At 33.7% G+C, this 72,089-nt stretch overlaps 1 protein-coding gene across 1 annotated transcript; it reads left to right on the forward strand.

Moving 5' to 3' along the window:
- The first annotated feature begins 9,420 nt into the window (after positions 1-9,420).
- On the forward strand, positions 9,421-38,261 carry LOC133177715 (3-oxoacyl-[acyl-carrier-protein] reductase FabG-like). The gene is made up of 10 exons (XM_061312624.1): positions 9,421-9,452; positions 17,481-17,548; positions 17,632-17,771; positions 17,852-17,944; positions 26,395-26,533; positions 27,057-27,106; positions 30,935-31,004; positions 31,131-31,167; positions 31,248-31,311; positions 36,644-38,261. Exons 2-10 carry the CDS (start codon positions 17,512-17,514, stop codon positions 36,794-36,796), a joined length of 783 nt encoding a protein of 260 aa, XP_061168608.1. The 5' UTR covers positions 9,421-9,452; positions 17,481-17,511; the 3' UTR covers positions 36,797-38,261.
- The last annotated feature ends 33,828 nt before the right edge of the window (positions 38,262-72,089 follow it).

A 72,089-nucleotide genomic window follows, 5' to 3' on the forward strand; every position in this document is an offset into this window, starting at 1 on the left:
AACAAAACAAAAACAAAACAAAAACGGAGGCTCATGCAAAGTTTTGATGACCGTGAAATATGAAAGGAAGCATTTTTTTTTTTTACTGACTATTGAAATCATGTATGTAATAAATTAATCACGTTTCGCGTTTAAATCTTGGACGTCGAGTCTCATCTCGATAACCCGGATATCTCGACATTTTCTGAAAGTTCCGTTGATGCCGGGATACTATTAGTTATCCAGGTCCAATCAAGGGTGTACGGGGATTTACCCCGGGTTTTATTCCATACACCATGAGGCCGAAGTTTATGACTGTACCTGACTTTAAGGGAAGGATTAAACAAACACACACACCTTTCTGCTTTTAATAAAAAATATATATTTCTCTTCCAGTCGAGTGGTGACAGGCAAAAATACGAGTCATGTTCTTTAATCTCACCATTCCAAGAAAGTGGTATTCTTTGAAAAATGGATTGCCTATTTTACTTTTAGCTTCCACGTCACAAGCAGATACTAAGTCTCCTATGAAGAGATTCAACTTAGAGCGGCAGAGTTTCAAACATTCAAGGGAATATTGCTTAAACGCATCATAGAAAAAATATAACGTGTATTGGACGTAATATTTAATTATTGCTTAAGACTTCTGAAAACCTTTGATGTCAAGTTAGCTGATGTCACGGATTAAGATGAATAGATGACCTTAATTGCGTAAAAATATATTTAAGTCTTGAAAGATATTCAGTTTCAATTTCAAATAGATTTCGTCAAAATTGTAACGCAACTATATTTTATTTTGCTTAGAAAAATCCAGCTCCATTAAGTGTACATATATTAAAAAGAGTCAAGAGCAGTACAGCCCTCTTTTTGATCAAACTATACAATGTTATTTTTTACAGAACTTTCCGTAAATCTGAGTTGGAAACCAGACAATCGTTTACACATGAATTGTAAGTGATTAATATCTGACGAGATTTTATCAATTCCAAAAATCCATGGAGCGCAAATCCAGATCAAGCGCAATGTTACAAGGAATTAAATTTTTCTAGAATTGAAATGCCGAGCATTGATAAGCTTAAAATATGACACGTGTCTGCCGGCTATCTTTGCATGTCCAGCAGGTGATAGTGAGTAATAAGTATCTGGCAATATGATAGCGAATTGCCAAATCGTTTCGACATTGAATCATTTTTAACAGAAACCAATTTTTATAAAGTTTTCTTTTTGAGATTACATTAGCGACCCTTATATAAGAAATATTGAACGATTGTTGTGTCCAAGTGATACAGTAGTAGCGTCGAAACCACAGGTGCAAAGCACCCCCCCCCACCCCCACCCCAAAAAAAGTATAGACTGAAGCATTTATAGCAGTTTTTTTATTAAGCATAATTTACTTTTAAATTTTTAAAGAAGTTGACAAACAGTTTCAATTTTCACGTACGAATTAACCTTTCTTAAACGACAATCCTTTGACATCATTATGTGTCTCTTTTTTATGTTACTAAGACAGGAGAAGAAATTGAATTGTATGATGAACAATGAAAATTTATTAAACATTTGTTTTATCAAAGTATTTTTAAAAAGTTTGATTAAAAAAAAATCGTTCGGATGTACAGAACATATTTATTATTTATGATTTTTTATGAACAGAAGATGCTTTTTAAAAAAAAAAAAATTAAACATTATGGCGTCCATTAGAATTCTTTGGTGATACAGAAAATACATAAAGTGTTACATGTATTATTCCCCTCCTATAACAACGTGTGTGTGTCTGTCTGTGTGTCGAGAGGGGGGGGGCTGAGTGAATGCCTGCTTATATTAAACCAAAAATATTTTTTTTATATATATCGGGATCGATGTGCTGATGTCCCGCGTTACGCGCGTTGCCCTTCCTTGGGTTGGATCTATCCTTTCTCTATTGGACACCTGTGAAGTTTTTTTTTATGTTTTTAATTTACAAGTGTTTTATATATTGTATAAATTTGGCTAGAGTATTAAATATAAAAAGAATATCTTGTGCTGAAATAGTGGAATTGTACAAATATTATTTTTTCAAATGAATATAAACCGTTCCTAGATCCTGTCATGGCCACCCCACCCCCTCCTTTACGATATCACTGAATCTGTCTCTAAAATAGTATGAACTATAAAGGCAACTTTCCTTAAGAATAATTACATACTAGAAGCTTGGAAGAAGAAATCATTTTTTTTTTTCAAGTTTATTTGTGTCAAAACGATTAAACTTATTTAAATAATTTTAAGAATGTTTGGAAACTGAAATTGACGCACGCGTCGTCATTACAATTTCAGTGAGTAACGTCAACGTTATTTTGAGGCGATTTACTAAAATGCTCATAAAATATTGAAAAAGTGAGATATTTTTAAAAGTTATGTATTTTTGCATTCAGAAAGAATCAGGCTATCAAAACATACCAAAAAGTCAATTTGTGAAAATTTGACCTTAAGGGCCCTTTTCTCATGACGGCAGTCATATATATATATATATATATATATATATATATATATATATATATATATATATATATATACGTCATTGTTTGTTTGTTTGAAAGCAATTATGCAACATACGGCATATGTGGAGTGGAGGAAAACTTGTACATAATTATATTGATTAATAAATAGCAAACATCTTTGTACATCTTTACGTTATTTATACTTCATTATGTCATAATCAACCAAGAAGTCAAGTGTTAAAATAATAGCAATGATGAGAATAAACGTCTTCATTTATTTGCAGTGCAAAAAATCTTTTTTTTTTAATTCTACCTTTAAAAAAATTCAGAAAACTACCAGTTCATGTTTATTGTTAAAATTCGAGTTTTGAAATGCGTCATGTACTTGTATCATTGCAATGAGCTTTGAACTTATTTAAAATTTATTACAATGTACTAGATTAAGAGGTACTGTATGAACCACGATAGCCATTTCCCCTTGTACCTTGAGCTGGTAGCAGTCAATGTCAACTTTTTCATGTTCTCTTCTCCTTTCAACTGCCTTGTTTGAAAAAGATATACACTATCCGAGATACACTATCACACGCTTTTGCTGAAACCTGAAGAGACTCAAAATACTGCATAAATTGTTTTTTACATTCTTCTCAAAAAAAAAACCCTTCGGGTTCGGGTATTGCTTTTGCACCTGGGGGTTATGTTACAATAGTTTAGAAATTGTTTAGTCATCCAGCCATTCGATTTATTCTTTAAAGTTAATCTTTAAAAACTTGAATAGATGGTAAGGTTAGGTCTGGATATTTCTCGCTGACATTTTATGAAGTTCGATTGTTTCTCCCCGTTTTTTTTTTTTTTTTTTTTTTTTTTTTTTTTTTTTTTTGAAAGATTTCTGCTACGTTATTTAATTCATTCACAAGCTTTTGAAGTTGGATAAATTTTACCGGTGTGCTTTTTTATTGTTTACAATTTTGTACAGTAATGCTGCAATATGGTTGTAACCACTCCCTTTTCTAAATTTAAAAAAAATAATTTTTTTTTATAATAATCATTATAAAACAGAGTACTAGTAGCATATTAAGTCTTATAAATGATGTAAAATGCAGCGAAAAAGTATCTGGACACCTGGTACTTTATTCTCAAACATTACTTTTTGAATGTACAATAATATGTTCACGCACACACAGGCCTATAGGAAGCAATTTCAGTTTTGGGGGAGGGGGGTATAGCCATACATTTTCAGTTGGGGGCGCTATCAACTACCAAAAATTCATTGACATTCAAAAAAAGGTTATCAGACGTTTTTATTGAGGGGCATAAGGATAAAGTAGATATGTTTTCTATAATAATCTATACATCGGCAAAATAATTGGCCCCCTGTGCTCCCCCTCCCCCCGGTTCTTACGGCCATGAAACGTACCTTTATTGAACACATTTTTACCTGACAAGCAAGTGGATATACTAATATTGTGCATTAGAAAATGTTACAAATTTACATATATCAAGAATAATTATCATTATCATATTAAACAATTTTGAAAATGTATTTCATATCAGATTTGGAAATGTTTCAATTTTGATTATTTTCTATGGAAATATTCACTGCAGCAGTGTCGTTTTAATGGTGCGAACTGTTTTCTGGGTGATGGATTTAATACCCGTAGTAGTCATACTTCAAGCTTAAAATGCATTGATGTGAAATTGTGTCATTTAAATTCAAGTTTTGTGAAACTTGAGATTTGAGTATTGAAATAATGTGCATTATTCATGGATTTAAATGTGTAAAATCGCGTGGATGTCGTGCAGACACTGTCCTCTGGATAAACTTAAATATGAGCGGTTTTTATTTGTTATTTACATGTAAATTAAATCGTATGATTTGCATTTTTTTTGGTTTCCCTCTTGGGTACATTCCAAAGTTTACCTATATCTCTCCATTCTGTTTGTTTTCACTGTCCATTCTTTTTGAAAAAGCTGTCCATTCTTAAAAAGAATGGACAGTTTTCCAAAAAGAATGGACACTTACAGGTGACTTAAAGGATTGTTATGGGAGTTGACTCAACATTAAGCTATAGAATGGACAATACAAACAAAAGGTTCAGGTCACAATCATGTTTTAATTGCAGTTCGAGATCCAGCCTTCCGTTAGCTTTGACGGTACTGGCAATTTTTTCACCAAGCGGTGTGATTATTTTTTTTCCTTTAGACCTTCCGAATCACCGCAGTCTACCTCGTTATCTAGATCTAACCATAATTCCTTTGCGCCCTTTGCTCTCCGTATAAGTTCGGGTGTGTTTCCAAAAGTTGGTTGTCCACACTTTTTAAGAAACTCAATTAGTTTTTTTTCTCATTCCATCAAAACATTGCATTTTTAACGATTTTACATAATATCCTTGACGTTTGACGCTACAGCAGCAACTTGCCCTATCGGAATATAAAAACCTCCAATACTAGAGAGTGCATATAGGGAAGTAACTAGGTTATCGAAAGGGACTATAGTAGAAATGGTCGAAATTAACATTGTACATTAAAAATACTTTAAATAATTTTGTCCTGCATGTTTGCTTTAAGTTCTACACATTCAGTCTGAAAAAAAAATGTTTGGAATAATGAATTTTTAAATTTTATGAAATTTTCTTTCAAAATATTAGCTCTCTTTAAAGATGAAATCAGAATATAAATACTCCACTAAAGACAATCAAGCAAAAATAACACCAAAAATAGGTTAATGAAGATGTAAGCTTTGATGCAATTAAGGGGCCATTTGTTACCCGTATTTCCACTAATGTGTTTGATGTTGTCATCAAATACATTAAACCTTAAGGTTTAGTACTGAGACTTCTCCATTTTATCTAAGGATGACCAACTGTTACATGTATGCTTATCAGTTAACTTTACTCTAACGCCCAGTAGACTTACCACACTTTAATACAAGTCTGATATGAAGAAAATCTTAGGAAATTAATTATAAATGATAGAAAAGGTAATATCTTTGTCTTCATCGTTTTTCTTTTTCGAGTTGATTTTCTCGAAACTCAGTGCATGGATTCAGAAATAGTAGCATGTAAGAGATATTCTGAACTCGTGTTTTTGGCGTCTAATACCTTGAAATTGGCATTTTTCAGCTTAAAAAAAATCAAATTCTATCAATTCTATGAGTTGAAGCCCAACATGAATTATTATTTATGACTTAGATTTTTTGCTATCACCTTACATAAACAAGGAGAAGGGGGTAAATTTGCAGGAAATTTTCAAGAATAAGTATTTAGTGTTGCAAAATAATTTCCAGTAAAAATCCATCCCATCTATTTTCCATGTCTTTTTTTTCATTTACAAAAAGCTTTCTGTGGAAATTACAGTACTTTATTATCCCCTCGCGCAACTAGTTGCCGAGGTGATATAGCATCGCTACCATGCGTATGTGTGTGTGTTAGTGTGTCCGTTACAGATTGTGGGCAAGATTTAAAGAGAACCTTTGCACTATCATTTCTCAGCCTTCACATACTTATGTGGCATTGTAAAAGGACGATCTCTATTCATTTTCAAGTTAATCGGTGAAATAGTTCTTAAAACATCGCGTTTTTACTACCTTCAAACCCTGCAATTTTATGTACGAGTTGACAATACTCACTTCCGGTAAATCTAACAGGTTAAAATTTGGGTCATTTTGATAGAGCCGCTTCGGTAAATTCTACTTTGTATTTGCGTATTGTCATATTATTGTGCGTATCTTGAGAAAGATTTTATGAATTAAAAGTGCCATCTCTGTCACTGAGTAACTGAAATAATTTGATGAACGTCGCGGTTTCAATACCAAATTACCACACGTGTGTGTTTTCAGTAGGAGCCTGTGGAATTAAATCTTGAGGCGCACGTAATTCTTGAAAGCTATAGATATAGTTTCACAAGTTTCATTGACATCTCAACACCGGTATATTGTCATTTTTCACTACAAAACAATATTACTTCCGTGCGTATTAACAGATTTGATGCATATTGCATGCTACTGTGAGGTTTACTCAGGTAGGTAAATTAATGAAATTTAGACCATACTTGATATGTTTCTGTTAGGAATAAGGGAAACTGCCCAATCACGTATACATGCTTGTTATGACCACCCCCCCCCCCCCCGATGATATCCACCGTGACTTTTGTTAAAATTTTATTAGTGTCGCAATACACTTTAATTTCTTTACCTTATTTTAAACTTTATATAGAAATACTAGGTACACTTGATTACAAGGCCCAGATGATTGTATCTTGTTTAATGTCCCTCTTGAGAATTTTTTTCTCGTATGGAGACACTGCCGTTACCGGTGAAATTCCTGACGCGAGGGGATGCTCCGCTTATCGGTGCTCTTGTTTTTATTATTAATTGTTTAAAATAACTATAGATTTAAAAATAAAACATACCAGTATAGATAGTAGTAACAGTATTAATGCGTTATAAGTCTGGATATTCCCTAATAAGATAACGTTAAAATCAGACATCACATCCCATATAGATTTACACATCATGGTTCAAATCTGGAAAAAAAAATCAGAAAGAACATGAACTTTGAAAATAATGAACAGTAGTCATGCTCAAAACTTATATGAAACAATAAAAAGTTATTACAATACAAAATCTGTAAACAGGGCATAAAACACAGACCCCCAGAAATTCTAGAGATGGGTTCAGGGTTACTAGTACTAGGAGAAGTAAATACTTGGACCCAAGATGCACCATCTTACAAGATTTAATGATTCTAAATCTCTCAGTATTCAAATTAATGACCTTAAATGTTTTGGAAAAGGTAACCCATTAAATTCAGAAAGTAGGTCAAGGTGACCTACTTTTTAGTTGACGTACTTCGAGGACCCAAGATGCATCAACTGACAAAACTTGATGATCATAGGCCTTAATTTGTTCAAAATATGCCTCTAAATCATTTTGAAAAAGAATAACCGCAAAATTTAAAATGTAGGTCACCGTCAACATGATTTGAAGTTCTTAGATGCATCAACTGACAAGATTTGATGATCCTAGTCCTTATAGTAAGCAAAATATCAACATTTTAATAAGATGTAATTTTTGGTCAACTTTGAAGTTACCTTGAGACCAAGCCCTTTTCCCCAGGGTGATGCCTTGAACAATTTTTAATTTTTAACACATCCTCATCTTTCTGTGTAAGTTTGGTGATTTTTTAGCAACCAGTACTTTTGGTTTTATTTAACTAATTATCTCCCTTTGTTTAAGGGTCACAACCCTAGTTTTAGTATAAATGGGAGCCCTTGGGACAAGGATACCCTGTAACAAATTTGACAATAATTGGCCATGGGGTTCTTGAGTTATGGACTATATTCTAACAAGTTCACGCACACCGCACAAATGGCCATAGCATTAGCTCTTTGATGCTTTGGCTCAGAAGAGCTTTAAATCGGTTCCCAAAAATATCGTCCGGATAGTGAAGAGTCCGAATAAATGGCGTCCGGATAAACTTGGCGCCACTGTACTTCATATGTAGGTGATAGTGGAATATTACTTCATAAATAATGTTGATGATGCAAAAGCCTTCGTAATCTCGTTTGACATGCAATTTAGTTGTTGGACAAACACCATCAAATGTTTTACCATAGACTTCCATGCAACGTTGAGCCCCTGTCACTGATTCATATATTGAATTTTGGACAAATGACTTTCTTGCCATGAAAGTTCGAGATCTTACAAAACAAAACATGCCAGAAAAAATATACCGTGCCGCGCCTTTTTTACTTTCAAATGCCAATTGTTTACAACTATGTGCGTTCAGCACCAAACGAAAACCTCTAACCAAAGTGCATCCCTTCCTTCAAATTTTTACCTGTATCTCCTATATATCTCAAAGAAGCCAAAATCTTGATATGAGATTTTTATCACCTTTATTTCACTTGTGAAATACGTATCAAATCTTCTCTCTTAATGACCAATCACGTGCCAGGTAGCATTTTCTTCTCCGCACAACTTTAGGTGTCCAAAATGTCTGCTCCCATGTATATGATTATGTAGATGTTTTTCCTGCAAGTTGGCCCTTATCGTCTATAGTTAGTAAAACATCCAAATATAAAACAGATATGGCAGACGATGTGGTTTCTTTTATTTCGAATTCGAATATATCGAGTCATATATGAATTGAATTAATATTTGTTAATAGCCGCACGTCACTGCAAGCTCTAACGACAACGCCTGTTCAAAGAGAAAATTCGGACTACTGCACATTCATTCAACAGAATTTTTTACGCAGTAATTCTGGACCCACAATGCAACGCTTGTTGTTCTCGCTGCTAACTTCGTTCTCGCGATAAAAACAACTAAAAATTCAGAAATTCACTTGATTTAATGGATATTGCATACAGGTAGTAGAGTAAGCGGTCTTTGTTAAAAATTTGCACTTTTCAAACTTCGTTTATGAAAATGCTGCTAACATACGACGTCATGTGACGTCACAGTCTAGGCATTGCAAATGTCTCGTGTGGTTTGAAGAGATCTTAAAATTAAGTGAAGAATGCGCACGTTTCAACGGTCGCACCGTCAACATATTACACCTGACATTAGAATAAAGTAGAATAGTTTCAATGCAAGGAAAAGATCAGAGGCATTCCGAATAAATCGTTCATCTTGCGTTCATCGTTCGTTCACCGTTCACTTTGCGCTCGCGTTTGCGCTCCGTTCGCGTTCTGCGTTCGCTCACCGTTCAGCGCTCACCAAGCTGCGTTCAGCGTTCACACAACGTTCACTCACCGTTCGTTCAGCGTTCGTTCACCGTTCGTTAAGCGTTCGCTCACCTTTCAAGTGGGAAAGTATAATGTTTCAGGGACTGTATGAAAATACGGAAATCGGAAATCCGTCTGTTTCGATTTTAGCAGTAAGTTTTCGTTATGATCTGTCTCAGTTTGACGCTTTTTAATCGCTGAAAAAGGAAAGATTTCAAACACTTAAGTGGTGTCGGGTTGCCGAAAAGAATTGGATTAAAAAAAGAAAGCAAGGTATGATGTTTTTCTTTGTTATTATGCCATGTTTTTGTAATAAGAAATGTTGTTGTTCTCTAGTAATATATGTCTAATCGATGGAAAGAGAGATCTTACTGGCAAATACCAAATCTCACTTACAAATCTAATAAAAAATACTGAGAGACAATATAATATAGGTAAACAGGTCTGCATTATGAAAGTGGTCGCAACTTCGAAAGGGATCCATGAGTATTTGAGATTTAGCTATACTTGCTGTAGTAACGAAACATATAATCAGAGGAAATTTTTGAGGTCACCCTCGGAAAATCTCTGATGATTGGACGCTAAATACACCAATAATAGAATTGGTTGAAATTAACATTGTACATTTCAATGTACTTTAAAAATTCATGTCATACTTGTTTGATTTAAGTTGTACGCATTCACTCTGAATAGAAATCGTTTGGAATGTTTTCTTTAAAAACGGGGACTCAAAAGTGGACAAATGTGCAGTGATCGTATCTTTTGTTTACCCGTGGCAATCGTGTTGATTATGAATTATTTTTGACTGTCAAAAACTTTTTCTACGATTACCTCGATTAGATTTTAATCGTTTTCATTGCATCGACATATATCTGTGTCAACCTGCAGTAAAAATTTTAGTGAATGGTTAGATTTGATGTATGAGCATCTAGACTTTTATTAGCTTGGCCAGGACGGAATGCTATGAAAGAAAACATGCCTAAAAGTCGTGTAATTATTTACTGTACCGAGATCTACACAGAACCACCTCAGTCATTTTCCAACAAAGGAAGAATGTATTCAGACTATAAGTCACACATGACTTGGAAAGTCCTCATTGGAATTAGCCTTAGTGGAGTGATTACACGCGTCTCAGGTTTATGGAGTCGAAGTACGAGGGTTGTTAGAAAAGATCGCAGACAAGTTCTATTGTGAGCGCGCTATTTGCATGAAATAATTAAACTCTGTAGGTAACAACTATACGTATTTTCCAATTAATATGCAAAAATTTGGTGTTTTTCTATGATCTTAAAAATATTTACAGCAAAATTATTCAGATAAAACATGCTTCATGGAGCATGTTACTTTTTCACACTTGTACATTTCAGAGACATAATTTTGAAATTAAAAATTGCACTGATAAAGATTATGATATTTCACCTCTCGCTAAGATATTCATGAAACGTCATTTGGCGAAATTTTGAATAAATTAGAATTATGACTGTTTTATCACTAATTGTAGATGATCAATGCGTAAAAAACAAAGCCAAAAATGGTAAAGTCATTGAACGTCTTGGAGCACCGAGCTATTAGAGAATTATGTGTGTAGACAGGAAAATGCCCGAAAGAGACTAAAATATTTTTAGATGCTGCTGGGAATGGCTTACACGTACCTAGTACCAAAGTGTTCAAGTGGAAACAACTTTGTAAGAATGGAAGGATGGGCATTTTTGATTAAAGACTCCTGCGATACTCCAATATCCTGCTCATTGCATGGACGTTGCGACTATGGATTTTGCATTGCTTCTCAAATCTGATCGCTGAACTGCGTAGACATTGTTTTAAAGATCTCACTAATATCTGATACGCCACAAAAGACATTAAAAATATATAACATGTCTTGATATACTTATTCAAATTTTAAGTCAGAAAAACATGAAAAGTCTATAGAAATGAAAGATATTTAGAACCGTGGTCTGGAATTAGGTTGCTGTGTCACCTAATGTCATAAAACGTCAAGTGATTGCTTCGAGCTCGAGAATCCTATGACCGCACAGTAAAAATCAACGTATATTTTCAAACTTTTAGTAAATGGAACTGATTTTTTACATACTAATTAACAAAAAGATAAGAATTTTATTAGACATACGTCATTCTTCAAAGTTTACAATATATTTTTCCTAAATCAACGTGTATGCGAACTATTCTAACAACCCTCGTACATATGACAAACAAGTCACAAAGTTGTCAAAATCAATTTAAAAAATGTGAACCTGGAGATGCAATAATGGATGACAAAGCGTTCCTGATAGCTGACCTTTGCACCCCAAATGGAATTCATCTCATTATCCTCCTTTGAAGAAACATTATAGGCGAACAAAATATGAAATGGTTAAAGCCAGAAGGATTGCCAGTTTAAAAATCGATATCCATGTGGAACGAGCAATGGTAGCGAATAAAAAACTTCAGGATTATTCAAGGTGTAATTCCACTAACACTTCATGACAAGATGTCCAAAATAGTGTTTGTTGTGTGTGCTCTCTGTAATCTCATGCCTCCACTTATTCAATCATAGTATAATCTACTATATCTATCTATCTATCTATCTATCTATCTATCTATCTATCTATCTATATTATATATATATTATATATATATATATATATATATATATATATATATATATATATATATATATATATATATATATATATATATATATATATATATATATATGGAGGAAAACTTGTACATAATTATATTGATTTATAAATAGCAAAAATCTATGTACATCTTTACATTATTTATACTTCAGTATGTCATAATCAACCAAGTAATCAAGTGTTAAGATCATAGCAATGATGAGAAAGAACGACTTCATTTATTTGCACTGTAAATACTCTTCTTTATTTTAAATTCTACCTTTAAAAAGATTCAGAAAAGTACCAGTTTATGTTTATTGTTAAAAATAGAGTTTTTAAATGCGTCATGTACTTGTATCATTGCAATGAGCTTTGGGCTTATTTAAAATTTATTACAGTGTACTAGATTAAGAGGTACTGTATGAACCACGATAGCCATTTTTCCTTGTACGTGGTGGATGTATCTCCCTCAACTTGAGTAGGTAGCAGTCAATGTCAACTTTTTCATGTTTTCTCCTTTCAACTGCTTTGTTTGAAAAAGATATACAGTAACCAAGAATATACTTTTGTAAAGTGTCAGGTAGTTTCTGGTTTTTTCCGTACAATTTTACCAAAGTCTAAGGCAGTATGTCGCCCAAACCTGGCTTCTCTCCAGATTGGGTTGATGTGTTGACCTTTAGTCATTTCATGTATAATTTAACACGCTTTTGCTGAAACCTGAAGAGACTCAAAATATTGCATAAATTGTTGTTTACATTCCTCTGAAAAAAGATCAACCTTCGGGTTCGGGTATTGCTTTTGCACCTGGGGGTTATGTTTCAATAGTTGAGAAATTGTTTAGCCATCCAGCCATTCATTTTATTTTTTAAAGTTTTTCTTTAAAAACTTGAATAGATGATAAGTTTAGGTCTGGATATTTCTCGCTGACACTTTATGAACTTCGATTGTTTTTCCCCGTCTTATTTTTTTGTTGTTGTTGAAAGCCATGTCCTGTGCCTTTTTTGGTGAAAGATTTCTGCTACGTGGTTTAATCCATTCACAAGCTTTCGAAGTTGGAGCAATTTTACCGGTGTGCATTTTTACTGTTATATCCACAATTTTGTACAATAATGCTGCAATATGGTTGCAAGCACTCCCTTCTCTAAATTTAAAAAAAATATTTTTTTTATAATAAACATTATAAAACAGAGCACTAGTAGCATGTTAAATCTTATAAATGATGCAAAATGCAGTGAAAAATTATCTGGAGACCTGGTACTATATTCTAAAACATTTCTTATTAAATGTACAATAATATGTTTATGCACACGCAGGCCTATAGGAAGCATTTTCAGTGTTGGGGAAGGGGGGGGGGGGCATAGCCATACATTTTCAGTTGGGGACGCTATCAACTGCCAAAAATTCATTGACGTTAAATAAAAAAGGTTATCAGACGTTTTTATTGAGGGGGAATAAGCATAAAGTAGATATGTGTTCTATAATAATCTATACATCGGCAAAATAATTGGCCCCCTGTGCCCCTCCCCTCCCCCCGCTTCCTACGGCCATGAAACGTACCTTTATTGAACACATTCTTACCTGACAAGCAAGTGGATATACTAATATTGTGCATTTGAAAATGTTACAAATTTACATATATCAAGAATAATTATCATAATTATATTATACAATTTTGAAAATGTATTTCAAATCAAATTTGGAAATGTTTCAATTATGATTATTTTCTATGGAAATATTCACTGCAGCAGTGTCGTCTTTATTATGCAAACTGTTTTCTGGGTGATGGATTTAATACCCGTATTAGCCGTACTTCAAGCTTAAAATGCATCGATGTGAAATTGTGTATTTAAATTCAAGTTTTGTGAAACTTGAGATTTGAGTTTTGAAATAATGTGCATTATTAAAATCGCGTGGATGTCGTGCAGACACTGTCCTCTGGATAAACTTAAATCTGAGCGGTTTTTATTTGTTATTTACATGTAAATTAAATCGTATGATTTGCATTTTTTTTTTTTTTTTGGTTTCCCTCTTGGGTACATTCCAAAGTTTACCTATATCTCTCCATTCTGTTTGTTTTCACTGTCCATTCTTTTTGAAAAAGCTGTCCATTCTTAAAAAGAATGGACAGTTTTCCAAAAAGAATGGATACCTACAGGTGACTTAAAGGATTGTTATGGGAGTTGACTCAACATTAAGCTATAGAATGGACAATACAAACAAAAGGTTCAGGTCACAATCATGTTTTAATTGCAGTTCTAGACCCAGCCTTCCGTTAGCTTTGAAGGTACTGGCAATTTTTTCACCAAGCGATGTGATTATTTTTTTTCCTTTAGAACTTCCGAATCACCGCAGTCTACGTCGTTATCTAGATCTAACCATAATTCCTTTGCGCCCTTTGCTCTCCGTATAAGTTCGGGTGTGTTTCCAAAAGTTGGTTTCCACACTTATTAAGAAACTCAATTAGTTTTTTTTTTCTCATTCCATCAAAACATTCAATTTTTAGCGATTTTACATAATATCCTTGACGTTTGACGCTACAGCAGCAACTTGCCCTATCGGAATATAAAAACCTCCAATACTAGAGAGTGCATATAGGGAAGTAACTAGGTTATCGAAAGGGACTATAGTAGAAATGGTTGAAACTAATATTGTACATTTAAAAATACTTTCAATATTTTGTCATACATGTTTGCTTTAAGTTCTACACATTCAGTCTGAAAAAAATTTTTTTTTGGAATAATGAATTTTTAAATTTTATGAAATTTTCTTTCAAAATATTAGCTCTCTTTAAAGATGAAATCAGAAAGAAGCCCACATGTTGGACATATATAAATACTCCACTAAAGACAATCAAGCAAAAATAACCCCAAAAATAAGTTAATCAAGATGAAACCTTTAATGCAATTAAGGGGCCATTTGTTACCCGTATCTCCAATCACGTGTTTGATGTTGTCATCAAATACATTAAACCTTAAGGTTTAGTACTGAGACTTCTCCATTTTATCTAAGGATGACCAACTAATATGCTTATCAGTTAACTTTACTCTGACGCCCAGTAGACTTATCACACGTTAATGCAAGTCTGATATGAAGAAAATCTTAGGAAATTAATTATAAATGATAGAATAGGTAATATTTTTGTCTTCATCGTTTTTCTTTTCCAAGTTGATATTTTGGAAACTCAGTGGATGGATTCAGAAATACTAGCATGTTAGAGATATTCTGAACTCGTGTGGACAATATATGACGATTCCGGTTTTATACCCTTGCATGGTTATAATCAAATGTTAAAGAAATATGGTTAAATCATTTTTACAAGAATGGTTTTGTGGGGGTTGAAAACTCATCTGAATGCTTAAATTTACACAGTATTTTAAGAACAGTTTTGGACGAGAAAGTATTTATTCCCTATACATAAGGTAAGAAACGAAATTTTTACAACATACATAAGATGTGAAACGCAAAATTTAACAACAAAAAAGGGGGGATAGTGGTCGAGTCGACTTATGCTCCCACAAAAATGCACAATGACCCTGGATGTTGAACAATGATCAGTTAACGTATTTCTCCTTTCTTTGAAATTGTCATTAGTTATTGGTAGAAACTGCTAAAATACTCACCGCTAAAATCACCAGTGAAAAAAAAAATCAACTTTGCGGGATTTCATCTCTAGTACTTAAAAAATTATTAATGTTGAACTTCTCATTCTCACCAGTATATCATACAATGTAATATGTCATCTGATCACACTTATTACGGTCAAGATTTAGTAAATGAAAGGTACCTACAGATTTTTCTTTGAGAAACGAGTTCTTTAAATAATCTTTCACAAATATAGCTTGATAAAATAAGGTGTATTAGGACAAAAATTTTTGGTTAACTCAACGAAAAATCAAATTTAAACTGTCATCTGGAATGAAAAATGAAGAAAGTCAGGTATATATTTCGGAATGTTTTTTTTTCCATTCCAGGACAATATATTGCCCACATTTTCAGAAAATCTCAGAAAACGGTTTTCCGTATCTTCTTGACCAATACTTTAAAATTATATTAAATTGAATGTAGGTATAGGGGTTACTTTTGACATGAATTGAATTTCCTCATCATTTTCTACATAATAATATTCTATTACAGTCATAAAGTACGGTAAAAAATAAGTTTGAATCATTTATAATGGATCTAGCATCAAAAGTGCACTCTAAACTTGACCTTAACATATTTAAATACCGTAATCCGGCTATAAGTTAAACAAGAAAATGCTTTCTTTGGTTGTTAGTATGGGAATTAATATCGAAGCTAATGCCGGAAATTACATAAACGCGTTAGCGCGTTATGTAAATTTTTCTGCAATGGCTGCGATTCTCGTAGTTCTCGTACTAACAAAGAAAGAAAGACGTTTTATTGTTTATATTTATATCTGTTCAAAAAAAAACCCATTTAAAGTAAAATTAAATATGTTAAATATTGTATTATTGATGTTTATGTCATTGTCTACATCTCTGAGCCGTTGCTCAAGAAATCTATGCAGGTGACTTGTTTAGTGTTGTTTACTGACTGATAAACGACAACGGTTTTCATAAGAAATAAAGGAAATAATATTCAGTGGATGTAAAAATATTTCCATAACTGTCTTTTAATCAATGATTATACCTTAAAACTAGGTAATATTTCTATACTAGTAAAAAAGCATGTTAGGGATTAGGTTTTTCATCCTTTTTCGTGATTATATGCTGCATTAGTTGTTGAAGTTCTCCGTTAACAGTGTGCCAATCATCATCTTTCTATCACTGTATTTTCGCCTATGACGTCACAACAGTATGGTGCCCAAATCCATATCGCTTAAAATGTCCTTAGAACAACGTTTAATGTATTCAGGTCTAAATGAACATGGTTGTTGAGAATATTTTTCTTTAAATATCTATTTTTAAAAGATGTGACAAGTTCTTTGACGATCGCAACTTCTCGGGCTTTTCCAAAAGCGGAAAAACGGCTTAAGTGTTAAATTTTTCCGAGCTTGCCATAAAGGCCCGAGAAGATGCGGTCTGGCCTTAAGGATGGTGAATACTACGGGAGACAAGGAGACGATGAAATCGAGCAGATAAATGGACACTGATTAAAACGACAAAACAATTAGACATATATACATGACTGTGTATATATTTGTATAATCTTACAAAAATATTATGATGGAATATTATGCAAATATTTCTTAAACGATTTCAACGTCCCCCAGTAATATCAAAGACTGTTAGCATTTTGCAAAGAAATACATTGCCCTCTTTCATAAATATGTGGAAAACAGTGCCTAAATTTTAAGTCAAGATTACCAATGAGATTTTATTATTATCGATTTGAAGCCATGAAAAAATCTATACCAAACAGCGTATTTTTATACGTGTATGATTACACACACTAAAAATTCAAGTTTCTGAGGAAAAATGTATTTTTGTTTTTTAATATATCTCTACGTTGATAAATATTTTTGCAATATAAAGAAAACGAAGGTCATGACCTACACCTTGGACATGCAGCTCAGCAAAATATGTAATTAAAAATATCAATTGTTTATTTTGTGTGTTAAAAAAACATAATCTGTTGTACTAAATCAATTTGATCCTTACGATTACTTTTTAGCTGATTTAGGTTGAGTAATCTACTAATATATTCACATTTTATCCAGAGCAGTGGATGTCCCGGTGTTAAACTGTAGGATGGACGACCACAAAGGAAAGGTGTTTCTAATCACCGGTAAGACAAACTGAAATTATTAAAAATATATGTCAAAATAGCAGACATACATGGCGAGAAAATTCAATGATTATGCCCTACAGGTGCCAGCTCTGGTATTGGGGAGGGCATTGCCGTCCTTCTCGCAAAATGCGGAGCAAGTTTGTCATTGACGGGAAGAAATGAGAACAAGTTAGAGGCTGTAAAGGAAAAATGTCTGAAGGAGGGTTTAACACCGGAGAAAGTAAGCCATTAACTGAATAAATTTATAACTTAAATTACATTTTTTAAAGAAGTAATAAAACCATTCTTTTTTCTCCATAGATACTGTTGTCCGTGGGTGACATTACATCCAGAGATTATAGAAGGTCATTAGTGGATCAAACAATAAAACAGTTTGGAAAGCTTGATGTTCTGGTAATTATCTTTTACATAAGTGTTTGTGAGGTATTGTAATTTCAAATATACTCAATTAAATTGTGATATCTTTAAAAATCAGTTTCCTATTCACCAGCTGACGCTTTTTTCAAGACATCTTACCTCTAAAATGACAACATAACCATAGGGGCCTGTCTTCCTGCTTATTAAATGTAAATAAATTAATAAAAAATTGAATCTGCTTTACATACGAATTTGGAGAGATGAACGCCCAAATCAAAGAAAATTTCCCCGTTTTCTGTTGATTAAACGCGTGCGATGGCCGTAACTACATCAGCATTTATGCGAATTATCGCTGTAGCGAATGCTACTATGACAAGGAGGTCAGAGTATAGAAACAGGTGCCGAAGTGGATGGGGGTATTTTTTCCAAGTTAGCAGCTTGTTTCCCTTGTAGAGTTGATGTACATAGATGTGGTGCATTTTTTAAACATGGTATTCTTTGTCTGAAAGTGTCAAAATATTTATTAAAACAGCTTTTTAAGTGCATTTAAAGTAGATTAGATTATTAATTTGACATTTAACAATCCCCTATGAATATATCAACGTTTTCTATCTCACCTGAGCTGAAAGCGCAAGTGAGCTTTTCTGATCACATTTTGTCCACCGTCCGTCTCTAAACCTTTCATATTTTCGACTTCTTCTCCAAAACCACCTGACCAATTTCAACCAAATCATATGTGGGTGAAGGGATTCAATTTCTTTTTTTTCAAATGAAGGGTCACGCCCTCTGTCAAGTAAATATAAAATTAGTAAGAAATTGGTGGCATCTTTTTAAAAATTTTCCATTCAAGAACCACTGGCCCAAAAAAGTTGAAACTTAAGTGAAACTTATGTGAAACCTTCCTTATATAGTGTAGATCCCTAGAGGTTGGGTTGGGTCACAACGGGGGAAGTTTTACATAGGTATATATAGATTGATTGATTGTATATTGTTTTACGTCCAATTCAAGAATTTTTCACTCATATAGAGACGTCACCATATACCGGTGAAGGGCTTCAAATTTTGACCTTTACTCGGCACTCAAGGCCATTGAGCAGTGAGGGATCTTTATCGTGACAACGCCTGCCGTGACACGGGGCCTCGGTTTTTAAGGTCTCATCCGAAAGACCCGCAACGTTCACTTCAAAGTGCCAAGCGCATGGCGAAGGAACAGTTGCTACCTATTTTTTATCGACTTAGGTCTGTCGCGGCCGAGATTCGAACTCACGACCTCCCGATCACGGAGCGAGCGCTCTACCGACTGAGCTACCGTGAACGGTAGGTATATATAGAGAAAAATAGTCAAAGATCTTCTTCTCAAGAACAGCAATGCCATAATAAGTCATAATGATATGGAAGCATCCTCAGGTAGTGTAGATTCAATTTTGTTCAAACCATTACCTCTGGGGGTAGGGTGGGGCCACAATGGGGGATAAAAGTTTTTTTCATTGGACTAAAAAGGAAAAATCTTTACAAGTCTTCGTCTAAAGAACGTTGCTATGGCTACACAGCTATGATGAGTCATATTAATGTGGAGGCATCCTCGGGTAATGTAGATTCAAAGAAGTACACACGCTAACTCTCGATTCCCGCCTACATTTTACACACACTTAATCCAATACAAATGACATTTTGGCCAGACAATCTTTGTTAAATGTAAAAACGAGTTCAATGGTAATTAATTGATAATTTTAATACCAGTGTTTATACATATAGTGAGAGCAATTAAAATTTCAACATTTATTAAAACAAATCAAAACATGAAACTACAATGTTCACAATCACTCAACAAGCTAAAAAATTTACACAAAAAACAAATCTATCATATATCCATATTGTTTTATATAACATATCTTTGGCTTTCTTGGGGGCTACTCACATATAAAGTAAAAACAAATTCCTGGGTTGACACCATCAGGAAATTATTACACTGTAACTATAGAAACCTGGGTTGACACCATCAGGTTGTGAGTAAGGGTACCCGGATTGACACCATCGGGTTTTAATGAATGGAAACTGGGTTGACACCATCAGGTTTAATTTTGAGATACCTGGGTTGACACCATCAGGTTTACATGAAAGGACCCAGGTTGACACCAGCGGGTAGCTATATTTAATTAATTACATAATGCAGGAAAATTTATTTGAATTGGGGGTAAACAGGGTAAAAAGGCGACAATACAAATTATTGTGAGAGCCCCAACAATGGCATTTGTAATAAAAACTTTTTCTTTAGCATTATGGAAAGGTGAAGTATGGGGAAGGTAGGTGGGATAACAAAAAACACAGAGCATGTACATCCAGATAAAGATACAACAAAGGAATGGTAATTGTAAGTGGAATTTGATGCGGATTGGTTTTTGAGATCACTTGGCTCTACTGACCACCAGAGATGTTGCTGCCCATTACGCAATGTATCACCTAATATGGTCAAAGAATACTGGTTCCTAAGACAAATAATCTTTTCTAAAAATAGCCTCTTCATCCAAGTGTCAAACAATGATTGTTTTATGAATTTAATTAGATTTACACAACTTTACATAGAGTAGATTGTAATCCTTACTACATGGCTTTATACAATGAATGAGTATTCAATATCCAACAATATATATATAGAGATAATGTTATGTACACACGAAAACTAATTAGTTATGTATAAACAAAATTTTTTCTTACTAAAAATATCATTTTATACATATAGTAAGAGCAATTGAAATGTCAACATTTATTAAAACAAATCAAAACATGAAACTACAATGTTCACAATCACTCAACAAGCTAAAAATTTACACAAAAAACAAATCTATCATACATCCATATTGTTTTATGCAACATATCTCTGGCCTTCTCGGGGGCTACTCACATATAAAGTAAAAACAAATTCCTGGGTTGACACCATCAGGAAATTATTACACTGTAACCATAGAAACCTGGGTTGACACCATCAGGTTGTGAGTAAGGGTACCCGGGTTAACACCATCGGGTTTTAATGAATGGAAACTGGGTTGACACCATCAGGTTTAATTTTGAGATACCTGGCTTGACACCATCAGGTTAACATGAAAGGACCCAGGTTGACACCAGCGGGTAGCTATATTTAATTAATTACATAATGCAAGAAAATTTATTTGAATTGGGGGTAAACAGGCCAAAATGAATGAACATCATATTTTAGTGGGTATTAAGTATTGATGTGAGTGAATGTCCCCATGAAGATAAATGAAGAAAAATTAAAAAAAATTAAGATTAATTTTCTTTTTGTGCAGACTGAAAAGTATTTTGCTTGATTCTAATATATCTTGTATAACAGTCTGAATTCCAGCGACCTAGTGACTGAATTAAATGATCTTGAATACCAACAGCGGCTGCTGTAGTTGCCGCTCCAATTCTGAAGGAATGGCTTGAGTACCTAGTTTCATCAAAACCTAACCTGGACAGGACCTGTTTTACATGAATTAGGAAAAAGTTTCTAGACATTGGATTACCTTCGTCATCAACAAATAGAGCAGCATGGCTTTGTATGTGGCAAACATTTAACCGACCCTCCAGATACATTTTCATAGTTTTAACTGGCTTTAAATGAGAATTTTCAAACACTTTTATATCAATCCCCTGTCGAAAAGGATCTGTTTTAGAGGAATTAAGTTTCAAGGTATAAAAAGACCAATCCTCTGCAAAAGTGAAATCTTGTATGGTTAAATAATCTTTCTGCTTACGAAAATTTGTTGTAAATTCTCCACAGCTCAGAAAGCCAAAGAAAGCCATTTTACATATACAACACAACATGAGATCTAACCAGGGTGAAAAAAAACACCTTTGTCAAGACAATCACATATTGGGGACAAAATTGAGAAAGTGATCGGTAATCTTTTTGATATGCTATTGCATTGTTGCTTTTTAACACCTTGCAGAACACAGTGAAGTTTCTCGAAGTCTTTAAGGCATTGGCCCTCTTTCAGGTAGAAAAAAACTATACCTGCGAGGAAAGTTTTGATCGTTTCGTGCCTTAAGTTGACAATGTGTAACAAAATATACAAGTATATCTTCATTTATGACAGGCAGTTTGCCTAAAGCTAGACACATGCGACACATAACAAGAAATTTAAAAAAACCCAGTCTAATGCAGTTCTGTAGGTTGCTGCTGTGCTAGGCTCAATGGAAGCATTAACTTAATGTTCAGCATGCTTCTTTAGATCAAGATGAGGTTCGAATATTCTGGGCAGAGGGTCTGCTTGTGGGGCAAGAGGACGGAAACGAAAGGCATCAGCAATGAAGTTTGTAATTCCGCTTTTATGACGAGCATAGATAATAAAATTGTTTGTTGCTGAACAAAGAGTTAGTTTTCGAATGAACTTCAGGATTAAGGGAATTTTCGAACGACCTTTATTAATAACGTGCACTGTAGCTTCATTGTCACAATTGAAAACACTTTTTAAACCAGACCACTGTGCCCCCCAAAAGACGGATGCAACAACGATTGGGTAGAGCTCAAATAAGGCCATTGACAAAGATTTGTCCTCCGAGATCAGTTCTTCTGGGAAATAACCTTGAAAACACTGATTATTGAAAAAAATCTCCGAAAGCGGTATCTGTGGCATCTGTGAACAGATGTAGATCGGCAGCATCAGTAGTAGCATTGTCCATGAAAAAAGATCTTCTACCATTTCATCCTTTTAGGAATTTGGACCACATATGCAGGTCAAGTCTACATTTTGAATTCAAAGTGACATGATGATGTAATTCCCGAGCTATAGATGAAAGTTTGATCAGATATGACAAAAAAGATCTTCCTGGAAGAACCGACTGGCGAATTTTAGGTGACCAAGAAGACTAAGAAGTTCACGTTTTGTGCAGGACTCCTGTTCGAGAACTGTTGTACTAATCCGGATATCCTGATTAGTTTTTCTTCAGGTAATCTGGCCTTCATCCTTTCGGTATCAAGGGTAATGTCCAGGTATTCAAGTACTGTACACGGTCCCATTGTTTTCTTAATTGATAAAAGAATACCATGTCTAGCAAATACATGGTGTATCAAGGACATTGTTCGCATTGCTTCAAAGTCTGGCGGATCGATCGTTAGGAAATCATCAAGTAAATGAAGAATATTTGAAATCCCATGATTATTCTCAAAAATCCATGTTATGTATATATAATTTTTTTTGTTGCAAAAAAATAGCATTTAAATATTTAATTACTCTTAATTCCAACTCTTTTTATAAGGGAAGGGGGATGTTTTTCATTGAAATCGGGCTTTAAAGCATAACAAAATTTTAAAATATTCTTCGATATGGATAATTATTCCTTAAATCTTTTCTTATTCATAACACATATTAAATTAAACAAATATGATTGATAAAATACAATGTTTTAGTTGTAAACCTCTTTGAAATTAATGAAAAAGTGAGCTTTTTTGCCGTTTTTGTCTTTAAACATATGTTCCTTCCGTGAAACAACAAAAGCTTTGGAATAGATTGTAAAATAACAATTCTAAAAATTCGTAAAAAGGAATTGTTGTTTCTCGGGGGGGGGGGGGGTAAAAATATTTTTCGTTTTTCATTGCTTTCCATGGTGAAAATCTCGGAAGTTTTACCAAAATTATAGTTATCTCTGTTTTTCCAAATAAGTTATGTTTTGTGAAAATCCATATAAATATCTATATGAATATGAAAAGTCATTCAAATATGTTAACTTTTGAAAATTGACTTAGAGGTAGGCGGCAGAACGATACTATCGTTCGAAGTTCTTTGTTCAGATCATGACTCCTTGGAATTCGAAGGGGAAACAACGGGGGATCAAATATTTACAAAGGAATTAAGATATGGGAAAAAATCTTTAAAAGTCTCTTCTCAAGAACAGCAAAGCCATGATAAGTTATATTGATATGGAAAAATCCTCAGATTCAAGTTTGTTCCTGTCATGATCTCCAGGGTAGGATGGGGCCACATGGGGATTAAACTTTTACAGAGGAATATATAGTTCAAAAATCTTTTTATTAAGAACAGCAAAGCCATAATTAGTCTTACTGATTTGGAAGCATCCTCAGGCAAACTTAAACTTTCAAAATCATAAACCCAGGGATACGGTGGGGCAACAATGAGGGATCTAAGTTTAACATAGGAATTTATGTGAAAAAATCTATAATAATCTTCTCAAGAACAGCATAACCATTATTAGTCATATTGATATGGTAGCATCCTCAGGTAATATAGATTTAATTTTGTTCAAATCATGAACCCTCCAGCGGAGGAATGGGCTGCTATGGGGGATCAAAGTTTTAACTAGGAATAGATAGGCAAAAACTTTACAAATCTTCTTCTCAAGAACAGTGAAGCCATGATTAGTCATATTCATATGAAAGCATCCTCAGGTAGTGAAGAATCAAGGTTTTTCAAGTCATGATCCCTAGGGGTAGGGATTGAGCCAAAATTGGAATCGAACTTTTACAGAGGAATATACAGTAAAAAAATCTTCTCAAGAACAACAGAGTCTTGATTATTCATATTCATATGAAAGCATTCTCAGGTAGTGAAGACTCAACATTTTTCCAGTCATAACCCCCTGGGGAAGGGTGGGGTCATAAAGTTTTTCATAGGATGATCTGTGAAACAATCTTCAAAAATCTTCTTCTCAAGAACAGAAAAATCGTGATTAGTCATATTTATATGGAGGCATTCTTAGGTATTGTCGTTTCAAATTTGTTCAAATCGTAACCCCTGGTGGTAGGGTGGGGCCAGCATGGGTGATCAGAGTTTTACGTAGGAATAAATAATAGAACAAATCTGCGGTTGAAGAACAGCAAGGCCATATTGACTCAGGTGAGTGGTGTGGCCAATAAGTCTCTTGTTTTCTTCTTTTTCTTTTTGTCAAACAAATATTACAGGTTGTTCGTATTTGCATTTTCAACACATACATGTATACTTATAATCATAAAAATGGTTCATTTATTTAATCTACTAGTATATTGCGTTATTGCATCCATTTCCATTACAATTGTTAGCAGTTTAGCCCATTCTTATCCAATTACATGTATTACGCTATAGTATTACTGAAATGCCTACAATCTGGCCAGAAGTAAACAACAAAATGCGAAACTATTACTGGATAAGTAATTTTCAAAAAATGTTTTAAAGAGAATTAAACAGCACCATTTTGCGACGTATTCTCTTTTAATAAACAATAAAAACCAACCCTATAACATTATCATAAGCTTGGATATTCAATATTTTGTAGTTGAATATGGAATTTATTTCACGAGTGGTACAGGATTTTTTTATATTTTCACGAGTGCGAAGCACGAGTGAAAATATATATATATATAAAATCCTGTCTCACAAGTGAAATAAATTCTATATCCAACTACAAAACTTTGAATTTTTTGGTTATTATATTTTATTTGATTTTCCTTTTGCTTCTGTCTTTTTTGAACATTGGGTCATAGGCTTTGACATCATAGTTGAGCAGTTGTGACGTCATTGCTTAGTAGTTGTGAGATTGAAAACATTGAAACATGGATTTTAGCAACATATTTTGGAAGGAATTGACAGTTTTAGTCTTTATCAAGATAGTTTACTTACTATCTCTATATGATTACTGGCCAGGTATTATCTTTTATATAATTTGATATCCTTTCACACAGTGAGAAAATATCACTTTCGTATCCTTTCACACTGTGAGAGAATATCACTTTTATTCAATAAATAAATCACAGTATTTCACTGTTGAAAATGTAATAATATTCATCATCCATAGAGACCGAGGAGAATAGGAAATTGGATAAATTTCAGAAAATCATTTCTTGTCGTTTGTCCTCTGATGATCAACAGCTCTCTCTCTCTCTCTTTCTCTCTCTCTCTCTCTGAGAAGGAGAGGTACAGTGTAAACCTGCATACGCTCCTGTAGGCATGCTTATGAACCTATCTATTGATATTCCCAAAGATATTATCAGAAACGTCGGAAACTACCGACACATGTAACAGGTTGGTGCCAAATGTTTAATAAACTTAAACTTAAATCTTTCAATACAATTAAGATGAAAACAACTTTAAAAATGATTTTCTTCCTCCGACCGTTGCAAGAGATTAAAATAAAATCACCAAAGGAAGTATCAGGTTCTAACTAATAAATGAGCAAAGGGGAAGGGTGAAGGGGGGGGGGGGTTCCTATATTACAAGTATATGCATGGGAGTACATCCTCGTAAATCCCCCTAGTTCCATAATTCCATATTTTTATGTTGGGACCAGCGCTTCTGGAATCACATGAGGTATGTCTTAGAATAAGCTTGTCGTCGTCTTAAACTTGGAACAAAGATTAAGAAGTTTCCTTATATAGGATTGCTTTGTTAGCATCTCTAAAGAATAAGATGTGTTGTAAGTTCGTCCTAAACTATATCTTAGTCCCAAGATAGCTTCATAAGCGTGCCTACAACTGCGTTTATTTTAATTACAAGGTAAATAATGCTGGAATGGCAAAGTCCATGGATATATCAATGGAAACAGAAGAAAACTTTGATGAAATTATGAACGTCAACATAAAGTCGGCATACTTCCTTACCCAGCTGGCTATACCACATCTGAAGGCTACGAAGGGTAAGTGTGAGAGTATTTGACGAGGAATCTTAGTTGTTGTTGTCAGTTGTTGGCACAACAAAGTGAACAATTGGATCGGGGGGCATTTACCTAAGAATTCTTTACAAGCAAAAACATGATGGAGTCTTTCATGTATTCCCAATCAAGAAAGGGCTGTGCACACATCGAACAAATGAAGCCAATCAGACCTGTCTCCCAAGATCAAAAATTCCTAAAGTCTTTTCGATTTAAGCCGAAATCAGTACGATAGAGTTATTGTTGGTTTCACCCATATGCACGTCTCTACCAGTCTCAGTTTATTTACAGTTTATTGAAAGGTGTACTTTCACATCTATATCTGGAGTCCCCCAGTCCGAACTCAAGACCAATCATCTCGAACTCTTATGACTGAAAATTGTTGACCTATAATGATTTAATCAAAATATAAATCACCATAGATAAATTGATCTTTTCTTTAATGGAATTGTATGTGATTTTGAATCACTTTTTTTCTCAGTTTTATTTCAAAACGTCTTTTTTTCAGGCTGCATCATCAACAATTCAAGTGTACTTTCAACCACTGTCCTCCCGGATGTATGATTTTTATTTCCTAAAAATGAAAAAAAAAAAAATTATAATCTAATACAAACAAGTATTTTCTTGATATATGTAAAATTTTTAGCTCACCTAGGCCGAAGGTTCACGTGATCTTTTCTGATCGAGGGGTGTCCGGCGTCCGTCTATCGTCTGTCGTGTGCTCTCTGTTGTCTGCAAACTTTTCACATTTTTGACTTCCCAGGAACCACTGGGCCAAAGTTAGCCAAAGTTAACCAAAGTAGGCAGAAAGCATCCTTGGGTAAATGGGATTTGTTTCTTCAAATCAAGGCAAGGCCTCTTTCAAGGGGAGATAATATAGAATTCGTGACAATTTGGTGGAATCGTTTTTTTTTTAAAAAATTCTTCACAAGAACCACTGGCCCGAAAAAGTTGAAACTTGGGTGAAAGCTCATTTCATAGTTTGTTCAAAACATGACACACGGCTAGAGCGGGGCCACTATGAGCGAGCATGGTTTTACATGTGGAAACTCTTTAAAAATCTTCTCATGAACCACTAAGATGGAAAAGATGAAACTTAAGTGAAAGCTTTATTACATAGTGTTAATGCAAGTTAGATCAAATCATGGCCCCAAGGGCTAGGGTGAAGTTGCAATGGGCGATCAAGGTTTTACATGCAAATGTATTGGGAAAATCTTAAAAGAAAATCTTCTCCTCCATTGACCGTTCACGGTAGCTCAGTCGGTAGAGCGCTCGCTCCGTGATCGGGAGGTCGTGAGTTCGAATCTCGGCCGCGACAGACCTAAGTCGATTAAAAATAGGTAGCAACTGTTCCTTCGCCATGCGCTCGGCACTTTGAAGTGAAAGTTGCGGGTCCTTCGGATGAGACCTTAAAAACCGAGGCCCCGTGTCACGGCAGGCATTGGCACGATAAAGATCCCTCACTGCTCAATGGCCCTGAGTGCCGAGTAAAGGTCAAAATTTGAAGCCCTTCACCGGTATATGGTGACGTCTCTATATGAGTGAAAAATTCTCGAATGGGACGTAAAACACCATTCAATCAATCAATCAATCTCCTCCATTGAAGCAAGCCCTTGATTGATCATGAATACGAAAATATCCTCGGGTGGTGTAATTTCTAGTTTATTCAAATTATGGACCCTGAGGGGTGAGTGGGGCAACAATAGGCCATCAATTTTTTACATAGGAATATAAAGGGGGAATATCTTCAAAAATCTTCTTCTCTAGAAAAGTATAGCCATGATTGATCATATTTTTATGTAAGAATCCTAAGGTGGTGTAGGCTTAAGTTTGTTCAGATCATTACACCTTCAGGTAGGGTGGGGTCACAATAGGCATTCAAATTTTTACATAGGAATATATAAGAAAAATCTTTAAAAATCTTCTTCTTAAGAAAAGCAAAACCATGAAGTATAAATATGGAAGCATCTTTAAATGATGTAGATTCAATTTTGTTCAATTTATGACCCCCAGGGGTAGGATAAGGCTAAAATAGGCGACTGGTGTTTTACATGGGAATATATTTGAAAAATCCTTAAAAAAAAATCATTTCTCATGAACAGCAAAGCCATGATTGATCATGTTAATGTCTTAATATATCATATTAATTTAAGACTTATCGCATGTTTCTTCATTACTTGAAATTAAATGCGTATTACGTTCCTTACGTTCACGGTTTATCAGATTTGTGTTTTTATTGCGAATATACAGCGTTTATTAAACATTATTTGACTCAAATAAAAATCCCTGAATTAAAAATCCGAATTAATTAGATAGCGATCACGTGACCGTGATACGTAATAGGCGACAATGGCTCAGCCTGATCAGTTGCTTACGTTAATCTTACTAAAATATACGCCATATAAACTAAGTGTTCTGCGTTATAAACGACCAAATCATTGATTTTTTATCAATATGAGGTTGGATACCAAACCTCATATGTTTGAAATTCATCCGTAGAAAATCTGTAGAACCTTAAAATCTGTAAAATAACAGCGACGATAGCAAGGGGTACGCAGCGAAGACAAAGAAAACAAAGTGATTTGGGATCAAACCTTTATTATTCACATATTCAACATTGTAGAATCTTTGATTTTGTTCATTCATAATGAAATATCAATTTCTGCAATATATTTGCACATATTTTGCAAAGAATGGCGGTCTCGAAAAATAATTTTCTTATCTCAATACATTACCGAATACAAAGACATATCCAGATGTTTAACTAACAACAGAAAAAGCAGATTAATTTTTCAAATAGCTGTAGATTTGGTAAAATAAAAAAAAAATAAAACCTATCTATTACAAAACATTAATTTTAATTAGCATCAGTTGTAAATAAGAGACTGAATTATATTTGATTTTAGTAGGGCGCCGGGGGATAATTAGAATGTTTAATATTCGTAGAAGAGAAGGTGATCAACCGTGATATTTATTAATTACCTTTTCTCTTATAATGATAGACTACAATTAAAATTCAAGAAGACCTGCAGTAATTTTGCAACTCTGTTCGTGCATAAGCATCACTTTTTTTATTTTCTTACCGACATGAAGCCACTATGTACACTCATGTTTACTCATATTTTCATCTTTTATTCAATGATAATAAAAAAAAATAAAACTACTTCAAATTTCTATAGTAATTGAAAAGCACGTAAATAATTATTTTTTCAGCATTTTTCGTATTTTTATATTGCATTTGTCGTTGATAACTCCGTTAATAGTGTGCATATTCCTTTCTCTCTATCACTGAATTGTCGCATATGACGTTAGTAGTGTGGCGCCGAAATCCGATTGAAATATGCATATCGCAAGTCTTAACATCGCTCTAGCGTCGCGGAGTAAGGAGTTGATCCTTACATAGCGGATTCGAATCCCACTGTGAGTCGTGGAGACCGGTCCTTCGGTTGAGACCGTATAAACTGAGATCCCCTGTCGCAGTAGATGCTGGCAGGAAAAATATCACTCACTGCTCAATGACCCTTATTGCCGAGTGTAGGTCAAAATTTGAAGCTCTCCACCGGCAAGTGATGGCGTCTCCATATGAGTGAAAAATTCTCGAGAGGGACGTTAAACAACAAACCAACGAACTTAACATCGCTGAAAATATGCTTGCAACACCATTTATAATGCTCAGTATTTTAATAAACAAGGTTGTAGATAATATTTTTCATACAATTACGACTTTGTAAGATCATACGAATAAGTCCTTTAATATTAATATATATGGAAGCATCCTCGGGTGGTGTAAATTCACGTTTGACCAAATTACGACCCCCGGGGCTAGGATAGGGCCACAATGGGTGATCAAATAATACTTCTTCCCAAGAACAGCAAAGTCACAATAAGTCTTACTAATATAGAAGTATCCTCAGGTAGTGTAGATTCAAATTTGTTCAAATCGTGATCCCCGGGGGTAGGGCAGAGTCATAACGGTGGATAAACTTTTTACATTGGAATATCAATGAATTTTTTTTCTTCAAAATCTTCTCAGCAAGGCCAAGATTAGTCTTATTTATATGGAAGCATCCTCAACATGTGTAAATTCAAGTTTTATTTGAAATCATGACATCCCCAGGGCTAGGGTAGGGTCACAACAGGAGATCAGACTAAATCTTTAAAAATCTTCTAAAGCCTTGATTAGTCAAAGAAATACATGTATGGAAGCATCCTCGGTTAGTGTAGATTCAAGTTCTTTCAAATTGCGATTCCTGGGGGCCACTTTTATATTTTACCGGTAACTTCTCAATAAAAAACTAATTTCTGCTTTTCTCCAGCCAAAGTGCTCAGGTGAGCAATGTGGCCCATGGGTCTCTTGTTCATTTTATATTTTATGTTTCATGGTAGGTATCTGGATGTTGTTCTTACAGTATGTCCAAAGCAGCAATGGATGCATTCACCAGAAATTTAGCTATTGGTATTAACATTGAACTCTAAACAACCCTCATCGTCATAAAGTTAATTAAAACACTGTGAAATAGTATTCAGCTACTAGTGTGTTCTGTAGATGTGTAATGAATAACATATTTAAATGCTTTTTCAGAATTAGCACCCTTTGGAATTCGGGCAAATAGCGTAAGGTATAAATAATTTATATAATACAGCTCTATTTGAATTCATTTATGTTTATTTTAATACAATCTTTAGTTCTTATTTTTAGACCAGGAATTACAAGAAGTAATCTCGCTAGATATAGTATACCAGACGAAGAATTACTGAATAAGGTGAGTCATGAGGGTTGTCCGAACTTTCCGTAGAGAAGCGGGTCTTTTTTTGTAGGAACCCGGTGTCATAAATTAGTGAAAGTTTGGAAATAGATTAAACTAACAATATGTAATAGATTTGCCGACATGTATAGAAGAATTAGGCAGAAAAACCTCTTTAGATGAAATGTACCTATTGCCCGGTGTAAGGCACCGCAATACCCCAATATAGCAATTAAAAAGCGATAAATATTATTTCAAATCTTACAAATTTAGTATTTACTACTGAGAAATTCGGGAATAGAAATTTAAAAAAAAATCTTAAAATGGTATAGTTAACTACTTCAATTTCCTCTAATTACGTTGTATATACTCGCTTTGAAATCTGACTTAAAAAATGGCCACTGTGTTGACATAGGGAAAACACTGGGCTGTTATAAAATGTTCTGAGCATGAAATAACTCCAACAAAAATAAATGTCACAAATATAAAATGACAGAAACAGTTTATTCAAGTTTGTAAAGAAGCGAAACTAAGAAAGAGATTGGCCGAGAGAATTGGACAAGAAATCGTTGTCAAAGTAACACTGTGCAACGCCATTTGAGAAGACAAGTCTTCAGAAATAGAGGAGGTTTTAGAATGTTTAGTATTGGATATACGTACAGAAGTCGCCCGCGTGGCGCAGTGGTTAGAGCGTTCGCTCTAGAGTCGCGGAGTAAGGAGTTGATCCTTACGTCGCGGGTTCGAATCCCACTGTGGGACATGGAGACCGGTCCTTCGGATGAGACCGTATAAACCGAGGTCCCGTGTCGCAGTAGGTGCTGGCACGAAAAAGATCCCTCACTGCTCAATGGCCCTGAGTGCCGAGTATAGGTCAAAATTTGTAGCTCTCCACCGGCCAGTGGTGGCCTCTCCATATGAGTGAAAAATTCTCGAGAGGGACGTTAAACAATAAAAAACAAATTAAAAACAAACGTACAGAAACTTATTATGTTGTAAATTTTGCATTTACCTCCATCTAGTAAATTCTAAATTTACAATATGATAGAGGTTGACAGTGGTTTTCTTGGGTGAAAATTTTCAATGTTACCCTCAACTATATGCATTATATATTATAGGAAAGTTTCATACAAATATTAACAAGCATTCTGAGAGTATTGCATTAGTAATACTAGTCCCCCACCGGCAAGTGTAATCTGGTTTCCGTTAAAAATTGAAAATGCCATAATTCCGTCAAACATTAATGAAGCAGAACGAAATGCAAACTTGATCTAAAACTCATCAAGATAAAGTCACATACCAAAATTCAGCTCAATACCTGCAAACGTTGAGAAAAAAAATTGCGAAAAACCCTGAAAAAATAAAAGGTCGTAATTCCGTTAAAAAATCATTGACGCGGAACGAAATGAAAAGCTGATTAGTAACTCATCAATATCCACTCACACACAAAAAATCAGCTCAATATCTGCAAGCGTTTAGAAAAAAAAAAAATTGCGAAAAACCCTGAAACGAAATGAAAAGCTGATTAGTTACTCATCAATATCCACTCACACACAAAAAATCAGCTCAATATCTGCAAACGTTTAGAAAAAAAAATGCGAAAAACCCTGAAAAATTAAAAGGTCGTAATTCCGTTAAAAAATCATTGAAGCGGAACGAAATGAAAAGCTGATTAGTAACTCATCAATATCCACTCACACACAAAAAATCAGCTCAATATCTGCAAGCGTTTAGAAAAAAGTGTGGAAAACCAAGTGGGGCAGCTAGACAGACAGAGGGACAGCTAGACAAACGGACAGATAGACAGACGGATAGACGAACCGGTAGGGGACTAATAAAGGTGAAGAGCGCGAGCTTAGATTCCCCGCAGTCAGTATTGGAATGTCACCTGTTGTCAAGCATTGTTGGCTGTTGTTATTGAGTTCTACTGCGCTGGTGGGCATGGTTTTATCATTCATAGGGTAAAAGTGTTTTTTAACAAAGATGTCTCAACGAACCAAATTCAATTTAATGCAATTGACATGAAAGAATAATATATTATAATATAAAATATTATCATAACAATTAAGATATATCATATTTAAATCCATAATATCAATGATTATAAAGAAATTGATTCTAGTAATTAATGAATTTTCCCCCCAACTAACGCCACGAATGCCCCTGCAGGCAGCCAAAATTTCAGATGCCATATTTAGTTTTAAATTTGATTGCACAAAAGATTTTTTTCTAAGTTCAAGAGAGGTAACTCTGTCAAAAATCTTCAAACCACGACTAAATTCAAATTTGACCTGTATTTTCTGGTAAAATACCTGCACATGCAATACCAACCTTATACATACATCCCTACAAAAGTAAGAGAGCAGAAACTGAATGTTTTTAAAATTTTTTCTAAGTTCAATAGAAATAATTCTGTCAAAAATCATCGAACCAAGACCAAATTTAAACTTGGCCTGAATTTTCTGGTAAAATACCTGCATATGCAATTTCAATCTTATACATACATCCCTACAAAAGTTAGCGGAAACTGAAAAAATTCTTATTTTTTTAAGTTCAAGAAGGATAACTGTCAAAAATCAGCAGACCACAACCAAATTCGAACTTGTATTTTCTGGTAAAATATCTGCACATGCAATTTCAACCTTATACATACATCCCTAGAAAAGTTAGAGAGCGGAAACTGAAAATTTCTTTATTTTTTTCTAAGTTTAACAGGGATAACCCTGTCAAAAATCATCGGACCATGACCAAATTCGAACTTGACCTGCGCATTCCTACAGTACCAACCAGACCCAACCTGACACAAAGCAGTCCCAGAGCGATCCCAGGGCAGTCCCAGAGCAGTCCCACAGCGGTCCCAGCAGTCCCAGCGGTCCCAGAAAGCAGTCCCAGCAGTCCCAGTGGGCGGGGTTAATTAAGTTAATGGGCGGAGCTTACTCAGAAATGAGATTACCAATAAACAATGTAACTATAAAAGACAGTTGAAATTGATGATGCATTTCTTTCTGAGCAGTATCAACAAATATTTACAATTCTCAATCGACAGTCATATCTGAACTGTTAAGAAAATCACACTATGCTTATAGAAACAAATAATAAATATTGAACAAAGAAGACGTTCACACCTACTAATAACAGGAATATTTAAACACAGTTATGTGATATATTAATTTTTCACCAAAATAAATCAATTTCTTAATTTACTGTGATTGATATTGGTTTCCATATTAATTTATTTATTTTTTATAGAAAATTAAACTTCAGTGATTTATTTTCTATCAGAACTAGCTTTAAATAGATCTTATAATTAGAGAGCAGGGTCGATTCCCATTCTATACTCTGAATGCATTTTTCTTAAGTGCTGGAGATTTTGAAAAGTTCTTTGTTAAATTTTGCCGAGTATTATATTTCAGTCATGATTATTTTCACTGACTTGCCAATTTAATTATTGTTGGATTCTCTATGTAACAGAAAACAATAACACTCTTATTATATAAACGTTCGAGTGTACATCTGTAAATCATGCGAATGGAACCCTCAGATTATGTTCAAAATTAATTAATCCCGAAATAAACTTATACACATTTATTGAAACGAAGATTTTTTGCAGAACATAGATTGAAATTAGTGTCATTGTTGACCAGCATGTTCAGTGATGTGTAACACTGATACCATTCATTGACTTTCTGCTAATCATGCCCAAAGGCGATTAAAACCTCAGGTGTTGACACCATTTTATACATTTGTATTGCTTTTTATTAATCGACCAGGAAAACACAAAGAAAACAAATAAGAAATAAGTCACAATTCCTAATATTTTAAAATGTTTATTTTTTAAATAAATTTACTCTTTTAATAACTTGTTTATAAATCAAAAACAAATTCATAAATAAATCCCCAAATAATTGTTCACTTTGTTTAAATGACTGAAGAATGGTAGAATAATTTTATTTCATGGTCATTTAATAAATTCTTAGGTTTTATTTGAGGGCGGTAAAAAAAAAAATAGCATGGAATGCTCTTTTTTTTTTTTTTTTTTTTTTTAGCATGGTCTTAGCTTTTTCAATTTAAAAAAAAAATCCAGTACAGTACGACCTCTGAATATCTTACTGTAATGACAAGTTTGTTTGTTTTTTTTAAATAGCGCTAATGCAAACTTTTGAGTACATACCGTAATCTGACAGCAGTAATTAATTAAATAGGCCTACATATTTTTTCAAAAACCTGTATTAAAGTTTTAATTAGCATTAATTAATTAAATAGGCCTAGATATTTTTTTTTTCAAACACATGTACTAAAGTTTAATTTAAGGGATAAAAGTCATCTCCTGACTCCCCTTTTTAACTACTTTCATTTTTTTAAAATTAATTCTAGTCTACAGTTGTGTAAATTTACAGCCTCTGAAGACATTTGATAATTACATGTACATCTATCTCTACTTATTAAAATTTTGTAAGAAATCCTTATTTTTTTTTAAAAAATTCTATATCTTAAACACCTCGCTGCTGAAAGTAAACAAAACAACAACAGGGAGCCTGCAAATTCAGAATACACAAGGGGCGGAGCTATCATGTCACTCATGCATGAGTGAACAAAGCAGTCCCAGGGACTGCTGGGACTGCTGGGTCTGCTTTCTAGAACAGTCCCAGAGCAGTCCCACAGCAGTCACACAGCGGTCCCAGAGCAGTCCCACAGCAGTCCCAGAGCGGTCCCAAAGCAGTCCCGGGGACTGCTTTCTGGGACTGCTTAGGTGTCAGGTTGGGTTTGGTTGGTACTGTATGTCGTATCCATATGTTAAATTTGAGGTGAATGTGTGCAAATGTTGCCAAGATAATGAACGGAAAGTCAATGATGTCGGGTTGAAGGAATTACAGAATGAAGGAACAGGGTAACACTATATGCCTCCGGCCATTGTATGGCGGGGGCATAAAAATCCAAATCTGTGACGTTTATCTATTTTGACGGGTCACGCTACAATTCTTATCACTTGTTTTGTTTGCAGAAAATATTCAGTATTCCTCTTGTGTACTTTTACAGAAATAAAATCATGTGTCCACTGAAATAAATTATTGGCATACCTTTGAGCAAGCAAAATGCCAAATTTTACTCTCACTTAAAAACCTCTAAACGGTATCCCCTGTGATCGGACAATTTTCTAACCCTATTGAGGATCTAAATCTCTAATCAGATTTTGGGAATGTATGAAAACACGTTATTGCAACTGGTTCAAAGCTGCCAGACATAACATAAAATAAAGATAAAACTCGAAAATTAAGACCCTTCCCGCTAAGAGAGAGAGAGATAAGGAGAGAGAGATTTGAAAACTGAATGTTAAGATTTAATTCTGTTTCAGGTGATGGCAACATCTGAAAAAGCAAATCCTTCTGGACGGAATGGTGAGCCGGAAGATGTTGCCAATGCAGTCTCATTCTTGGCCTCTGACAAATCATCATACATAACTGGACAGGACATTGTTATTGATGGCGGACGTTTTATCCGATATTAGTTACATTGCTTTCACAATATTATGCCATGGATGCTTCACATTGAATTCTACTTACGATACAAAATACACAGACTATTCTTTTTATAGCACTGACTTTGCACCATTGAAATTCGTGTATACAATAATGAATAATTCAGCTCAGATATATACTGGTATGCACATTTAGTGTTAATTTGTTTTACGTTAAACTCTTTTGATTTCTAATACGTACTATCCTGCATTTTGGAAACTCCTACACATTGTGTTCTAAGAAGGGATTAGTTACTTTAAAGAAGAGGGCTTAGCGCCTTGACGTTCACATGAGTATAATGTAACACAATAAAGGATCCATAGTTCGAATATGAAATAAGCTGATAAATGAAGCTGTGTTGCCCAAAAAGCAAGAGAAATAGAATGACCAGGGATCAGCAAAATAATTAATTTTATGCCCTGCCACAAAACTAAATGTTGATCTAATTACTGCTTATGTCTGTACTTGCCCCATTTGTTACTATCCCCATGCGGGCTAATGAAACAATAGTTCTTGAGCTCTTTAATAAACCAATCTCATTCCCTCCTAAATTGTTCTCTCTTAGTCTTCGAAGAACAATTAATGTACAAAGATGTTACTTTTGTCCCATTTTTATTTATCTATTGTCTGAAAGTCTACTTGACCATTAATAAATATGAAACTACTTTTTATTAGATATTATAAAAATTATTGTATAATTATGTTATTCAGCAGACATCAATTGCTTCATTTACAATGATTAATTATCATAGGTGAATAATTAAGGAGAATAACATCTTTCCGTATAATACAAATTATTAGATTGACCACGTGGTGCAGAATTTCAAAAATCTGATAAAAATACGCTTGCTTATTACAACTTTATATACTGATTGTTTTCAAGATGCCCAGGAACAGAGAAGAAATTTTTTAAATAAATAATGCATTTAATTATAGACTCAACAAAGCCCTCCCCCCCCCCCTTTACACCAGATCTCCTGACAAAGAGGCCACGAAATTCACAATTTTGAAAAAAGCTCCCTTGCTGCTAAATTCCCAGGAAAAGAGAATTAAATTTTCAAGGAAATAATGCATTTTTCAGACCCCCATCCACCTGAACCCCTGACCCAGGTGCAATAATTTTGGAAGAAGCACCAGTTATATTAATGTGAAGTTAGTTATATAAGCAGGTTGACCTCTGGTAATTAATCAGAAAGGATATGTACATATTTTGAAAAGTTAATACATCTAACAAGACTAATATTATGATAAATAATTTTGTGCTTGATTAATGATAGTTATCTTCATATTTGATATTAGAATTGATAACAGTATCATCGGACCATTTGGAAAAATAATGCTTATGAACAATATGCTACGTTGAATATAATAATTTAACATTTAGGCTTACAATTACAATGGAATTACTTGAAAATTAAGGTTGAAATATATTCAATAAATATCGAAGAATGCAAATGATTTTTTGTTATGCTACCTCCTTTATTCATATAAAAGATATGCTAAAGCTGCTGCTAAAAGAGGTATTTTTGATATAGTAAAAGATGATGTTAAGCTATAGTTTTTCTATAACAATACAACAGCATCATTTAGTTTAAAAATAAGTTGACTCTCTGCTAATTAAAAGAAAGTGCTTAATTCAAATTAAATTTAGAAAGGAATAAAAATGAAAGTAACACTACTTTTGTAAGGTCATTGACACATCTTTCTTTTATATTGTCCTTAACCACGTTTGCTGCTGTAAATACATGTAGGATTACAATAAAATATTTAGCAAAGGTATCAAGATTTCACCTTCTACCGTGAAATATGAGGAGATAACGAACAGTATTCAAGCTCAAAAGTCCATTAAACATTACAAAATTGGAGCAGAGCAAACACGGACCTCTAAGATATCAGAGGTGGGATCAGATGCCATGGAGGAGTGGTCACGCCCGCCGTGTGCTCCTTGTCATGATCTTGAAATAACAGAAAAACCCGTTGACAAATAAGTGTGTAAATAATGGCCTAACAATTAGTATGATAAAAGTCAGTCAGCATTTGACTTAATGAAAGATTATTTGCTGACAAGGTCATTGTATCGACCATAGAACTTACGAAATGATGACTTTAAACGAGACTGCTGATATTCTTGTTTCATCAACTTGTTTGTCAACTTACCTCGTTTTAAAAATTGTTCATACGAAGAGCATGCTCTTGCGTATTGAATCAACTGAGAGATATAAACCCCGTATGCAGGTGATAAGGGTATATTGCTGCATAAGTAAGGGAAATTGACAAAAAAGTTAAAGTCATCACGTTTGTCATAAAGCTTTGTTGTTAGATTACTATTAACGTCTTTTTCTAATAAAAAATCCAATTATGAAACATATGTGTCAGACTCTGTGGTATCTTTTATCTCAAGCTCACCGGGATATATCGTGTCGATATAAAAATGGAAATAACCATTCTTAATTGACAATCGTCGTCGATTTATCTTAATGTCGAGTTGAAGGCCACAGCAAGTGTTGTCTTCTTTTCACGTTAAAGAAATTTCAACAAATTCTGCTTCATATGAATACAAAAATAGGTCTGCTAATAACGGGGCGCAATTGGTACCCGTGGGAATACCAAAAGATTGTATGAAGACATGCTCTCCAAAAAACCACATAGAAATTGTCAATCAGAAACTCGAGCATCTTTTTAATGTCTACTTCAGAGTACTTGTGTGTACAATCAGATTGTTTTTTAACAAAGTAATTTTGCAAATGACCAATGACAAGGTAAGTAAATTTGCGAGTTCCATTTTTTTGAAAAAGCAGCTGTCAACGATTTCAGAAAGTTTGGACTTTAATTTATCGTGGGGAATAGTTCTATATAAAGTTGACACGTCGTAAGTTTTTATGTTCTTGATTTTGGTAAAATTTTGTGATTTCAAATGTTCCAAAAGATCCTTGAAAATTTTTAGCATCCACATCTGATTTACACCACTTCTCGAATATATTGTTGCACAGTACTCTTGAAGTTTCTCCTTCACTACTGTTAATATCTTTGTGAGGAGTAAAGAAAGAGGCTTGGTAAAACATTTACTAGAACCCGCTATGTATCTTTGTAAGGATTTTTATGAAGTTTCAGAATCCAATATAGATATGGTAATTTAAATTCAATTTGGTTGTTGGGAATATTAAAAATATTCAAAACTGACATACCGGTATGATTTTGAAGAATTTCCTCCTCCCTAGAAAGGGAGCTATGGGCATAAGATGGATTATCACTTGTAGAATTAAATCGCAGTGCCTCTAAAATACGATTTATGTAATGAGCCTTACAAACAAAGACAATGTTGTTACCTACTTTGTCAGCAGGGACCAGTACGTACTGATCGTGTCATCTAATTCTTTTTTCACTTCTAAATTATTGAATACAGAATGATGGATGGTTTTCATACTGTCCCTCAATCGTGTAATGCAAGATTTTAACATATATCTGATACATTTGATCCATTCTGACAAAGTGTCAAGGTCTTCTTTTTCATGTCTAACCTAACGCCTGGCGTAATCCTAGAGCTACAGAATCCATAATACGTATGAAATTACTATGCCAGTTGAAGGATCGGGGTATTTAGGACCTTTCAAAATTAGTGATCTAAGGTCCTCATTATTACCCGGTATCTGTCCCTGAGGTATGGAAAGAGGGGAAACCATTTCAAGTTTACAAAACTAAATTTTATCAACTGGTAAAAAACATTATTTTTTTCACTTAATATTTTTTTAATAAAGAAAGGGTAAATGATTGGATTACGTATTGTATTTATTCTAATAAAATATCCAAATATGAAACAGGTGTGTCAGACGCTGTGGTATCTTTTATATCAAGCTCACCGGGATATATCGTGTCGACATAAGCTCACTGTAATAATATAACATAAATATCCTCCTGACAAGAGTATCAAATGAGAGTATAACAGTGACAATTCTGAATGCTCCCATAACTGTGTTCTGTCCCATTACTAAATATATAATCATCTTTTTTGTTTAAATTTCTTTCAATATATTTTCAATGTTGAATATTCATTAATTAAATATTTTGAGATTTATTTGTTATTGAGATGTATTGATTAAAAAAAATAATCTTTATTTTGTTATTAAATGATATTTGCGGTTTGTTCAGGATACAGATCATTTAGTTGTCCTCTCTAAAACTCGAAAAGTGGATGTAGTAGGTGATATAAATATCACTGGCCATTTCTTCGCTTAACGACAAATCACACAATCCATCAACATCTGAAAATTAAGCCAACATTTAAACATTATTTATGAGTTTCATATTAACTAGCTTTCAAATTGAATATTTTTGAAATACAGAAAAAAAACACTTTTAACTGTTTGGCTTGAGGTTGATTTTCAGAATTTCATGAATATTATCACATGGGCATTTTTAATACAAGTACCCTGACTCTGAAAATCTGACTGTTGATTTTTATCATATGTACATACATTTTCAGAGCGATAAGATTATTATCTGAATGTGTGATGTTCGAAGCCATTCAAGCCTAGCCCACTTGTGAAGACTCACTAGGTTGTAAGCCAACTGTTCCGACTTTTGTCTGCAGCTACGGATATGTTTGATAATAAAAAACGCAAAGCAAAAATTATATACTAATTTAGAACACAGTTTACACAAAAATAACCACAGTTAGAAACTGCTTTGCAATTTTCACAAAACAATGAGAAGCCATTTAAATATTTGTTTATCATCTATTAAGTTTAAATTCTACGTACACTGATATTCATAAATACATGTATCACAGTTGAAAGAATGATGTATATTTAATTTTGAACTTAACAATCAATATCTAGGAATATACTAAGTAATAAGCCATTTGTGAGACTCATATATACCAAAGAGTTGCCTGATACCAGATTAAATATTGGCTCATTTTCCTACTATATATTAATACATTTTGTATATGAAAAAAAGGTTTAGAAAACGAACAATGATCGATCTACTATAATCTACAAATACTACAAATCTGTGAACAGGGCATAGAACAGGGAGCCTCAGAAATGGGATACGAAACAAACAACTTATGATTAATGTTTGTTTTTATTTATGTAACTGGTATGCTCATTATATATGAAATAAAATTTCATATTACAAATGTACAATTGAAGCATTGAAACAAAAATTGAATCATAAACAATGTGATATTTTTACCTTATGATGTTCAATGTATTCATATGTTGAAACCTTCTCTTTTATAAAATATATTTCATGCACAAACATTTATGTACATATCTTCTTCCAAATACACTTATTAATAACTTGTTTTTATGGTAAATGTACCTTTGAAACTTTACTATTTTATGTGTCATAAATATGTAAAATTTGGGGATGGCAAAAGAATCGCTACTCGATTAAGCATACGTCTTTCCGACCGGTCAATCGTATCAAAATACAGAATGACATTTTTCCCGATCATGACAAGGAGCACACGGCGGATGTGACCGGTCGGCAGGGGATGCTCACTCCTCCATGGCACCTGATCCCACCTCTGATGTCTTAGAGATCCGTGTTTGTTCTGCTTCTATTTTGTAATGTTTAATGGACTTTTAAGCTCGAATAATGTTTGTTATCTTCACGTGTTTTATTCTTTCAAGTAAACTCTACACTATATTCATATACGCAGAAAGACTAAAAGATGTTAGAAGTTCGTAACATTTTGTTCATGCTTGATCAGATTATTTAAATTTCAATAGACAAGAAAAATATTAAGAAAAAAAACATGAAACATGCCTGAGAAATCTTTTCAAGTGCATTTCTCAAGCATGTTCATTCTGCATTGTCACCATATCAGAACAAAGTTAATTTGCAATGTTTGTTTAATAATATGCTTTCGTATAAATCCTTAATAATAGATGGGGTAAAATGCACATTATATTAATTCACAATGGTGATTTAATTAATATCATGATTGTATTCAAAAAAGAATAATAAAGGACAGGTGGATAGTAACATGGTGTTTACAGTAATTAAAACTTTACAAACTGAAGAATTATACCCCCTCCCCCGATCTCAATCCGGAGATGTTGCAGTGACAGTAAGAACAAGGTACGGCTTCAATACAAATATTGCTCTGTGTTTTCTTAAAAATGAAAATGATGTAAAAAAAAAATTAATAAATAAAACTCATGCTTTCTGAATCATTGAAATTCCATGCAGATAGACCATACAAATCATTTTGCATACAAAATCTTCTAAATGCTAATTGTGACGTCATGAACTTGTGCATTTTCCGGTATTTTCTTAAAAAGTTGCAGAAGACACCAATTTTCAAATCTAATATTCTTTCAGATAATATTTTTCACATGCATCGCCCGCGAAGATTTTGAGATATGTGATTTTCAAAGTGTTACACAACATATCTAAAAATTAAAGTGGACGACGGCTGTGACACTATTTTCATAAGGAAAAATAACCCTTGAAATGGGTCAATTTGAGGCTTTTTCTGTTTAAAATAGAGAAATGCAACAAATTAATGACGTCATCCAGAAAGGTACTCCTTCACGCCATATTCTTTCCTGATTTATCATAGTCATATACTCAACTAATATTTAAGCCAGTTTCAATCCGTTCCTTCTTCTTTCTTGGATCAATAAACTGGAACACATGATATTTGGAATGCATGCATTAAAGTAGTCCTTGTATTTCAGTGTCAGACGTCAGTAAAACAAAAAGATATAATTGTATAAAATATGTAGTGCTTTATATTAATATCTTCTTACTTAATACTTTCTTCATCAGAAATACTGTATATTAGAGTTTGTGATATAGACATTTCCAATTACTCGTATATAGACAATTTCAAATAAATGAATCTTTGTTTTAGTATTTTAGTATTTTCCATGCTTCGTATTATCCTGAAATATAGAAAAGTCAGTTCAGTGGAAGAATATATAGGGGTCCTGAAAAACAACTCAATTTATAAGGGTATACTAGTAATTATCAAAATATTTGATATTTTTTTCTATCAATTAAACTGAAATTCAATCATCCAACAAATAACTTGAATAGAGTTACTTATTTTTTTCAGGTGACAGAAAATATACAATTATTTTGGAGTTTTCATCATTGGTCCGGTTTTAATGACCCAGATTTTCTTAAAACGTGTTAATTAAAGCAACAAAAGCACATTTGAAAGAAGAAATGCTTATTAATAGTTAAAATATAATGTTTAGCATTAGAATAATTTATAAATTTATTAGCTTTTTGTCAAAAAAAAAACCCCACTAAAAATGTCAGCTTCATACTGCCTTCCAAAAATTCGAAATCAAATAATTTTCTTCGAGAAAATCTAAAATATTGCGCATTTCGGGGCAATTTTACCGCGTATACAAATAATCCTATAACTAACATAACTTGAAAATTTGGGTTCGATTGATAAAGTATTAAGGCAGCAATTTGAAAAATCTCGAATAACCTCGGCCCGGGTTTGCGTACCTAATTTTACCAACACTCGCAGCGAACACCCTGCCACCTAGCGTTATAATGCCGCATTAATTTCGCACTACTTGTATTCGTCTTCGTTGAATGCGCTTCATGGTTTGTGTGACTCAATTTACATTTGTAATAGAGATGATCATAATTATTTATTAAAGAAACTGTATCAATTTAAAAGAAAGAACGAATTTACAAGAATAAAGCAACATAGAAGCAAGGACAAAATGAAGAATGAAAAAAAGTTCAAAGAGAAATGTAATAAAGACGAATATGAAAACAATAAAGTGACATATAGTTACAATAATAACAAAGAACTAGAAACTCATTACTAGTAATGAGAAGGTCTTCCGTTATACTACTTCCTGTTTGCATAAACATGTCTTTTCCAACGTCGGTATAAGCCTAAAACTGATGTAGAAACAAAATAACTTAAAAAAATTACTTTTTTCTTCATTTCCTGTCACGACCGGAAGTAATGAAGACAGACGATTTTTACACGATGCAAATGAACTGATGACTGACTATAAGTCCTGAAAGTTTTAGACTTCAGTCTTTTACTCTTACCGAGCAATTGTGAGAACACATTCTAATTTTGGGGACAGGAAAACACACGACCGGAAGTGAATTGAATAAAAATCTCTGAATTTTCTCATGACATTTGTAGTATCTACAGCATATGTAAAAAAAAAAAAACATTTCAAATACTTATCTTTAAGTGATATTTATGAGAAAGCTAAACATCGAAATAACGTAGTTTATCTCTTTAAACCGGAAGTTTACAGTTTTTGTTTCCGGTGGAATCTAACATATTTCAAAACACGAAAGAGATGCAACAAAGTGATGCAAGTTATAATTTTATAAAGAAAAGTTGAAATTTTCGATTTTTTGATCACTTCCTGTGACGACCGGAAGTGACGGCTGACGCGTCTAACCCTATGTGTTTTGCCTACTCCTCAAGGTCTATTACTCATTTAAGTTTGGTGTCTTAATCTCATGCCGTTTCCGAGATCTCGCTGAGATAACTTTTCATTTTGAGGACAGGAAAAACACGCGACCGGAAGTGAATTTTACTAAGATTTTTGACGTTACTCTAGACATTTGCAGTCTGAATAACATATCTAGAAATCTTTTCAAATACTTTATCTACAAAAGATATTTAAGGGAAAGTAAAATACTCAAATTATGTAGTTTTCCTCTTCTAACCGGAAGTTGTCGTTTTTGCTTCCAGTGGGACTGACATATTTCGAAACTACACATAAGATGCAATAATGTGATGCAAAAAAAAATTCAAAAAAGAAAAGTTGAAATTTTCGATTTCTTTGATCACTTCCTGTGACGACCGGAAGTGACGGCTGACACGCTTAACCCAAATGGGCTCGCCTACTCCTCATGATCTATTACTCGTATAAGTTTGGTGTCTTAATCTCTAACCGTTTCTGAGATCTCACTCGGAAAAAATATTTTTGAAAAAAACGGAAATCGGACATATCTGACGACCGGAAGTGAATTTTGAAAAAATGAAAAAAACACCTCGGGGTATTTTCATTCTCTATCAACCCTGAAAATTTCAGGAAAATCCGTCCAGTCATCTCTGAGAAATCCTGCCGACAAAAAAAGGGGAAAAAAAAAATAATAATAATAACTAGAAACTCATTACTAGTAATGAGAAGGTCTTCCGTTATACTACTTCCTGTTTGCATGAACATGTCTTTTCCAACGTCGATTTAAGCCTAAAACTGATGTAGAAACAAAATAACTTTAAAAAAATACTTTTTTCTTCATTTCCTTTCACGACCGGAAGTAATGACGACAGACGATTTTTAAACGATGCAAATGTACTGATTACTGACTATAAGTCCTTAAAGTCTTAATCATCAGTCTTTTACTCTTAGCGAGCAATTGTGAGAACACATTCTAATTTTGGGGACAGGAAAACACACGACCGGAAGTGAATTAAATAAAAATCTCTGAATTTTTTCTTGACATTTGTAGTATCTACAGCATATGTAAAAAAAAAAAACAAAAACATTTCAAATACTTATCTGTAAGTGATATTTATGAGAAAGCTAAACATCGAAATAACGTAGTTTATCTCTTTAAACCGGAAGTTTACAGTTTTTGTTTCCGGTGGAATCTAACATATTTCAAAACACGAAAGAGATGCAACAAAGTGATGCAAGTTTTAATTTTATAAAGAAAAGTTGAAATTTTCGATTTTTGGATCACTTTCTGTGACGAACGGAAGTGACGGCTGACGCGTCTAACCCTATGTGTTTTGCCTACTCCTCAAGGTCTATTACTCATTAAAGTTTGGTGTCTTAATCTCATGCCGTTTCCGAGATCTCGCTGAGATAACTTTTCATTTTGAGGACAGGAAAAACACACGACCGGAAGTGAATTTTACTAAAATTTTTGACGTTACTCTAGACATTTGCAGTCTGAATAACATATCTAAAAATCATTTCAAATACTTTTTCTATTAAAGATATTTAAGGGAAAGTAAAATACTCAAATTATGTAGTTTACCTCTTATAACCGGAAGTTGTCGTTTTTGTTTCCGGTGGGACTGACATATTTCGAAACTACACATGAGATGCAATAATGTGATGCAAAAAAAATTCAAAAAAGAAAAGTTGAAATTTTCGATTTCTTTGATCACTTCCTGTGACGACCGGAAGTGACGGCTGACACGCTTAAGCCAATTGGGCTCGCCTACTCCTCATGATCTATTACTCGTATAAGTTTGGTGTCTTAATCTCTTACCGTTTCTGAGATCTCACTCGGAAAAAATATTTTTGAAAAAAACGGAAATCGGAAATATCTGACGACCGGAAGTGAATTTTGAAAAAATGAAAAAAACACCTCGGGGTATTTTCATTCTCTATCAACCCTGAAAATTTCAGAAAAATCCATCCAGTCATCTCTGAGAAATCCTGCCGACAAAAAAAGGGAAAAAAAAAATAATAATAATAATAATAACTAGAAACTCATTACTAGTAATGAGAAGGTCTTCCGTTATACGACTTCCTGTTTGCATGAACATGTCTTTTCCAACGTCGGTATTAGCCTAAAACTTATGTAGAAACCAAATAACTTAAAATATACTTTTTTGCTTCGTTTCCTCTCACGACCGGAAGTAATGACGACACACGATTTTTACACCAAGCAAATGAACTGATGACTGACTATAAGTCCTGAAAGTTTTAGAGTTCAGTCTTTTACTGTTGCCGAACAATTGTGAGAACAAATTCTAATTTTGAGGACAAGAAAACACACGACCGAAAGTGAACTGAATAAAAATCTCTGAATTTTCTCTTGACTTTTGCAGTATCTACAGCATATGTAAAAAAAAAAAAAAAAAAAAAAAAAAAAACATTTCAATTACTTATCTATAAGTGATATTTATGAGAAAGCTAAACCACGAAATAACGTAGTTTATCTTTTAAAACCGGAAGTTTAAAGTTTTTTTCCGGTGGAATTTAACATATTTTAAAACAGCGAAAGGGAAGCAATAAAGTGATGAAAATTTTAATTTTAAAAAGAAAAGTTGAAATTTTCGATTTCTTCGATCACTTCCTGTGATGACCGGAAATGACGGCTGACGCTTTTAACCCTATGTGTTTTGCCTTCTCACCAAGTTTTATTACTCCTACAAGTTTGGTGTTTTACTTTCATGCCGTTTCCGAGATCTCGCTGAAATAACTTTTCATTTTGTGGACAAGAAAACACGCGACCGGAAGTGAATTTTATTAAGATATTTCATGTCAATCTAGACAACTGCAGTCTCAATAACATATATAAAAATCATTTAAAGAACTCTATCTATAAGCGATATGTTGGGGGAAATTCAAAACCCCTATTATGTAGTTTTTCTCTTAAAACCGAAAGTTGTCGTTTTTTGTTTCCGGTGGAACCAAGACATCTCGTAACTGTGAAAAAGATACAATTATATGATGCAAGTCTTATTTCAAAAGAGAAAATTTGAAATTTTCGATTTCTTTGATCACTTCCTGTGACGACCGGAAGTGACGACTGACGCTCTTAAGCCAAATTGTTTTGTCTACTTCTCAAGGTTTAATACTCTTATCAGTTTGGTGTCTAAATCTCTTACCGTTTCTGAGATCTCACTCGGACAAGTTCTCATTTTGCGGACATTTAAACGCGCGACCGGAAGTGAATTTTACAAAGATATTTGACGTTACTCTAGACATTTGCAGTCTTGATAACATATTCAAAAATCAGTTCAAATACATTATGTATAAAAAATATTTATGGGAAAGTAAAATACTCAAATTATGCAGTTTTTCACTTATAGCCGGAAGTTGACGTTTTTGGTTCCGGTAAGACTAACATATTTCGAATCTACAAATAAGATGCAACAATGTAATGAAAGAAAAAAATCAAAAAAGAAAAGTTGAAAATTTCGATTTCTTTGATCACTTCCTGTGACGACCGGAAGTGACGGCTGACGCTCTTAACCCAAATGGTTTTGCCTACACCTCAAGATCTATTAACCGTATAGGTTTGGTGTCTTAATCTCTTACCTTTTCTGAGATATGACTGGGACAAAATATTTTTGAAAAAAACGGAAATCGGACATATCTGACGACCGGAAGTGAATTTTGAAAAAATGAAAAAAACGCCTAGGGGTATTTTCATTCTCTATCATCCCTGAAAATTTCAAGAAAATCCGTCCAGCCATCTCTGAGAAAACGCTCCGACAAGAAAAGGGGAAAAAAAAATAATAATAAAAAGAAACAGTAGAATCACTATAAGGTCTTCCGTCTGAAACGGAAGACCTTAATAACAGAATGCGGTGTAAGGTTCACGTCAAAACATGGTTGACGCAAAACAATTCCTGAATTTTCCCCTTCAATTCGAGCATTTCTGCATTGGACAGGGCTGATGGTTGTTTATGAGATGAAAAACTATGTGTAAGCTTTCTTAGTTTAGCGGAATCATGAACATTTTCGGCGTGATGAATAATTTGTTTACAGTAGTGATGAGGCTTTCGCGCACCTGCAGGAGCGGATCCAAGGATTTACAAATGAATAAAATTTAATAGAAATGAAGTTTTAATACTTTTAAATATTATTTAATGAAATTATTAATATGCAAGTAATAGATATAGAAGAAAACGCGAAATTCTAATGAATGCAGCTGACAATCACTACTTTCTAAAGATAAATTAATTCTAAATAAAATAATTATAAATTCTAAAGACAAAACAGAAGAAGAATGAATGGTAGTAAAATATCAAATCACATCAGGGGAACCGAACTTTATTAATGAAACTCTTAAGAAGTTCCTTATAAGTTGTAAATTTTATATCTGTGTATTCTACCTGGTTGCTTCGAGGAAAGGGGGGGGGGGTCTTGAACATAAACATGTAAATTAGCATTACTTTGTAGAAAGAATTAAGGCTTATAATTTTAAAAACGTCAAGAAGAGTTGCTTGTGATATGAAAGTCAAGATCATTTTATAAAGAATGCAAAACATAAAAGCGAAAAAGAGAAAAAGGGGGGGGGGTGTAAAGATGGCAATGTCTTCTACAGTTGACAAAAATAGGGGCGAATAAAATGCACACACATATCATATACTACCGTTTTTATTTAATATAAACTCGTTTCCATGGCAACGGCAAGGTTTTTCTGGCCTATCCCAATCACCCAGTAGGTTTTAACTCTACACCAGTTCCTACGTAAATGAGCACTGAGCAGTCCTCGCAAACTATATATACGGGGGAAAAATCAATATTCTGTAGTGTTTAAGAAACGTTGGTCCTACGTTTTCGGAAATTCTAAGATATTTAAAGATATTTAATTCCTTCTTAATCCTATCAGGAAACTGGTAATACGTAAAATCTTCAAAGAGGGGCCTTTACATACCCTATGAATATTACAGAAAAAAGAAGTTAGAAAGACGAAGAAATAGAAAAAATCGACTTTTTAATCCAATTTCTGTGACGACCGGAAGTAATGACGACGGAAAGAATATTCATGGTGACATCTACAAGTCATTATCTATGATATCTGACAAAGTTAACTTTCATATCTTAAGCTGTTCTGGAGAAATGGAGCGGACATAGTCCTTTACCAAATTTCGTCTATACAATAATATTAAGAATATAACAGAATGCGGTGTAAGGTTCACGTCAAAACATGGTTGACGCAAAACAATTCCTGAATTTTCCCCTTCAATTCGAGCATTTCTGCATTGGACAGGGCTGATGGTTGTTTATGAGATGAAAAACTATGTGTAAGCTTTCTTAGTTTAGCGGAATCATGAACATTTTCGGCGTGATGAATAATTTGTTTACAGTAGTGATGAGGCTTTCGCGCACCTGCAGGAGCGGATCCAAGGATTTACAAATGAATAAAATTTAATAGAAATGAAGTTTTAATACTTTTAAATATTATTTAATGAAATTATTAATATGCAAGTAATAGATATAGAAGAAAACGCGAAATTCTAATGAATGCAGCTGACAATCACTACTTTCTAAAGATAAATTAATTCTAAATAAAATAATTATAAATTCTAAAGACAAAACAGAAGAAGAATGAATGGTAGTAAAATATCAAATCACATCAGGGGAACCGAACTTTATTAATGAAACTCTTAAGAAGTTCCTTATAAGTTGTAAATTTTATATCTGTGTATTCTACCTGGTTGCTTCGAGGAAAGGGGGGGGGGGTCTTGAACATAAACATGTAAATTAGCATTACTTTGTAGAAAGAATTAAGGCTTATAATTTTAAAAACGTCAAGAAGAGTTGCTTGTGATATGAAAGTCAAGATCATTTTATAAAGAATGCAAAACATAAAAGCGAAAAAGAGAAAAAGGGGGGGGGTGTAAAGATGGCAATGTCTTCTACAGTTGACAAAAATAGGGGCGAATAAAATGCACACACATATCATATACTACCGTTTTTATTTAATATAAACTCGTTTCCATGGCAACGGCAAGGTTTTTCTGGCCTATCCCAATCACCCAGTAGGTTTTAACTCTACACCAGTTCCTACGTAAATGAGCACTGAGCAGTCCTCGCAAACTATATATACGGGGGAAAAATCAATATTCTGTAGTGTTTAAGAAACGTTGGTCCTACGTTTTCGGAAATTCTAAGATATTTAAAGATATTTAATTCCTTCTTAATCCTATCAGGAAACTGGTAATACGTAAAATCTTCAAAGAGGGGCCTTTACATACCCTATGAATATTACAGAAAAAAGAAGTTAGAAAGACGAAGAAATAGAAAAAATCGACTTTTTAATCCAATTTCTGTGACGACCGGAAGTAATGACGACGGAAAGAATATTCATGGTGACATCTACAAGTCATTATCTATGATATCTGACAAAGTTAACTTTCATATCTTAAGCTGTTCTGGAGAAATGGAGCGGACATAGTCCTTTACCAAATTTCGTCTATACAATAATATTAAGAATATAACAGAATGCGGTGTAAGGTTCACGTCAAAACATGGTTGACGCAAAACAATTCCTGAATTTTCCCCTTCAATTCGAGCATTTCTGCATTGGACAGGGCTGATGGTTGTTTATGAGATGAAAAACTATGTGTAAGCTTTCTTAGTTTAGCGGAATCATGAACATTTTCGGCGTGATGAATAATTTGTTTACAGTAGTGATGAGGCTTTCGCGCACCTGCAGGAGCGGATCCAAGGATTTACAAATGAATAAAATTTAATAGAAATGAAGTTTTAATACTTTTAAATATTATTTAATGAAATTATTAATATGCAAGTAATAGATATAGAAGAAAACGCGAAATTCTAATGAATGCAGCTGACAATCACTACTTTCTAAAGATAAATTAATTCTAAATAAAATAATTATAAATTCTAAAGACAAAACAGAAGAAGAATGAATGGTAGTAAAATATCAAATCACATCAGGGGAACCGAACTTTATTAATGAAACTCTTAAGAAGTTCCTTATAAGTTGTAAATTTTATATCTGTGTATTCTACCTGGTTGCTTCGAGGAAAGGGGGGGGGGGTCTTGAACATAAACATGTAAATTAGCATTACTTTGTAGAAAGAATTAAGGCTTATAATTTTAAAAACGTCAAGAAGAGTTGCTTGTGATATGAAAGTCAAGATCATTTTATAAAGAATGCAAAACATAAAAGCGAAAAAGAGAAAAAGGGGGGGGGGGGTGTAAAGATGGCAATGTCTTCTACAGTTGACAAAAATAGGGGCGAATAAAATGCACACACATATCATATACTACCGTTTTTATTTAATATAAACTCGTTTCCATGGCAACGGCAAGGTTTTTCTGGCCTATCCCAATCACCCAGTAGGTTTTAACTCTACACCAGTTCCTACGTAAATGAGCACTGAGCAGTCCTCGCAAACTATATATACGGGGGAAAAATCAATATTCTGTAGTGTTTAAGAAACGTTGGTCCTACGTTTTCGGAAATTCTAAGATATTTAAAGATATTTAATTCCTTCTTAATCCTATCAGGAAACTGGTAATACGTAAAATCTTCAAAGAGGGGCCTTTACATACCCTATGAATATTACAGAAAAAAGAAGTTAGAAAGACGAAGAAATAGAAAAAATCGACTTTTTAATCCAATTTCTGTGACGACCGGAAGTAATGACGACGGAAAGAATATTCATGGTGACATCTACAAGTCATTATCTATGATATCTGACAAAGTTAACTTTCATATCTTAAGCTGTTCTGGAGAAATGGAGCGGACATAGTCCTTTACCAAATTTCGTCTATACAATAATATTAAGAATATAACAGAATGCGGTGTAAGGTTCACGTCAAAACATGGTTGACGCAAAACAATTCCTGAATTTTCCCCTTCAATTCGAGCATTTCTGCATTGGACAGGGCTGATGGTTGTTTATGAGATGAAAAACTATGTGTAAGCTTTCTTAGTTTAGCGGAATCATGAACATTTTCGGCGTGATGAATAATTTGTTTACAGTAGTGATGAGGCTTTCGCGCACCTGCAGGAGCGGATCCAAGGATTTACAAATGAATAAAATTTAATAGAAATGAAGTTTTAATACTTTTAAATATTATTTAATGAAATTATTAATATGCAAGTAATAGATATAGAAGAAAACGCGAAATTCTAATGAATGCAGCTGACAATCACTACTTTCTAAAGATAAATTAATTCTAAATAAAATAATTATAAATTCTAAAGACAAAACAGAAGAAGAATGAATGGTAGTAAAATATCAAATCACATCAGGGGAACCGAACTTTATTAATGAAACTCTTAAGAAGTTCCTTATAAGTTGTAAATTTTATATCTGTGTATTCTACCTGGTTGCTTCGAGGAAAGGGGGGGGGGTCTTGAACATAAACATGTAAATTAGCATTACTTTGTAGAAAGAATTAAGGCTTATAATTTTAAAAACGTCAAGAAGAGTTGCTTGTGATATGAAAGTCAAGATCATTTTATAAAGAATGCAAAACATAAAAGCGAAAAAGAGAAAAAGGGGGGGGGGGTGTAAAGATGGCAATGTCTTCTACAGTTGACAAAAATAGGGGCGAATAAAATGCACACACATATCATATACTACCGTTTTTATTTAATATAAACTCGTTTCCATGGCAACGGCAAGGTTTTTCTGGCCTATCCCAATCACCCAGTAGGTTTTAACTCTACACCAGTTCCTACGTAAATGAGCACTGAGCAGTCCTCGCAAACTATATATACGGGGGAAAAATCAATATTCTGTAGTGTTTAAGAAACGTTGGTCCTACGTTTTCGGAAATTCTAAGATATTTAAAGATATTTAATTCCTTCTTAATCCTATCAGGAAACTGGTAATACGTAAAATCTTCAAAGAGGGGCCTTTACATACCCTATGAATATTACAGAAAAAAGAAGTTAGAAAGACGAAGAAATAGAAAAAATCGACTTTTTAATCCAATTTCTGTGACGACCGGAAGTAATGACGACGGAAAGAATATTCATGGTGACATCTACAAGTCATTATCTATGATATCTGACAAAGTTAACTTTCATATCTTAAGCTGTTCTGGAGAAATGGAGCGGACATAGTCCTTTACCAAATTTCGTCTATACAATAATATTAAGAATATAACAGAATGCGGTGTAAGGTTCACGTCAAAACATGGTTGACGCAAAACAATTCCTGAATTTTCCCCTTCAATTCGAGCATTTCTGCATTGGACAGGGCTGATGGTTGTTTATGAGATGAAAAACTATGTGTAAGCTTTCTTAGTTTAGCGGAATCATGAACATTTTCGGCGTGATGAATAATTTGTTTACAGTAGTGATGAGGCTTTCGCGCACCTGCAGGAGCGGATCCAAGGATTTACAAATGAATAAAATTTAATAGAAATGAAGTTTTAATACTTTTAAATATTATTTAATGAAATTATTAATATGCAAGTAATAGATATAGAAGAAAACGCGAAATTCTAATGAATGCAGCTGACAATCACTACTTTCTAAAGATAAATTAATTCTAAATAAAATAATTATAAATTCTAAAGACAAAACAGAAGAAGAATGAATGGTAGTAAAATATCAAATCACATCAGGGGAACCGAACTTTATTAATGAAACTCTTAAGAAGTTCCTTATAAGTTGTAAATTTTATATCTGTGTATTCTACCTGGTTGCTTCGAGGAAAGGGGGGGGGGGGTCTTGAACATAAACATGTAAATTAGCATTACTTTGTAGAAAGAATTAAGGCTTATAATTTTAAAAACGTCAAGAAGAGTTGCTTGTGATATGAAAGTCAAGGTCATTTTATAAAGAATGCAAAACATAAAAGCGAAAAAGAGAAAAAGGGGGGGGGGGTGTAAAGATGGCAATGTCTTCTACAGTTGACAAAAATAGGGGCGAATAAAATGCACACACATATCATATACTACCGTTTTTATTTAATATAAACTCGTTTCCATGGCAACGGCAAGGTTTTTCTGGCCTATCCCAATCACCCAGTAGGTTTTAACTCTACACCAGTTCCTACGTAAATGAGCACTGAGCAGTCCTCGCAAACTATATATACGGGGGAAAAATCAATATTCTGTAGTGTTTAAGAAACGTTGGTCCTACGTTTTCGGAAATTCTAAGATATTTAAAGATATTTAATTCCTTCTTAATCCTATCAGGAAACTGGTAATACGTAAAATCTTCAAAGAGGGGCCTTTACATACCCTATGAATATTACAGAAAAAAGAAGTTAGAAAGACGAAGAAATAGAAAAAATCGACTTTTTAATCCAATTTCTGTGACGACCGGAAGTAATGACGACGGAAAGAATATTCATGGTGACATCTACAAGTCATTATCTATGATATCTGACAAAGTTAACTTTCATATCTTAAGCTGTTCTGGAGAAATGGAGCGGACATAGTCCTTTACCAAATTTCGTCTATACAATAATATTAAGAATATAACAGAATGCGGTGTAAGGTTCACGTCAAAACATGGTTGACGCAAAACAATTCCTGAATTTTCCCCTTCAATTCGAGCATTTCTGCATTGGACAGGGCTGATGGTTGTTTATGAGATGAAAAACTATGTGTAAGCTTTCTTAGTTTAGCGGAATCATGAACATTTTCGGCGTGATGAATAATTTGTTTACAGTAGTGATGAGGCTTTCGCGCACCTGCAGGAGCGGATCCAAGGATTTACAAATGAATAAAATTTAATAGAAATGAAGTTTTAATACTTTTAAATATTATTTAATGAAATTATTAATATGCAAGTAATAGATATAGAAGAAAACGCGAAATTCTAATGAATGCAGCTGACAATCACTACTTTCTAAAGATAAATTAATTCTAAATAAAATAATTATAAATTCTAAAGACAAAACAGAAGAAGAATGAATGGTAGTAAAATATCAAATCACATCAGGGGAACCGAACTTTATTAATGAAACTCTTAAGAAGTTCCTTATAAGTTGTAAATTTTATATCTGTGTATTCTACCTGGTTGCTTCGAGGAAAGGGGGGGGGGGGTCTTGAACATAAACATGTAAATTAGCATTACTTTGTAGAAAGAATTAAGGCTTATAATTTTAAAAACGTCAAGAAGAGTTGCTTGTGATATGAAAGTCAAGGTCATTTTATAAAGAATGCAAAACATAAAAGCGAAAAAGAGAAAAAGGGGGGGGGGTGTAAAGATGGCAATGTCTTCTACAGTTGACAAAAATAGGGGCGAATAAAATGCACACACATATCATATACTACCGTTTTTATTTAATATAAACTCGTTTCCATGGCAACGGCAAGGTTTTTCTGGCCTATCCCAATCACCCAGTAGGTTTTAACTCTACACCAGTTCCTACGTAAATGAGCACTGAGCAGTCCTCGCAAACTATATATACGGGGGAAAAATCAATATTCTGTAGTGTTTAAGAAACGTTGGTCCTACGTTTTCGGAAATTCTAAGATATTTAAAGATATTTAATTCCTTCTTAATCCTATCAGGAAACTGGTAATACGTAAAATCTTCAAAGAGGGGCCTTTACATACCCTATGAATATTACAGAAAAAAGAAGTTAGAAAGACGAAGAAATAGAAAAAATCGACTTTTTAATCCAATTTCTGTGACGACCGGAAGTAATGACGACGGAAAGAATATTCATGGTGACATCTACAAGTCATTATCTATGATATCTGACAAAGTTAACTTTCATATCTTAAGCTGTTCTGGAGAAATGGAGCGGACATAGTCCTTTACCAAATTTCGTCTATACAATAATATTAAGAATATAACAGAATGCGGTGTAAGGTTCACGTCAAAACATGGTTGACGCAAAACAATTCCTGAATTTTCCCCTTCAATTCGAGCATTTCTGCATTGGACAGGGCTGATGGTTGTTTATGAGATGAAAAACTATGTGTAAGCTTTCTTAGTTTAGCGGAATCATGAACATTTTCGGCGTGATGAATAATTTGTTTACAGTAGTGATGAGGCTTTCGCGCACCTGCAGGAGCGGATCCAAGGATTTACAAATGAATAAAATTTAATAGAAATGAAGTTTTAATACTTTTAAATATTATTTAATGAAATTATTAATATGCAAGTAATAGATATAGAAGAAAACGCGAAATTCTAATGAATGCAGCTGACAATCACTACTTTCTAAAGATAAATTAATTCTAAATAAAATAATTATAAATTCTAAAGACAAAACAGAAGAAGAATGAATGGTAGTAAAATATCAAATCACATCAGGGGAACCGAACTTTATTAATGAAACTCTTAAGAAGTTCCTTATAAGTTGTAAATTTTATATCTGTGCATTCTACCTGGTTGCTTCGAGGAAAGGGGGGGGGGGGTCTTGAACATAAACATGTAAATTAGCATTACTTTGTAGAAAGAATTAAGGCTTATAATTTTAAAAACGTCAAGAAGAGTTGCTTGTGATATGAAAGTCAAGGTCATTTTATAAAGAATGCAAAACATAAAAGCGAAAAAGAGAAAAAGGGGGGGGGGTGTAAAGATGGCAATGTCTTCTACAGTTGACAAAAATAGGGGCGAATAAAATGCACACACATATCATATACTACCGTTTTTATTTAATATAAACTCGTTTCCATGGCAACGGCAAGGTTTTTCTGGCCTATCCCAATCACCCAGTAGGTTTTAACTCTACACCAGTTCCTACGTAAATGAGCACTGAGCAGTCCTCGCAAACTATATATACGGGGGAAAAATCAATATTCTGTAGTGTTTAAGAAACGTTGGTCCTACGTTTTCGGAAATTCTAAGATATTTAAAGATATTTAATTCCTTCTTAATCCTATCAGGAAACTGGTAATACGTAAAATCTTCAAAGAGGGGCCTTTACATACCCTATGAATATTACAGAAAAAAGAAGTTAGAAAGACGAAGAAATAGAAAAAATCGACTTTTTAATCCAATTTCTGTGACGACCGGAAGTAATGACGACGGAAAGAATATTCATGGTGACATCTACAAGTCATTATCTATGATATCTGACAAAGTTAACTTTCATATCTTAAGCTGTTCTGGAGAAATGGAGCGGACATAGTCCTTCACCAAATTTCGTCTATACAATAATATTAAGAATATAACAGAATGCGGTGTAAGGTTCACGTCAAAACATGGTTGACGCAAAACAATTCCTGAATTTTCCCCTTCAATTCGAGCATTTCTGCATTGGACAGGGCTGATGGTTGTTTATGAGATGAAAAACTATGTGTAAGCTTTCTTAGTTTAGCGGAATCATGAACATTTTCGGCGTGATGAATAATTTGTTTACAGTAGTGATGAGGCTTTCGCGCACCTGCAGGAGCGGATCCAAGGATTTACAAATGAATAAAATTTAATAGAAATGAAGTTTTAATACTTTTAAATATTATTTAATGAAATTATTAATATGCAAGTAATAGATATAGAAGAAAACGCGAAATTCTAATGAATGCAGCTGACAATCACTACTTTCTAAAGATAAATTAATTCTAAATAAAATAATTATAAATTCTAAAGACAAAACAGAAGAAGAATGAATGGTAGTAAAATATCAAATCACATCAGGGGAACCGAACTTTATTAATGAAACTCTTAAGAAGTTCCTTATAAGTTGTAAATTTTATATCTGTGTATTCTACCTGGTTGCTTCGAGGAAAGGGGGGGGGGGGTCTTGAACATAAACATGTAAATTAGCATTACTTTGTAGAAAGAATTAAGGCTTATAATTTTAAAAACGTCAAGAAGAGTTGCTTGTGATATGAAAGTCAAGGTCATTTTATAAAGAATGCAAAACATAAAAGCGAAAAAGAGAAAAAGGGGGGGGGGTGTAAAGATGGCAATGTCTTCTACAGTTGACAAAAATAGGGGCGAATAAAATGCACACACATATCATATACTACCGTTTTTATTTAATATAAACTCGTTTCCATGGCAACGGCAAGGTTTTTCTGGCCTATCCCAATCACCCAGTAGGTTTTAACTCTACACCAGTTCCTACGTAAATGAGCACTGAGCAGTCCTCGCAAACTATATATACGGGGGAAAAATCAATATTCTGTAGTGTTTAAGAAACGTTGGTCCTACGTTTTCGGAAATTCTAAGATATTTAAAGATATTTAATTCCTTCTTAATCCTATCAGGAAACTGGTAATACGTAAAATCTTCAAAGAGGGGCCTTTACATACCCTATGAATATTACAGAAAAAAGAAGTTAGAAAGACGAAGAAATAGAAAAAATCGACTTTTTAATCCAATTTCTGTGACGACCGGAAGTAATGACGACGGAAAGAATATTCATGGTGACATCTACAAGTCATTATCTATGATATCTGACAAAGTTAACTTTCATATCTTAAGCTGTTCTGGAGAAATGGAGCGGACATAGTCCTTTACCAAATTTCGTCTATACAATAATATTAAGAATATAACAGAATGCGGTGTAAGGTTCACGTCAAAACATGGTTGACGCAAAACAATTCCTGAATTTTCCCCTTCAATTCGAGCATTTCTGCATTGGACAGGGCTGATGGTTGTTTATGAGATGAAAAACTATGTGTAAGCTTTCTTAGTTTAGCGGAATCATGAACATTTTCGGCGTGATGAATAATTTGTTTACAGTAGTGATGAGGCTTTCGCGCACCTGCAGGAGCGGATCCAAGGATTTACAAATGAATAAAATTTAATAGAAATGAAGTTTTAATACTTTTAAATATTATTTAATGAAATTATTAATATGCAAGTAATAGATATAGAAGAAAACGCGAAATTCTAATGAATGCAGCTGACAATCACTACTTTCTAAAGATAAATTAATTCTAAATAAAATAATTATAAATTCTAAAGACAAAACAGAAGAAGAATGAATGGTAGTAAAATATCAAATCACATCAGGGGAACCGAACTTTATTAATGAAACTCTTAAGAAGTTCCTTATAAGTTGTAAATTTTATATCTGTGTATTCTACCTGGTTGCTTCGAGGAAAGGGGGGGGGGGGTCTTGAACATAAACATGTAAATTAGCATTACTTTGTAGAAAGAATTAAGGCTTATAATTTTAAAAACGTCAAGAAGAGTTGCTTGTGATATGAAAGTCAAGGTCATTTTATAAAGAATGCAAAACATAAAAGCGAAAAAGAGAAAAAGGGGGGGGGGGTGTAAAGATGGCAATGTCTTCTACAGTTGACAAAAATAGGGGCGAATAAAATGCACACACATATCATATACTACCGTTTTTATTTAATATAAACTCGTTTCCATGGCAACGGCAAGGTTTTTCTGGCCTATCCCAATCACCCAGTAGGTTTTAACTCTACACCAGTTCCTACGTAAATGAGCACTGAGCAGTCCTCGCAAACTATATATACGGGGGAAAAATCAATATTCTGTAGTGTTTAAGAAACGTTGGTCCTACGTTTTCGGAAATTCTAAGATATTTAAAGATATTTAATTCCTTCTTAATCCTATCAGGAAACTGGTAATACGTAAAATCTTCAAAGAGGGGCCTTTACATACCCTATGAATATTACAGAAAAAAGAAGTTAGAAAGACGAAGAAATAGAAAAAATCGACTTTTTAATCCAATTTCTGTGACGACCGGAAGTAATGACGACGGAAAGAATATTCATGGTGACATCTACAAGTCATTATCTATGATATCTGACAAAGTTAACTTTCATATCTTAAGCTGTTCTGGAGAAATGGAGCGGACATAGTCCTTTACCAAATTTCGTCTATACAATAATATTAAGAATATAACAGAATGCGGTGTAAGGTTCACGTCAAAACATGGTTGACGCAAAACAATTCCTGAATTTTCCCCTTCAATTCGAGCATTTCTGCATTGGACAGGGCTGATGGTTGTTTATGAGATGAAAAACTATGTGTAAGCTTTCTTAGTTTAGCGGAATCATGAACATTTTCGGCGTGATGAATAATTTGTTTACAGTAGTGATGAGGCTTTCGCGCACCTGCAGGAGCGGATCCAAGGATTTACAAATGAATAAAATTTAATAGAAATGAAGTTTTAATACTTTTAAATATTATTTAATGAAATTATTAATATGCAAGTAATAGATATAGAAGAAAACGCGAAATTCTAATGAATGCAGCTGACAATCACTACTTTCTAAAGATAAATTAATTCTAAATAAAATAATTATAAATTCTAAAGACAAAACAGAAGAAGAATGAATGGTAGTAAAATATCAAATCACATCAGGGGAACCGAACTTTATTAATGAAACTCTTAAGAAGTTCCTTATAAGTTGTAAATTTTATATCTGTGTATTCTACCTGGTTGCTTCGAGGAAAGGGGGGGGGGGGTCTTGAACATAAACATGTAAATTAGCATTACTTTGTAGAAAGAATTAAGGCTTATAATTTTAAAAACGTCAAGAAGAGTTGCTTGTGATATGAAAGTCAAGGTCATTTTATAAAGAATGCAAAACATAAAAGCGAAAAAGAGAAAAAGGGGGGGGGGGTGTAAAGATGGCAATGTCTTCTACAGTTGACAAAAATAGGGGCGAATAAAATGCACACACATATCATATACTACCGTTTTTATTTAATATAAACTCGTTTCCATGGCAACGGCAAGGTTTTTCTGGCCTATCCCAATCACCCAGTAGGTTTTAACTCTACACCAGTTCCTACGTAAATGAGCACTGAGCAGTCCTCGCAAACTATATATACGGGGGAAAAATCAATATTCTGTAGTGTTTAAGAAACGTTGGTCCTACGTTTTCGGAAATTCTAAGATATTTAAAGATATTTAATTCCTTCTTAATCCTATCAGGAAACTGGTAATACGTAAAATCTTCAAAGAGGGGCCTTTACATACCCTATGAATATTACAGAAAAAAGAAGTTAGAAAGACGAAGAAATAGAAAAAATCGACTTTTTAATCCAATTTCTGTGACGACCGGAAGTAATGACGACGGAAAGAATATTCATGGTGACATCTACAAGTCATTATCTATGATATCTGACAAAGTTAACTTTCATATCTTAAGCTGTTCTGGAGAAATGGAGCGGACATAGTCCTTTACCAAATTTCGTCTATACAATAATATTAAGAATATAACAGAATGCGGTGTAAGGTTCACGTCAAAACATGGTTGACGCAAAACAATTCCTGAATTTTCCCCTTCAATTCGAGCATTTCTGCATTGGACAGGGCTGATGGTTGTTTATGAGATGAAAAACTATGTGTAAGCTTTCTTAGTTTAGCGGAATCATGAACATTTTCGGCGTGATGAATAATTTGTTTACAGTAGTGATGAGGCTTTCGCGCACCTGCAGGAGCGGATCCAAGGATTTACAAATGAATAAAATTTAATAGAAATGAAGTTTTAATACTTTTAAATATTATTTAATGAAATTATTAATATGCAAGTAATAGATATAGAAGAAAACGCGAAATTCTAATGAATGCAGCTGACAATCACTACTTTCTAAAGATAAATTAATTCTAAATAAAATAATTATAAATTCTAAAGACAAAACAGAAGAAGAATGAATGGTAGTAAAATATCAAATCACATCAGGGGAACCGAACTTTATTAATGAAACTCTTAAGAAGTTCCTTATAAGTTGTAAATTTTATATCTGTGTATTCTACCTGGTTGCTTCGAGGAAAGGGGGGGGGGGGTCTTGAACATAAACATGTAAATTAGCATTACTTTGTAGAAAGAATTAAGGCTTATAATTTTAAAAACGTCAAGAAGAGTTGCTTGTGATATGAAAGTCAAGGTCATTTTATAAAGAATGCAAAACATAAAAGCGAAAAAGAGAAAAAGGGGGGGGGGGTGTAAAGATGGCAATGTCTTCTACAGTTGACAAAAATAGGGGCGAATAAAATGCACACACATATCATATACTACCGTTTTTATTTAATATAAACTCGTTTCCATGGCAACGGCAAGGTTTTTCTGGCCTATCCCAATCACCCAGTAGGTTTTAACTCTACACCAGTTCCTACGTAAATGAGCACTGAGCAGTCCTCGCAAACTATATATACGGGGGAAAAATCAATATTCTGTAGTGTTTAAGAAACGTTGGTCCTACGTTTTCGGAAATTCTAAGATATTTAAAGATATTTAATTCCTTCTTAATCCTATCAGGAAACTGGTAATACGTAAAATCTTCAAAGAGGGGCCTTTACATACCCTATGAATATTACAGAAAAAAGAAGTTAGAAAGACGAAGAAATAGAAAAAATCGACTTTTTAATCCAATTTCTGTGACGACCGGAAGTAATGACGACGGAAAGAATATTCATGGTGACATCTACAAGTCATTATCTATGATATCTGACAAAGTTAACTTTCATATCTTAAGCTGTTCTGGAGAAATGGAGCGGACATAGTCCTTTACCAAATTTCGTCTATACAATAATATTAAGAATATAACAGAATGCGGTGTAAGGTTCACGTCAAAACATGGTTGACGCAAAACAATTCCTGAATTTTCCCCTTCAATTCGAGCATTTCTGCATTGGACAGGGCTGATGGTTGTTTATGAGATGAAAAACTATGTGTAAGCTTTCTTAGTTTAGCGGAATCATGAACATTTTCGGCGTGATGAATAATTTGTTTACAGTAGTGATGAGGCTTTCGCGCACCTGCAGGAGCGGATCCAAGGATTTACAAATGAATAAAATTTAATAGAAATGAAGTTTTAATACTTTTAAATATTATTTAATGAAATTATTAATATGCAAGTAATAGATATAGAAGAAAACGCGAAATTCTAATGAATGCAGCTGACAATCACTACTTTCTAAAGATAAATTAATTCTAAATAAAATAATTATAAATTCTAAAGACAAAACAGAAGAAGAATGAATGGTAGTAAAATATCAAATCACATCAGGGGAACCGAACTTTATTAATGAAACTCTTAAGAAGTTCCTTATAAGTTGTAAATTTTATATCTGTGTATTCTACCTGGTTGCTTCGAGGAAAGGGGGGGGGGGGTCTTGAACATAAACATGTAAATTAGCATTACTTTGTAGAAAGAATTAAGGCTTATAATTTTAAAAACGTCAAGAAGAGTTGCTTGTGATATGAAAGTCAAGGTCATTTTATAAAGAATGCAAAACATAAAAGCGAAAAAGAGAAAAAGGGGGGGGGGGTGTAAAGATGGCAATGTCTTCTACAGTTGACAAAAATAGGGGCGAATAAAATGCACACACATATCATATACTACCGTTTTTATTTAATATAAACTCGTTTCCATGGCAACGGCAAGGTTTTTCTGGCCTATCCCAATCACCCAGTAGGTTTTAACTCTACACCAGTTCCTACGTAAATGAGCACTGAGCAGTCCTCGCAAACTATATATACGGGGGAAAAATCAATATTCTGTAGTGTTTAAGAAACGTTGGTCCTACGTTTTCGGAAATTCTAAGATATTTAAAGATATTTAATTCCTTCTTAATCCTATCAGGAAACTGGTAATACGTAAAATCTTCAAAGAGGGGCCTTTACATACCCTATGAATATTACAGAAAAAAGAAGTTAGAAAGACGAAGAAATAGAAAAAATCGACTTTTTAATCCAATTTCTGTGACGACCGGAAGTAATGACGACGGAAAGAATATTCATGGTGACATCTACAAGTCATTATCTATGATATCTGACAAAGTTAACTTTCATATCTTAAGCTGTTCTGGAGAAATGGAGCGGACATAGTCCTTTACCAAATTTCGTCTATACAATAATATTAAGAATATAACAGAATGCGGTGTAAGGTTCACGTCAAAACATGGTTGACGCAAAACAATTCCTGAATTTTCCCCTTCAATTCGAGCATTTCTGCATTGGACAGGGCTGATGGTTGTTTATGAGATGAAAAACTATGTGTAAGCTTTCTTAGTTTAGCGGAATCATGAACATTTTCGGCGTGATGAATAATTTGTTTACAGTAGTGATGAGGCTTTCGCGCACCTGCAGGAGCGGATCCAAGGATTTACAAATGAATAAAATTTAATAGAAATGAAGTTTTAATACTTTTAAATATTATTTAATGAAATTATTAATATGCAAGTAATAGATATAGAAGAAAACGCGAAATTCTAATGAATGCAGCTGACAATCACTACTTTCTAAAGATAAATTAATTCTAAATAAAATAATTATAAATTCTAAAGACAAAACAGAAGAAGAATGAATGGTAGTAAAATATCAAATCACATCAGGGGAACCGAACTTTATTAATGAAACTCTTAAGAAGTTCCTTATAAGTTGTAAATTTTATATCTGTGTATTCTACCTGGTTGCTTCGAGGAAAGGGGGGGGGGGGTCTTGAACATAAACATGTAAATTAGCATTACTTTGTAGAAAGAATTAAGGCTTATAATTTTAAAAACGTCAAGAAGAGTTGCTTGTGATATGAAAGTCAAGGTCATTTTATAAAGAATGCAAAACATAAAAGCGAAAAAGAGAAAAAGGGGGGGGGGGTGTAAAGATGGCAATGTCTTCTACAGTTGACAAAAATAGGGGCGAATAAAATGCACACACATATCATATACTACCGTTTTTATTTAATATAAACTCGTTTCCATGGCAACGGCAAGGTTTTTCTGGCCTATCCCAATCACCCAGTAGGTTTTAACTCTACACCAGTTCCTACGTAAATGAGCACTGAGCAGTCCTCGCAAACTATATATACGGGGGAAAAATCAATATTCTGTAGTGTTTAAGAAACGTTGGTCCTACGTTTTCGGAAATTCTAAGATATTTAAAGATATTTAATTCCTTCTTAATCCTATCAGGAAACTGGTAATACGTAAAATCTTCAAAGAGGGGCCTTTACATACCCTATGAATATTACAGAAAAAAGAAGTTAGAAAGACGAAGAAATAGAAAAAATCGACTTTTTAATCCAATTTCTGTGACGACCGGAAGTAATGACGACGGAAAGAATATTCATGGTGACATCTACAAGTCATTATCTATGATATCTGACAAAGTTAACTTTCATATCTTAAGCTGTTCTGGAGAAATGGAGCGGACATAGTCCTTTACCAAATTTCGTCTATACAATAATATTAAGAATATAACAGAATGCGGTGTAAGGTTCACGTCAAAACATGGTTGACGCAAAACAATTCCTGAATTTTCCCCTTCAATTCGAGCATTTCTGCATTGGACAGGGCTGATGGTTGTTTATGAGATGAAAAACTATGTGTAAGCTTTCTTAGTTTAGCGGAATCATGAACATTTTCGGCGTGATGAATAATTTGTTTACAGTAGTGATGAGGCTTTCGCGCACCTGCAGGAGCGGATCCAAGGATTTACAAATGAATAAAATTTAATAGAAATGAAGTTTTAATACTTTTAAATATTATTTAATGAAATTATTAATATGCAAGTAATAGATATAGAAGAAAACGCGAAATTCTAATGAATGCAGCTGACAATCACTACTTTCTAAAGATAAATTAATTCTAAATAAAATAATTATAAATTCTAAAGACAAAACAGAAGAAGAATGAATGGTAGTAAAATATCAAATCACATCAGGGGAACCGAACTTTATTAATGAAACTCTTAAGAAGTTCCTTATAAGTTGTAAATTTTATATCTGTGTATTCTACCTGGTTGCTTCGAGGAAAGGGGGGGGGGGGTCTTGAACATAAACATGTAAATTAGCATTACTTTGTAGAAAGAATTAAGGCTTATAATTTTAAAAACGTCAAGAAGAGTTGCTTGTGATATGAAAGTCAAGGTCATTTTATAAAGAATGCAAAACATAAAAGCGAAAAAGAGAAAAAGGGGGGGGGGGTGTAAAGATGGCAATGTCTTCTACAGTTGACAAAAATAGGGGCGAATAAAATGCACACACATATCATATACTACCGTTTTTATTTAATATAAACTCGTTTCCATGGCAACGGCAAGGTTTTTCTGGCCTATCCCAATCACCCAGTAGGTTTTAACTCTACACCAGTTCCTACGTAAATGAGCACTGAGCAGTCCTCGCAAACTATATATACGGGGGAAAAATCAATATTCTGTAGTGTTTAAGAAACGTTGGTCCTACGTTTTCGGAAATTCTAAGATATTTAAAGATATTTAATTCCTTCTTAATCCTATCAGGAAACTGGTAATACGTAAAATCTTCAAAGAGGGGCCTTTACATACCCTATGAATATTACAGAAAAAAGAAGTTAGAAAGACGAAGAAATAGAAAAAATCGACTTTTTAATCCAATTTCTGTGACGACCGGAAGTAATGACGACGGAAAGAATATTCATGGTGACATCTACAAGTCATTATCTATGATATCTGACAAAGTTAACTTTCATATCTTAAGCTGTTCTGGAGAAATGGAGCGGACATAGTCCTTTACCAAATTTCGTCTATACAATAATATTAAGAATATAACAGAATGCGGTGTAAGGTTCACGTCAAAACATGGTTGACGCAAAACAATTCCTGAATTTTCCCCTTCAATTCGAGCATTTCTGCATTGGACAGGGCTGATGGTTGTTTATGAGATGAAAAACTATGTGTAAGCTTTCTTAGTTTAGCGGAATCATGAACATTTTCGGCGTGATGAATAATTTGTTTACAGTAGTGATGAGGCTTTCGCGCACCTGCAGGAGCGGATCCAAGGATTTACAAATGAATAAAATTTAATAGAAATGAAGTTTTAATACTTTTAAATATTATTTAATGAAATTATTAATATGCAAGTAATAGATATAGAAGAAAACGCGAAATTCTAATGAATGCAGCTGACAATCACTACTTTCTAAAGATAAATTAATTCTAAATAAAATAATTATAAATTCTAAAGACAAAACAGAAGAAGAATGAATGGTAGTAAAATATCAAATCACATCAGGGGAACCGAACTTTATTAATGAAACTCTTAAGAAGTTCCTTATAAGTTGTAAATTTTATATCTGTGTATTCTACCTGGTTGCTTCGAGGAAAGGGGGGGGGGGGTCTTGAACATAAACATGTAAATTAGCATTACTTTGTAGAAAGAATTAAGGCTTATAATTTTAAAAACGTCAAGAAGAGTTGCTTGTGATATGAAAGTCAAGGTCATTTTATAAAGAATGCAAAACATAAAAGCGAAAAAGAGAAAAAGGGGGGGGGGGTGTAAAGATGGCAATGTCTTCTACAGTTGACAAAAATAGGGGCGAATAAAATGCACACACATATCATATACTACCGTTTTTATTTAATATAAACTCGTTTCCATGGCAACGGCAAGGTTTTTCTGGCCTATCCCAATCACCCAGTAGGTTTTAACTCTACACCAGTTCCTACGTAAATGAGCACTGAGCAGTCCTCGCAAACTATATATACGGGGGAAAAATCAATATTCTGTAGTGTTTAAGAAACGTTGGTCCTACGTTTTCGGAAATTCTAAGATATTTAAAGATATTTAATTCCTTCTTAATCCTATCAGGAAACTGGTAATACGTAAAATCTTCAAAGAGGGGCCTTTACATACCCTATGAATATTACAGAAAAAAGAAGTTAGAAAGACGAAGAAATAGAAAAAATCGACTTTTTAATCCAATTTCTGTGACGACCGGAAGTAATGACGACGGAAAGAATATTCATGGTGACATCTACAAGTCATTATCTATGATATCTGACAAAGTTAACTTTCATATCTTAAGCTGTTCTGGAGAAATGGAGCGGACATAGTCCTTTACCAAATTTCGTCTATACAATAATATTAAGAATATAACAGAATGCGGTGTAAGGTTCACGTCAAAACATGGTTGACGCAAAACAATTCCTGAATTTTCCCCTTCAATTCGAGCATTTCTGCATTGGACAGGGCTGATGGTTGTTTATGAGATGAAAAACTATGTGTAAGCTTTCTTAGTTTAGCGGAATCATGAACATTTTCGGCGTGATGAATAATTTGTTTACAGTAGTGATGAGGCTTTCGCGCACCTGCAGGAGCGGATCCAAGGATTTACAAATGAATAAAATTTAATAGAAATGAAGTTTTAATACTTTTAAATATTATTTAATGAAATTATTAATATGCAAGTAATAGATATAGAAGAAAACGCGAAATTCTAATGAATGCAGCTGACAATCACTACTTTCTAAAGATAAATTAATTCTAAATAAAATAATTATAAATTCTAAAGACAAAACAGAAGAAGAATGAATGGTAGTAAAATATCAAATCACATCAGGGGAACCGAACTTTATTAATGAAACTCTTAAGAAGTTCCTTATAAGTTGTAAATTTTATATCTGTGTATTCTACCTGGTTGCTTCGAGGAAAGGGGGGGGGGGGTCTTGAACATAAACATGTAAATTAGCATTACTTTGTAGAAAGAATTAAGGCTTATAATTTTAAAAACGTCAAGAAGAGTTGCTTGTGATATGAAAGTCAAGGTCATTTTATAAAGAATGCAAAACATAAAAGCGAAAAAGAGAAAAAGGGGGGGGGGGTGTAAAGATGGCAATGTCTTCTACAGTTGACAAAAATAGGGGCGAATAAAATGCACACACATATCATATACTACCGTTTTTATTTAATATAAACTCGTTTCCATGGCAACGGCAAGGTTTTTCTGGCCTATCCCAATCACCCAGTAGGTTTTAACTCTACACCAGTTCCTACGTAAATGAGCACTGAGCAGTCCTCGCAAACTATATATACGGGGGAAAAATCAATATTCTGTAGTGTTTAAGAAACGTTGGTCCTACGTTTTCGGAAATTCTAAGATATTTAAAGATATTTAATTCCTTCTTAATCCTATCAGGAAACTGGTAATACGTAAAATCTTCAAAGAGGGGCCTTTACATACCCTATGAATATTACAGAAAAAAGAAGTTAGAAAGACGAAGAAATAGAAAAAATCGACTTTTTAATCCAATTTCTGTGACGACCGGAAGTAATGACGACGGAAAGAATATTCATGGTGACATCTACAAGTCATTATCTATGATATCTGACAAAGTTAACTTTCATATCTTAAGCTGTTCTGGAGAAATGGAGCGGACATAGTCCTTTACCAAATTTCGTCTATACAATAATATTAAGAATATAACAGAATGCGGTGTAAGGTTCACGTCAAAACATGGTTGACGCAAAACAATTCCTGAATTTTCCCCTTCAATTCGAGCATTTCTGCATTGGACAGGGCTGATGGTTGTTTATGAGATGAAAAACTATGTGTAAGCTTTCTTAGTTTAGCGGAATCATGAACATTTTCGGCGTGATGAATAATTTGTTTACAGTAGTGATGAGGCTTTCGCGCACCTGCAGGAGCGGATCCAAGGATTTACAAATGAATAAAATTTAATAGAAATGAAGTTTTAATACTTTTAAATATTATTTAATGAAATTATTAATATGCAAGTAATAGATATAGAAGAAAACGCGAAATTCTAATGAATGCAGCTGACAATCACTACTTTCTAAAGATAAATTAATTCTAAATAAAATAATTATAAATTCTAAAGACAAAACAGAAGAAGAATGAATGGTAGTAAAATATCAAATCACATCAGGGGAACCGAACTTTATTAATGAAACTCTTAAGAAGTTCCTTATAAGTTGTAAATTTTATATCTGTGTATTCTACCTGGTTGCTTCGAGGAAAGGGGGGGGGGGGTCTTGAACATAAACATGTAAATTAGCATTACTTTGTAGAAAGAATTAAGGCTTATAATTTTAAAAACGTCAAGAAGAGTTGCTTGTGATATGAAAGTCAAGGTCATTTTATAAAGAATGCAAAACATAAAAGCGAAAAAGAGAAAAAGGGGGGGGGGGTGTAAAGATGGCAATGTCTTCTACAGTTGACAAAAATAGGGGCGAATAAAATGCACACACATATCATATACTACCGTTTTTATTTAATATAAACTCGTTTCCATGGCAACGGCAAGGTTTTTCTGGCCTATCCCAATCACCCAGTAGGTTTTAACTCTACACCAGTTCCTACGTAAATGAGCACTGAGCAGTCCTCGCAAACTATATATACGGGGGAAAAATCAATATTCTGTAGTGTTTAAGAAACGTTGGTCCTACGTTTTCGGAAATTCTAAGATATTTAAAGATATTTAATTCCTTCTTAATCCTATCAGGAAACTGGTAATACGTAAAATCTTCAAAGAGGGGCCTTTACATACCCTATGAATATTACAGAAAAAAGAAGTTAGAAAGACGAAGAAATAGAAAAAATCGACTTTTTAATCCAATTTCTGTGACGACCGGAAGTAATGACGACGGAAAGAATATTCATGGTGACATCTACAAGTCATTATCTATGATATCTGACAAAGTTAACTTTCATATCTTAAGCTGTTCTGGAGAAATGGAGCGGACATAGTCCTTTACCAAATTTCGTCTATACAATAATATTAAGAATATAACAGAATGCGGTGTAAGGTTCACGTCAAAACATGGTTGACGCAAAACAATTCCTGAATTTTCCCCTTCAATTCGAGCATTTCTGCATTGGACAGGGCTGATGGTTGTTTATGAGATGAAAAACTATGTGTAAGCTTTCTTAGTTTAGCGGAATCATGAACATTTTCGGCGTGATGAATAATTTGTTTACAGTAGTGATGAGGCTTTCGCGCACCTGCAGGAGCGGATCCAAGGATTTACAAATGAATAAAATTTAATAGAAATGAAGTTTTAATACTTTTAAATATTATTTAATGAAATTATTAATATGCAAGTAATAGATATAGAAGAAAACGCGAAATTCTAATGAATGCAGCTGACAATCACTACTTTCTAAAGATAAATTAATTCTAAATAAAATAATTATAAATTCTAAAGACAAAACAGAAGAAGAATGAATGGTAGTAAAATATC

The sequence above is a fragment of the Saccostrea echinata genome, unplaced genomic scaffold (genome assembly GCF_033153115.1).
Source record: "Saccostrea echinata isolate AGI-Se365-2 ecotype Australia unplaced genomic scaffold, CSIRO_AGI_Sech_v1 ptg000213l, whole genome shotgun sequence".
NCBI lineage: Eukaryota > Metazoa > Mollusca > Bivalvia > Ostreida > Ostreidae > Saccostrea > Saccostrea echinata.

What these genes read in the sequence shown, in the direction of transcription:
- LOC133177715 (XM_061312624.1), top strand. Translation starts at nt 17,512, where the DNA reads ATGGACGACCACAAAGGAAAGGTGTTTCTAATCACCG. An exon ending in AAAGGTGTTTCTAATCACCG is followed by an intron (nt 17,549 to 17,631) that starts GTAAGACAAACT and finishes TATGCCCTACAG; the next exon opens with GTGCCAGCTCTGGTATTGGG. An exon ending in ACGAAGAATTACTGAATAAG is followed by an intron (nt 31,312 to 36,643) that starts GTGAGTCATGAG and finishes ATTCTGTTTCAG; the next exon opens with GTGATGGCAACATCTGAAAA.